The following is a 64004-nucleotide window of genomic DNA, read 5'->3' on the forward strand; positions in this document are numbered from 1 at the left end:
TTTGCGCCAAACATACCTTATGGATTTTCGAACATTGATGAACACAGCCATGTTAGAACTGGAAGAAATGTTCCCACAAAGTTGGGAGATGGAATTCGTCCAAAATGTTGGCTCCTTAGTTCCAGTGAAAGGAATTCTGAAGGATTCAGCATACCAAGAGCTTTTGAACAACTCATTGCTCCCAACGTTGGGGGAACACTTTGGGGACTCACATGACTGTGCACTAATGCACAAAGCACGTTCCATAAAGGCATGGATGAGACTCTTGGCGTGGATAAACTTGGCTGGCCTGCACAGAGTCGTGACCTCAACCTGATAAAACACCTTTTGGATGAATTAGAGCGGAGACTGAGAGCCAGGCCTTCCTGTCCAAAATCATTGTGTGACCTCCCAAATACACTTCTGGAAGAGTGCTCAAAAATTCCCTAAACACACTCCTAAACCTTGTGGAGAGCCTTTTCTGAAGAATTAAAGCTGTCATAGTGGAAAATGGTGGACTGACGTCACATTAAATTCTATTGATTAAGAAGGAGATGCCACTTCAGATCAGAAGGCATAATTTTGCACATACTTCCACTTTGAAAGTAAATGCTCTTTTCGGCTCACAAACATCGATGTCATGGAGCGAATATGTAGCCGACTGGTCGACTTTACTACTCCAGAACCACGCTTGTAGCATGAGGTCGATTAATAGCCAATCACGTTTTGGCAAGAACACGGACGCCTCACTGAAACCAACAACTGGTGGGTTGGCACAGCAAACATGCAGCGGTCCCAATATTTTACTAAAAATGAGACCGGTAGAACGGTCGCTCAACAATTACGCAAGTCTACCCTCAAATATAACAAAAGCAGAAGCACTATGCACGCCCACCTGAAAAGGCACTTTAAAAGTTCCATCTGTTTGCGAGGCCATGAAGCTATCGAATATGATTGGATTGAGCGAGTGTTTGGAGAGCCGTATTGCAAGTTGATGACTGGGGGGAAAAAAAAAAAAAAAAAAAAAGACACAATGATGTCATCGATTAGTCAAAGCTTGTAACATCGGCTACAGAACCTTTTCAGTGGCTCAACTCGTAATAACGAACGGCTAAAACAACACTGTTTTTATCTCTTTTTCATTCAAAACAGACTCGTCTATAAACAGTCTAGTCATGCCTGTCCATGAGGTTGCCTCACAACACAAATTCAATAAAACATGCATTGGTTCATTAGATTGTGCAAGTGTAGCTAATGTTGTGGTAAGTGAGTGTATGCTATGGATGTTCCAGTGAATTATTCAATACAATTGCAACTCCAAAATCAACAGCGTGGGGCCTTTCTGCCTGCTGAGAATCAGAATCAGAATCATCTTTATTTGCCAAGTATGCCCAAAACACACAAGGAATTTGTCTCCGGTCGTTGGAGCCGCTCTAGTACAACAGACAGTCAATTTACAGAACACTTTGGAGACATCAAGACATTGACAAAAAACAATTGTGCAAAAAGATGCAGAGTCCTCTAGCACTTAGAGCAGTTCGAATGACTCATATTGCAATAGTCCGGTGCAATGACCATTGTGCAAAGAGCGCCGAGACTTCAAGGAGTGTATGCGGTTTAAAGTGACGAGTAGTGCGATCATCTGGGACAATGATGGTTGTGCAAATGTTACAGATACTCCTCAATCAGTGTGCAAATGGGGCAGATGCTACTCTGGCATGAGTGGCCAGTATTTGCAAATAGTGCAGCATGGCGAGACAACTACAGTGAGTGCACGAGTAATACATAATTGGCCCCACAGAAATGTGACAACGAACTCAAGTCAAAAAATTGCCATCTTATTGTAATGGGATTATAGGTTAGGTGTTTAAGAAGTTGATCGCAAGAGGGAAGAAGCTGTTGGAATGTCTACTAGTTCTAGTTTGCATTGATCGGTAGCGCCTACCTGAGGGAAGGAGCTGGAAGAGCTGGTGACCGGGGTGCGGAGGGTCCGAGAGGATTTTCACCAGATCGGGAGCGTGCAAGTCCTCAAGGGTCTTGACGGTTGACACAAGGCAGCTGGACAACGTGAGGGGCAGCTGTGGCGAAGGATTCCTCCTGAAGTCCACGATCATCTCTACAGTCTTGAGCGTGTTCAGCTCCAGGTTGTGTCGGCCGCACCACAGCTCCGGCCGCTCCGCTTCCTGTCGATATGCAGACTCGTCGCCGTCCTCGATGAGGCCGATGACAGCGGTGTCATCTGCAAACTTCAGGAGCTTGACAGTCGGGTTCGCTGAGGTGCAGTCGTTCGTGTAGAGAGAGAAGAGCAGCGGAGAGAGGACACAACCTTGGGGCGCGTGTGGATGAGGTGGCCTCCCCCAGCCTGACCTGCTGTGTCCTGCCCGTCAGAAAGCTGTAAATCCACTGGCAGATGGCAAGTGAGACGCTGAGCTGGAGAAGCTTGGTTGAAAGGAGTTCAGGGATGATGGTGTTGAACGCTGAGCTGAAGTCCACGAACAGGATCCTCTCTGCACTGTCGAGGTGTTCTAGGATGAAGTGCAGTCCCATGTTGACTGCATCATCCACAGACCTGTTCGCTTGGTAGGCAAACTGCAGGGGGTCCAGCAGGGGACCTGTGACACCCTTGAGGTGGTCCAGCACGAGACGTTCGAAGGACTTCATGACCGCAGATGTCAAAGCGACAGGCCTGTAGTCATTCAGACCAGAGATTGCAGGTTTCTTGGGGACTGGAATGATGGTGGAGCGTTTGAAACAGGATGGAACTTCGCACATTTCCAAAGATCTGTTGAAGATCTGAGTGAAGACTGGAGCGAGCTGGTCCGCGCAGACTTTGAGGCAGGATGGGGACACATGGTCCGGGCCTGCCGCTTTGTTAATCTTATGTTCTTTGTAGATGCGTCTCACATCCTGTTCATGGATGGTTAACCCAGAAGTCAGAGGAATGCATGCCAGACTGATTTAGAGTCGTTTGGTATGCGTTTTTTACCGTAGTGTAGCAGTGGTCTAAAGTATTATTTTCCCTGGTAGGACAGTCGATGTGCTGCTTGTATTTAGGGAGTTCGTGGTTGAGTTTAGCTTTGTTAAAGTCCCCGAGAATAATGAGGGGTGAGTCCGGGTGTTTTTTTTCAATTTCGTTGACTTGTTCGGCGAGTGTTAGCAATGCGGCGTTCGTGTTAGCTTGAGGCGTAATATAGACTCCAGCCAGTATGAACGATGCAAACTCACGTGGCGAGTAGAATGGTTTACAGTTTAAGAATAGCGACTCCAAATGTGGGCTGCAGTGTGTGCTGAGCACCGTGACGTCCGTACACCATTTTTCGTTGATATGGAGGCATATCCCGCCGCCCTTAGTTTTCCCCGATGATTCCATGTCGCGGTCCGCTCGATGAATGTTGAAGCCGGGAAGCATGACGGCGCCATCGGGTACGGCGTCGCAAAGCCAGGTCTCCGTGAAGCACATGGCCGCGGAACGTCCGAAGTCTTGACTGGTCTTTAACAGAAGATGAAGCTCGTCCGTTTTGTTGGGTAGGGAGCGTACATTCGCGAGGTGGATCGACGGGAACGCCAATCTGTGTCCTCTCTTGCGGAGTTTCACCTGAATGCCGGCTCGTTTACCTCTGTGGCGCCGCTTCCGTCTCCATGCGCCGAAAACCGCGGACGCCACTCCGGTGGGTAAGTCGGGGAAAAAACTGAGCGGATATTCGAAAGTTGGTGACAGAAAGTCCGAAGTAGCCTCCTTGATGGTTAGCAGGTCTCCCCTTGTGTAAGTGAGTCGTGTAAGGTCTCCAAAGACGGACGAAAAACACAAAAACAAAGACAATACTAGAGAGCGCATTACCGAGGCGACCACACTGGTAGGCGCCATCTTGGAAGTGAGGTCATCACGGTTAAGTGGTTTGACCAAAGTGTACCGTAGTTGTTGTTGTTGTTAGTCAAAAGCGGGCCAAGGTTAAACAGAGCTGGAGATAAATTACCGTAATTTCTCGTGTATAATGCGTACCCATGTTTAATGCGCACCCCCAGAGTTGACCTCAAAATTCTGGAAAACCCTTCTACCTATGTATAATGCATTTTTACAATGCATGCTTTTGCTTCTACCCATATGATCAAAACATGAAGTATTATCTGTATTTTGTTTATTTTTTTCCCAAAGAATTATTCTGAAGTTAAGCACTTGGTTTGAACACTTAATCCTTTTTTAAATTTACTTGCTCTTATTGTGAAATTCACAACCCTACTTTTATGTATTAAATTAGAAAACACACAGTTGTGCTCATATGTTTGATTAGCCAGGCAGAATTTGTAAGATGTGTACAATTCTTTAAAGAAAACATGCAGGACCAGGAGAAACACATTTAATTTAATTTTAATAGGATTCAAATTTAACGGTCAACCATTTCAGAAAAGCATTATCATTAAACAAAACATAAACATAAATAAATTATTGACGGTTGTTGTTCAGTCATCAGTCATATTTCAAAAAGCAATATTTCACAAATTCTGCCAGGGTATGTAAACTTATGAGCACAACTGTACATATATGCAGTCATACATACCCCTGTCATATTTCATGGAATGAAAGTATAGGCTACACCTTTTTTATAACCACTCGGTGGTGGTGGCATTTTGGAATGAAAGTGTACAGCTTTTTCATAACCACTAGGTGGAGGCATACATTTATCAAATGTGAACGTTGTTTTTTTCCATTTGCCCCTATACCCATGTATAATGCGCACTATTGACGTATTCCATTTTTTTTGGGGGGGGGGGGGCACATGCGCATTATACACGAGAAATTACGGGTATGTGTGCCCACAACAAAAGTATAAAAAACAGATATGTGTTTTGTTCTCATTTTTGTGTTTAGTTCACATTGGTAAACTTGTTGATGGCTACCAGAGACGCTCCTGATAAGAAGTTTTTCACAGAACCCATTCCCCCCATGATCGGAGTGCTTCTGATTAGGATAGAAATAGACCGCTCCAGAGCGTGGCATTTTTTTCCCCTTATAACACGTTGAAGTTTCCAACAACAAAGGCTTCCTTAGACGTCCTGTACTCTCAAATATCAATCTGGAGCAAAGGGTGTGTTTCAGTCAGTCCTGTTTGCAGAAAGAATTCTGTTTTATGATGGATAAACATGACTGTTGAGGTCTTGTGTGGCAAAAAAAAAAAAAACCCTACTTGAGTTTTTGATGTTTTCAGCACTTCAAAGCTGGGAAAACATGGTGGCTTGGATTTTGTTATTATTGTATGTTATGTGACTCCGGTTGTCATGGTTCTAGTAATAATTCATTGTTATGTGAGAAATTTAAACCCACAGTAGGAAACAGCACAAAAGTTTTAAGTGTGTTAAAAAGTTTTTTGTTTTTTTTCAAAGCAAGTCAGTGAGTCAGTCAAAAGTAATAATGACTCACTGTGGTAAATACGACGCAGAGGCAAACTGCACTCAGCTTGCACTTTGTGCCTCAATCCACTATTGTCCCCACATCTTTAACGCACAATTTCACATAACATATGCAGTGGGGACAGAAAGTATTCCAACCCCCTTACATTTTTCACTCTTTTTTATATTGCAGCCATTTGCTCAAATCATTTAAGTTCATTTTTTACCACATTAATCTACAGACAGCACTCCATATTGACAGAAAAAAAACGGAATTGTTGAAATGTTTGCAGATTTATTAAAAAAGAAAAACTGAAATATCACACAGCCATAAGTATTCAGATCTTTTGCTCAATATTTAGTAGAAGCACCCTTTGGAGCTAATACAGCCATGAGTCCTTTTGGGAATGATGGATTTGGGGATCATCTGCCATTCCTCCTTGCAGATCCTCTCCAGTTCTGTCAGTTTGGATGTTGAACGTTGGTGGGCAGCCATTTTCAGGTCTTTCCAGAGATGCTCGATTTCATCCAGGATATCCCCGTACTCGGCCGCATTCATCTTCCCTTTGATTGCAACCGGTCGTCCTGTCCCTGCAGCCCCTGAAAACCACCCCCACAGCATGATGCTGCCGCCACCATGCTTCAGTGTTGGGACTGTATTGGACAGGTGATGAGCAGTGCCTGGTTTTCTTCTATCTTGGTCTCATCAGACCGGAGCATTTTATTTCTCACCATCTTGGAGTCCTGGGAAATGAGGAAAACCTAATGCTAATAATGCTTTCATTATTCTACTTGAATTGTTTTCGAGACAAAATGCAAAATGTTTCTTGCAAAAGAAATCCTTTTTTTTTTTTTTTTTTTGCAGCGTGTACTTAGCAAGTGTACAGTACTGTACACTGTTTGTGTACAAGTGTGTCACTTCAGTGCAAGGAACTTGAAGGCATTGTTTGGTCCTGTTAGAGCTCCTTTGAGACACTTTTCATACAATTTGATATTTTATAGTCATGTCTCTATTGTTGTACAAACTTGAATGGGCCCCCGAAAATGTTTTATGTCTTCTCTTTATTTCCATTACAGTTAGGGATCGAGGCTCTTTCCGAGGTTTTGTTCACGACAGTGATACTAAAAAAGCAATGGTTCTCCTTTTGATGTTTGAAAATATCAAACACAGACTTCTGCATTATCAAATGGATCCGGTCCAGATCAGTAGTTGGCAATGGAACCTGAGGTGGGAACGCTGCAAACTTGCGCTTCAATCGCTTGCCCTCCTCTTTCTTATCCTGTCGATTTTAAATCCGCAAACACATTGTCAGTGAATGTGTGGCTTTCTAAATTGTCAAGTCATGTGATGTACTTGGACATACTGTAAGGTCACCCAACACTTACGATGCGTACCCTCACCTTTAACAGACTGTTTTCAGCATCCACACTTGAACACTATTTGTTGTGTGTCATTCTGAAAAACTAGTTTTACAGCTCGGGCTACCTAAAGAGAGGCGGAAAACCGAATTCCAACCAGGATGTCAAGCCCCAAAACAGCTGGAAACCTGTCACCTCAAAACAAGTCAACAAATGCTTTTTTTGTTGTTGTTTGACTGGGAGGACATGTGACTATTTTCTTCTTTTTTTTTTGGATGGGGACGGTAAGCCGACCCTGGATGTCTGTCCCGCATCCTGAAAGGAGAAAGAGCGGTTGACCACTTGGCCAAACATGAAAGCGCTCTTGCATGGACACGAGTGGGTTTATTGGTCACAGTGCAAAGCACTCCGTTTGGATATCGTGTGCCAGTGTGTTTCCCTGAGCGAAGCCCGCTTGAGTCATGCCACGACCGGCACGGTTTCGCTCCCAAACAAAGGTTGCGGAAATGAGACATCAGTAAGATCTGAAGTGGAGGAGAGCCACTTCTAGTATTGCAGATAATGTATATGCCTGATATTTCAGCCATTATAAGATATCACGTGTCTCACCGAAGTCAATTATTCTTTCCTAGTTTTACCTTTAGTAGTGAATGTACAATTGAAATGTTCTATAATGTAAAGAAAATGGATGGATGGATGGATGGATGGATGGACTATTGTCAAAGAACACAAACTGTTTTGGTTGAAAGAAAAATATGATTCACAAATGTTAGACGACTGTGCCAACTAAAAATGTCCATCTGGATCCAATCAAAAGGGAGGCAAAGAGACCTGTGTTGCGGTGACTGAACCCGCGTGCACGAAATGATTCATCGTCAGTCGCCAAAGGAAGTGGTAAGAAGCTAACATGTATAACTTTGCTTCAATGTGATTGTTGTATCCAAAAACATGAATTCAACGTAACCACACGTGTGCATTCCTGTGTAAGACGTGGCTGCCATTGAATTCCGGGCTGACAAGTACTACATTCAAATTTAGGTTTTGCCCCCTGCCCCCATCCCCCCCATCCCCGTGCATTTCCTTGGGCCCACTTCACTGGTGAATAAATTGTAAGGACATCAATGGCAGAGACCACGAAGGCAAAAGTGAAGATTTCTTTTGCATAGTCGACCACTTAAGTCTTTTTCAGGTTGCGTTTCAAATGTGTACTTCGCCGGGCATCTATTGTGCTCACAATAAAAGTCTCAGTAAATATTCATTTAAGTAGCTCACGGTATGTGAGGGGGTTAATCGTCGACTTGACTTGCCTCCCATTATAGTCAAACAAAGAAAATATTTAGTCGACAAGCTACCAGGACAGAGTAAAAACAGAAAATAGCATTTAACGATGGCTTGAGCTAATCATCCTTCTTCCCGTGGCGAAAAGATGATGTGCTGCTGACATATCATAATCAAAGATGTCAATCAAAGATGAGTCAGTCTGCGGTTGTGGGCATTCGTACGTTACTTGCAGCGATGCCGTGCAGGGCAAAACCTGAGGTCCGATGGCTTTATCGCGACCGACCGCTACTCGGTTTGTCTGGTTAGCACTTGGGTATGAATTGCTACGTTAGCACCTGGACAAATAAAGCACGGCAAGGGAGAACACTAACTAGAATTCAATGTAAACGGAGCAAAAGGTGTCAGTTGTAAACGTATACCCTGAATCCAATATTGGCCAAGCCTAAACTTGGACACTTTAATCGGTGCCCATCTCCTATTGTGTATAAAATTCCTCATTGAGCATTGTGCGTTATTCCCGGAGAAATGAAGGGAAATGTCAGACAATCTGTCTCTGGCAGTGCTACAAAGTAAAAAGACATTCTGAGTTTTATGGGTTCCTCCTTAATGGAAGGAGTTCTTGTGCAAGCCTGTCATGTCGACTCAGTAATGTGACCCTCGTTTGGGTAGACTGTTTTGAGAAAATCTCAAGCGCATTAGATTGAGCTAAATTCACCTTATTATGTGGCTTTTTAAAAGCACACCATTTCTGCATCCGTGCACAATACATGACGAGTTTGAACGCGAATGCCGACAAGCATGCAATTCAGAAAGCAAATAGAGGCACACCTCCTCGCAGACCGCTTCATGTTGGATTTGTCTGTTTTTGAAGACAACAGTAAATTACTTCAGATGGCATTGAAGGACTTTTTCAATAACATTTTGATAGCTTTAACCTGGAAACCAGAAATAAACTCATTTTACTCCATTCAACAACAGAAAGGGAGATGTCTACTTTTGTGTTGGAACTCTTCACATTTGGACGATTTCAATGTGCAATCTGCCGTGTTGGTTGGTGGACTAATGCACATCGCCTTTCGCGTGACACACAAAAGGTTTGCTCGCAACTCTATCAAGAAGAAATTAAGGAGCGGAAAGATGGCACGTATCGACTTCGTTGTGCACTTGACTTCAAAGAGCCACGCCCCTTGCTCTACTTTTTTATAGAAAGACAAGAGGAGAGTGGAGAAACACTGTACTACATTAACCTGGACAAAAAGCCACATTCATTTTTCTTTATGGCAAAAACAGTGAACTAGATTAGAGCAAGAAGACGAGAGGCGCTGTGCACGCTGCTCCAGTGTTCCCCTGACACAAACATAATTATATAGGCTTAGGGTTCCTTCCCACTCGCTTCCTGCATGCTATAATTAGACGTGTGGTTTTTGGCAGCCTGCACTGACTTAGGGAGCCCTTTCTGTCTCTGCACTGATCCGGGGCCAGATTTAGAACTTCCTCTCCGGAGGACGACGGGGTTCTCGAAGGAGAGAGTTCGATGTGGCGTTTATCTGCTGCGTGGAACCTGCGAGCTGCGAGGGAACCCGGGAGAGTCCGCATCAGCGCTTGGCCCGCCGTCGTTAGGGAAGGTAGAAGAGGAGCGAGAGAGCGAGAGTTGGAAAAACACTGAACAGCCTCGTGGCCTCAGTGACACAGACCTGATCCGGCAGCCCTCTCTGACCCCCGCACCCATAACTCACGCTGCTCCCACACACACGCACAAAGAGGGCACAACCGGCAAGCCATTTGGCCAAATGAGCTGGGGCCGTGCATTCCCGTGTATCTGGCGTGCGTGCGAGAAGGGCGGGGCTGAGGCTTTTTCTTGAGCGCAAAAGCAAACAGCCCATAAAGGGGCCCTGCCACTCTTCCATTTCAATGGAAATGAGGCTGACTCCGGTCGGGGGTTAAAAAACTCTCTCGGGGCCTGGCGACTACCCCCGCTGGGGTCACACGCACGCACACGCATGTGAACCGCAACACACAACTACACGGGCCCACGAACACCCGAAACGAAGGCAAGAGGCCCAGATAAAGAGCTCACAGAGCCTGTCAGAGTGTCAGCTCCCATTAGGCCAAAGGCTGTTGTGTGTATGCGCGCAGGCAGGCGTACCCCCTTTTTGTTGTTGTTGTTGTTGTTGTTTTTTCCTGCATTGCATTCAGCGCACACTCTCTTTTTCTCACACACACTTCCTAGCAGAGCCGCCCTGCCTGGCTGACATGCTGTTTCAGACGAGACACACAAAAGACGAACATCTCCTACATTTCCGACATCACACGCAGCGGTGGCAAAAAAGCCAGGAAACAAAACAAGCTCTAAATGATTCTCGATGGGAAGAGGTTATATTACAACAACAACAAAAAACGCGGTTAACCTCTTCAGCAAACAAGAATGAAAACAGAAGTGATTCATTTGAGGTTGGAAGCGCTCAACATGTAAAGCAGCTCCTTTTTTTGGGGGGTAAACTGCAATGTCACACGTTATTCTGCACTCGGTTCCTTGAGCTACGGAGTTTTTCGAGATACAAGCCGTCGCACTTGACACGCGAGGCAGCGAACTGAATTCAACTTACTTCACAGTACGCGGCAGCTTGGCAAATGGAGGCAATTCGTCAAAAAGCGGTTTCATGCCTCAAACTTGAAGTTCACTGTCAAACTAAACATCAAACAACGAGCATGACAAACGGCGCATTGAAAGCAACCGAATGTTACCCCGGGAACGGCCTCTGCCAGCTTAATGCTGAAGGTTGCCATTGATAGTCTCAATAGTCACTATTCAAAGCAATGGATATTTGAACACAATAGGTGGCGCAACACACGTAGACAGATAATACTACGAAAATTACAATATTGCAGCATGCATCCTACTGAGTCACTTAGAGTCGGAGTAGAAAAAGAAGTGTATTCTTCTTCGTTTGTTTCTGCATTACTATTATACATTACTGTACACGTGAAGCAGCAACACACGGAATTGGATTGCAGCATTACATTACATCACGTTGCACAAACTGTTTAATTCTTTACTTTTTATTGGTTTGATCACTCTAAGCTTTTATAAAGTATACTGTAGAGTGCAAATTTTCCTTTTTAAAAAACAAATATGATTGCGTTTTGGGTTGGAGGCTGGAACAAATTAATGGCATTTCCATTCATTTCAATGGGGAAAGATTATTTGAATCATTAGAGTGGTCAAGCAGCATATAAAAGTCGTATCTTATTGTACCACTGTATTATTTATGATACAGGAACTGTGCCGAAAGATGAGCATAAAACTCGGATGGGGGCACACACAGTCAAGAAAAACCACATAAGGTCATTGACGCACATAAATAGGGTTGCGTTCCCTTGGCCAGCGCGTCGTTTGACGTGCTGTTGGGCCATAAACGGACAACAGAGTCACATTCAATTGCTTTCAATTGCTTGACAACTCAATTGTCCTTGTATCGGCATTACCACATTACGGGCACCCTTTCATTGCTCAGTGACTCTCCTTTGTCCTACGTGCATATATTTTGTCATAGCGGCTCTTTGTCGTCGTACTAGAGTGGCTCCAAGGACCGGAGACGAATTCCTTGTGTGTTTTAAAACACGAGGCCAATAAAGATGATTTTGATTCTGAACACGGGAGGCCTGAGCTCCTCCCTGAGAGCTTTTACAAGAAATGCCGTCCAACCTGAGGAGTGGCACTGACGACTGAGCAAGGGGGGGGGGGGGGGGGGGGGGGGCTACTTAAGAAACACTGAGTAAACAAGGGGGGGGAATAGTTTTGAGTTCAACCCAAACACGTCTCTCTCCGCTTGTGCTCTGACTCAGTTGAGGCAGGTGAGTGTTGCTACCTGAAGGTTTGACATGCTCAGGCAGCAATACCGGCTTTTGTCTTCCTGAGCCAGTTCAGTTCTCCATACGATGCGATTGTTTTCATTGTCAACAGTTGTGAAGGGAACTAAAAATAACCGCTCGTACCAAACCGCTTTTGGTACCTGCGTGGTATGGAAAAGAGAGACTATCCTTGTAACTGTCCCTTGTTTACCATTGAAGATAAACACCTTCAATCCGACGCAATAGCACTCAGTATGAGAGACATGGCCCAGGAATTGATTCAGCATCTCAGGAACGGTGCTCCACAACCATCCCTACCAGAAGGGTGGAGCCCATTTTATATATATATATATAAAGAAGTACCATGGTGCAATGTCACCATTTTCTTTTCTTTTTTAATTCATTGATGGATTACTCTGCGTTATATCACACCGACAGTGTTGCCTGCAGTACATGCAAGGGCAAATTAAGTTCTTTGGGGTCCAAAGCAAATGCATTCATGAGTAGGCTTTACACGATCAGGATTTTTGGGGGTTGAAAAAAAAAAACAATAACCGATCACAAGATGGAGCAATGCGTCTATTGAAATGACCTGTTGAATTCACTGTATATACTTGTATACTTCATTGCTCCCAAAATTATATTTACAATAAATAATGTATCTTTGTTCCTCTATTTATGCCAGTGAGGCACAGTGGCAGATAGAACAAATGATTGGTCTTCCATTAGATGGCAGGAAGTAAATACAGTCATGAATGACTCCGCTTTTTGTGACATTTTTGTTTGTTGGTGTGCCGTGAGATTTTTTTAATTGTAAAATATGTTCCTTGGCTCCATTAAGGTTGGAAATCACTGCTCTCGTCAGATCGAGGATTCGAATCGCTCAGGTCAAAGCAACGTTATAACGTGACACAAATAATGGGGGCTAACTTACTGTAATTCAATTACTTTATTGTAATGAAGTTACTTCACCCACACTGAAACCTTAGAGCGTGATTCGACAGATCAATGACGTCATCGGCGAATTATGACATCAAAGCCGATCAGCATAAAATGCTAATTATCGGCCGATACCGATCAGGCCGATAAAATCTAAATAGACTAGACAGTCATGGGGCCCTCCGCATCCATGGACTGCAAATATTGTCAATATTCATGTTTATCACCAACTACTGTCAAAAGTATGAATTTAAGACATTTCCTGAGCTAGATAATGTCTTTCAAATCTTTCTTATTATTATCCAACAAATGAATGATTCCAAGCCTTGACTCTAATTGATATGAACACGAATCAACATATATCGTAGTTTACCATTTTGACCAACTTTGTGATGAAACGCGGCAGTCGTGTCACTCTCCGCTTCGTCTCGACTGCATCCTCCCCGTCTGACACTGACAGCAGTGCTATTGCAACTGGCAAGCGCTCTCTGGCTCTTGCTGTGGTCGGCGACGCGCATTCCGTGTTTTTGAATGTGTTTTTTCAAGTGTGTGAATTCAGACGAAACCAATAATAGTAGCTTCAAACATGCTGAAAACTTTATGAATTGGTTCCAATGAGACGTTTGGGGCGCCTGGAAATCTCAGGCCCGCGGGACCTGTGTTCGCCCGGTGGTCGGTCCAACTCTGCTTGCAGGTGTAAGACATGCCGCCGAGACACGCCATACGGCAAATCGGGATTCGTGCTGCACCCCAGAAAATACTGAATGCGGAAATTCAAAAACCTCGGGGCGAGGTGTTTGGGCTATCCCAAGATAGACACGGACAACTACAAAGATGCTATCTACTGTATATTTATGTACATATATTGGCTATAGGAAATATTACAATTGAACACAAACTGCTCTCCCAATGAGAAATTGTTATTGTATATTGCATATCTTTAGAATATCTCTGCAGTTGTACTTTTGTATTGGTCTATCCCTGTCCCATACACTTCTGTGGCTGAAGTGATAAAACAATAAAAAAAAAAAAAAATGAAAATCCTCCACCGTATCGCTGTGTCCTACAAATGTACTAAAAGCAAGTCCCTTTTATCCCCACGAGAAGAAAAGGTGAAGAGAAGTCTTGAATGCAGAATGAACCTTCAAAAGCAGAACATGACAAAGCGCACTGCAGACGCTTCTTGTCTAGATGAAGATAATGCCTTGCAAACATCTCTAAACCTTCATGTCCATACTGTAAGCCGACAGGTGTTGCATGAAAAACACAGCACGCGCGTGATCTCGGGGAACTCCGGCCGCCCTGAAGCATTCGTTTTGTCTCGGGCTGTCTGCGACTCCTCACGCTTGTGACAAACGGCGTAGTCGGCCTGGTGTCTCGTCGCTCCTCGTGTTCAAAAGCCTCAAAGCACAGCCCGGAACCCCTCGGGCAAGATTCGTAAGTATACGGTCAGGAGATTTGGCATACACACGCTCGGGGTAGTCATTAGTGTGTTCATTTGTCTCCCACTGTACATGTGTCTTCGTCAGCGGAAGGCTTGGCTGCGCATGTACGCACAGGCTCAGACTGGCAGACGCAAACGCAGGGAAGGAAAAAAAACAAGAGAAAGCGGCAATGATAGATTTGTCCAAGACTTCACGCTCACGTGAGCCAACAGCGCGTATCAGCCCGTGCGATGCGTTCAGTTTTTCAGGGATACGCAGAGACGAGTTGAGGAGCAACGTTCCGTCTTAAGAACAAATTCGCTCTTTCAAAGTATACTGTATTTATTTCTCCCAAAACTTTGACCTCGAGATCGCATATCCTGAAATAACATCGGGCAAGCGTTCACATGAAACAGAGTTCTTCAATTTGAATCGGCGAGAGCGCTGCCAATTTGGATGTGGAAGAGGCCCGGAGCAGAAAAGAAATCGCTGCTGACAATAATCATTTCGTTGTCTTTTCTGTCATGCTGCATCTTATTATTTGGATGCTATTTGAGATTTAAAGCAAGGATAGGAAGAAAGACAAAAACAAGTTCCACTTCAAATACTGCAAGTCTATTATCTGAGGCCCGAGTAGCTTGACGTTTGGGAGAATGCATATCACCTGGAAGCCGTACTTGTCGACGTCGTCCCGTGTCAAGAATGAGCAAATTCTCGAGCTACACGTTGAGACAAATTTGGATGATCGACCCTGCAAACCGCTCCTCGTCTGCCGTCAGTGCCGGGCCTCTCCTTGACCCACGTTCAATTCTCTTGTCACGCAATACCTGTTGCCGCGTCATTGCAAACTCCCGGGCTGGCTTCCGTTCAGTTCTCTCTTTTAACCAGCTCAACGTTGCCGCTCGGACGCGGAATGCCGGCCGCGTATACCTCTTTGCCGATAAATGAGAGAGAATGGTTTTGAGAATCAATGTCCCCCCATTTTCATGCATCCATCGTGTTTGAGATGCTTTGACGCTGTGACAGCAGTGGGCATAATAACGAGGGATGGTGGGCTTCTCACTAAATTATCTTCACCTTGTTTTTGTTGTCATGTTCTTTTTAGGGTGCAGTAGTTACCTAATACGGGTTGTTTGGTTACTATTTTTTTTCTAGATTAAAATACAAAGAAAACCATGTTTTCCCACAAAATCCATATCTTTACTTTAAGATAATCCTTTTGTGTTAACCACAGTTTTTTGAACCCTTAAGCAATAAAAGCCTTGCAACAACCCGGAACGGCAGACGGATGCGCTGGAGGCCCAGCTCAAGCGCTTCACATTAAATGTACACATGCCACATAAAACTAAAAATAGAGGTACAATTTATTTTTATTTTTTTTGCTCCTGTTCAGCTGTTAGGTCAAGCAGAACGGAGGATCTGTTTCCCTTTTATGCCGGAACAGTTTTACCGTGTCACAGTACCGTGTTTTTAAGCTGCCGCTGTGGTTTCTTGGTATTATATTTATTGATATTTATTGAGAATCAGAGTCGATCAGTCGAAAATAACAAAGTTTCGAGAGGGGAGTGACAGACGAAGACCAAAGACAAAGCACTAATTGTAAGCAAATACAGAAAGTTGATCAAGTAGCTGCAGTTTACCGGTTCTTGATGAGAAAGGATTTCCCTCGAAGAAATCATTCTATACATTTGAATGCTCTTCCATACAGGACTTATTGTATATCGAGCCAACACTCACCCGATTTGTGGCAAAAAAAAAGGTAGATAATATGAAGTGTTGTGCAGGAACCATACATTAGGCTCTACATCATTTGATTTCGATCCATTTTCTTTTTTGGGGGGCCAGGCTATGGCAAGGAACCAATTTTGCCGTTCCTCCATTTCAACAAAAATGCATCACATGATCCCGCGGACCAAATGCACAGAGTTCGGTTCAAGTTCAAGACCCTGTATCAGCCGTATGAAAAGATTTGTACTGATGAGGATATGATGACGTGGCGGGGGCGCCTCTCATTCGGGGCTTACGACCCACAGGAGCCTGTGAAGCACGGGATCAAATCATACATTTTGTGGGATTCAAAAACAGGGTACCGCTTCAACGTGCAACCTCATCGTGGCGAATCGTGCACTCTGTCCAATACCGTATTTATGCTCCTCGACCGCCTCGCTGGACTTGGATACACATTATTCACGGACAATTTTTAGAACTCTGTTGACGTGCAAGCGTCTGACTGACGCAAAGACCCACGTTTGCGGGACGCTTCGAAAGAACACGGGGGGGTGGACCTGATCTTATCAAAGAAGCGACAAAGAGTAGCTTGGGGGGCAGAGGGAAAGGTTTCCTGCCTTAATGTGGCCGGACAAGCGGATTGCGAGGATGGTGACAACCTGCCACCGGGATGCGATGAAAGAAGCAGAAGTGTGGAAGAAAGGACACAAAGAAAAGGTGTGTGTGCTCAAACCGGAGTGTGGTGCGGTGTACAATGCTTACAAGAATGGGGTAGATAAACTGGACCGCAACATTGGCTACTAACCCTTCATACGAAGTTCACTCAACTGGTCCGGAAGGTTTGTAGCATAACCTTTTCAAATGTGCACCTTCAACGCCTACGTCCTCTTCAAGGCACACACAAAAAAAACAGTGAAACGTAGCTCTCTCCTGGGTTTGGTGATGACGGCAGCAGACTCATGGACCGCTCGTCGTCAAGGCGGCAGAGGAGGAAGAGTCAGATGCGGAGGGCACTCTGGGTGTGGACAAACGCCCGCGAATTCGGGCAACTTACAAAACTGACCCACCAAGTCGGCTTGACGGGAAACGAAACAAACGCAAACTCAAACGCTTGAAACCCACCAAGAAAAACTCGAGGCCACCGAGAAAATGCCGGGTCTGCCTGCGCCAAGGCAAGCGTAGCGAGACCCCAGTGTGATGTAGCGCATGTTGTGTACCCTTGCGCAAAGGCGCCGCTTTCATTGCATACCACACGGAAAAAAAGGATTCATTGTCGACAAACAGGCACACACTCACACTTCCAATTCATAAAGTTCAGTTCCATAATGGGAAAATTGTAAATCGTTCATGGTGTCGTATTTGGAAATAAATTGTTATTTTGATGTCAAAAACACCCTTTTTTGTGTTGTTTATGTAGTGATATAATTGTTGACACATTCGAGCTGTCACAAAAACAAAAAAATATTCGTGTCAAAGTCAAAGTTATGCTTGAAATGCATCTTTTCACAAAAAGCTCATTTTCTCTCTTTTCTTGTCGCCAGAGAGGAATTTTGGCTTAACTTACCTATGTTCTACCGCTAATTAATAAAGAACGGAAAAAGGTAGTTTTTTGTTTGAAAGGTGGAAGTCGAATCTTTCTTTTGATGGGTGCGTTTTGTTTCTGCTGTGACTGAAATGACGAATGATTCAAAGCTAATCAAATATATACTACTACTACTAAATATAAGCATGTCATCATGAACACATTCTCGAGACAGTCAGTCTAGCAAATCGTAAGCCTAGTAGCATAATTGCCGGTCATTTTTGAAGATCTTCAGAAAACAAGAAAAGATCAAATTCACCAAACTCGAAGAGTTTATATGCTTTGTTTCAACCTTTGCGGATTACAGTCTACACAGATGCAAAGGGGGGAGGGGGGGGAACATAAATTGGTAAATATAGAGAGAATAAGGAGTACAACTAGATACTTTTTTTTTTTTTTTGGATTAATGCAGCAATTCTAAACAACCGCTTACAACAAAACATTCAAACATTCTCCGCAATCATTTAATTTACCGCAATGTTATTGTGCATATCCCTGACAATAAGACTTCGACAGTTCCTCTCTATTTAGACACTATTGACGTATCTAGCAGAATTTCAAATTTCATGAAAGTTAGGAAGAGGACAAAGAGATATTAAAAGAGGAGAAGCGGTGGAGCAAAAAAAAAAAAAAAAGGATAATTTCCAAGGGTAAGCCTCATTGGTGTGACTTATCACCTGCTGGTATCTGAGGCTGCAGCTAAATGACCCTACTTATTCCACGATAGCAGCAGGATGGGGACAGGATTAACAGACACACACTCAAAAGTGTCTCTTCCAGATGCACACACACACACACACACATATATAACGTACTTGATGGCCATAAGTGATTTGTCTCAGTCTGAGACAATTTATCCAATTTTATCACCTTACTAAACAAAGATAAGGGTGAAATGATACGTGAAGAAGTGATGGAGAGTGGGGATGAGGCATAAATGCGAAGTGCAAGGGAAGATTTCATTAATCTTGAGGAATTGGCAGAGAGGAGAGCCTCAGCGGGGGGGAAACTTTATTTAACATGCAAGATAGCGCTTGTCTATAGCCCCCAGGTAGGACGCAGCCATAGAGCCGAACCACTTCAGCAGGGAAACGGTCATCATACACCCTCATACTTTGCTGAAATTGCTCAAATAAAATCCTTTAGAAGGAAATGAGAGAATGTTTCTCTCTTCAGTCTTTTGGGCAAACACCTCGTAGCGTGTATACTGATGCTATCCATGCAGGTCATAGGTCAAGTCCAACTGTGCTGTTTTGACTCTGAAACTCTTTGTGTACACTCTACTTCCTCTCTTCTAATCCCGACCAGCTGTGTGTGTGTGCGCGCGCGTGTGTGCGAGATGCACTAATGAGTGCAGCAGTTGTGCGATGTTGCTCAAACCAGAAGAAAACTATCAACCTGTGGGACACATTGGATGTGAAATCAATTCAATGACAGCTGGAGGACATGCAGTAAATGTGTTGGAATATTCATTTGTCTAACAGCGGGGGGAGGGGGATCGCTCCGATTAAAAACATAGCTCTTAAGAGAGATCCATTAAATCAGCTCTCTCGGCTGAACACAAATGGCCACTTCAAAGCAGAGAGAGCATTGAGAGGCCACACTGTACAATTTCCACCGAATAAAGTCATGCGCCATTATCAGCCAGTCCCGACAACTGTTTTATTTATTTTTTTGAACTATTATTATTTTTAAGATACCTGATACACTCACACAACCGCTTCCTCCATTTACCTGGAGACACACTTGAAGAGCGGCATGCGTGGGAGGGGGCTAGTAAACGGAGGAGTATGTGAGGGGTTAGACACGAGGATCGCACATCTGTCCCGCCACCACACAGCGCTGTCTCCAGTCTGGCGCTGTGGGCGCGTGTGCGCGCGTGTGTATACCAAGTCGTCGATATACTGTATGTCTTATTCAGACCGAAAATCAATATTCCCCATTGAAATGAATTGAAATTCCATGAATCCATTCCAAAAAAAGCACCACCATTTTTGGTTATGTATTTTCGATAAAGAAAAATGGCACTGTTTTGTATAAAAACATAACAGAATAGAATATAAAGAAATCAACTGGTTTTATTTCAGTCTAGTGTCTCTTCTTCACAGGATCTGGTGATTACCACTTGACACAAAAGTCAAAATAGGAGAAAACTTCCATTCCTAAACTGCGCTGCATTGAATCTAATAATCCCATCTGATTCTAATCTTTCCCCTAATTCTCTGAGAAGGTGTGACACCGAAGCGGGAGTATAAGCATGTTCGAGCCGATCAAAACGTTCATCTTCAAGTCTGGAAAGAATTAACCTTGCAACATCTGGCTGCAAAACTAGGTGGGCACTGGGTGGGAGAGAGAGAGTTCCCTGTTGGCGCGCGCTAATTAGGACAGAGCAAGTAGAGCCTGCTAGAGCTTGTCTGACGGCCGACCTGGAGAGACGGGATTATCATCTCCAGCTGCCTCTCCTGATGCAGCCTTATTAACGGACAGGTGGCAATGGGCGAATCTCTCGCTCACTGCTATTGGGACCTGTCATCAGAACTGAACTGAACTGTTGAACTGTTCTACTAGCCGCGTGAGTTTGCATCATTCATTCTCGCCGGTGTCTACATTCCGCCTCAAGCTAACACGAACGCCGCACTGCTAACGCTCGCCGAAAAAGTCAACGAAATTGGAAAAAAACACCCGGACTCACCCCTCATTATTCTCGTGGACTTTAACAAAGCTAAACTCAACCACAAACTCCTTAACTACAAGCAGCACATCGACTGTCCTTCCGGGGAAAAAAACATTTTACACCACTGCTATATTACGCTAAATAACGCATACCGTGCTATACCTCGTGCAGCCCTGGGCTCGTCTGATCACTGCTTAATTCACTTAATACCGACGTACAGGCAAAAACTTAAATGCACCAAGCCTACAGTGAAAACTGTGAAAAAGTGGACCAATGAAGCAAAGATGGAACTTCAAAGCTGTTTAGACTGCACAGACTGGAGTCTTTGAAAATTCAGCCGGCAGCCTGGATGACTATACGGACACGGTAAGATCCTATATCAGTTTCTGTGAAGATGTGTGTGTACCAACAAAGTCATTTCGTACATTCAATAACAACAAGCCGTGGTTCACTGCCAAACCTAAGCAGCTTCGCCAAGCTAAGGTGGACGCATATCAGAGCGGGAACAGGGCCCTGTATAATCGAGCTTGAAACCTGCTGACTAAAGAAATTAACATTGCAAAGAGGAACTATGCAGCAAAGTTGAAAAAACAGTTTAGCGCTAACAACTCTGAATCAGTCTGGCATGCATTCCGATCGCTGACTAATTACAAGCGACGATCCCCCCAAGCTGAGAACAATAGCACACTAGCCGACGACTTGAATACCTTCTACTGCAGATTTGAAAAGACACTTGCTCGGTAGGCAAACCACTGGACCCCCTGCAGTTTGCCTACCGAGCGAACAGGTCTGCAGATGATGCAGTCAACATGGGACTGCACTTCATCCTAGAAAACCTCGACAGTGCACGGACCTACGCGAGGATCCTGTTCGTGGACTTCAGCTCAGCGTTCAACACCATCATCCCTGAACTCCTTTCCTCCAAGCTTCTCCAGCTCAGCGTCTCCCCTGCCATCTGCCAGTGGATGTACAGCTTCCTGACGGGCAGGACACAGCAGGTGAGGCTGGGGGAGACCACCTCATCCACACGCAGCATCAGCAATGGGGCGCCCCGAGGTTGTGTCCTCTCTCCGCTCCTCTTCTCTCTCTAGGGATTGTCGGTACCCCCCTACCCACCCTTGAGGACTTGCACGCTGCCAGAACTAAGACAAGAGCGTGCAAAATCCTCTCGGACCCCCCACATCCCGGTCCCGGGTCTACCGGCTCCTTCCCTCAGGTAGGCGCTCCCGACCAATGCAAACTAGAACTAGCAGACATTCCGACAGCTTCTTCCCTCTTGCAATCAACTTCTTCAACACCTAACCTACAATTCCATTGCAACATGCTGCCATTTCTTTTTGTCTGAGTTTGTTGTCACATTTCTGTCTGGCCAATTCTACATTACTCGTGCACTCACTGTAGTAGTCTCGCCACGCTGCACTATTTGCATATCTGTTGCTGACCAATACTGGCCACTCATGCCAGAGTAGCATCTGCTCCATTTGCACACCGACTGAGGAGTATCTGCAACATTTGCACAATCAACATTGTCCCAGATTATCGTACTGCCCGCTTGAAGTCTCAGCGCCCTTTGCACAATGGTCATTGCACCGGACTATTACAATATTAGTCATTCGAACTGCTCTAAGTGCTAGAGGAGTCTGCATCTTTTTGCACAATTCTCAAAAAAAAAAAAATATTAATATGTACTGGCATTATCAGGTAACTAGCAACCCTTTATTGCTCAGTGACTGTTTTTTGTCAATGTCTTTCTGTCTCCAAAGTGTTCTCTGTCAATTGACTGTCTGTTGTCGTACTAGAGCGGCTCCGACTACCGGAGACAAATTCCTCGTGTGTTTTTTCGACATACTTGGCAAATAAAGAGGATTCTGATTCTGATCATAACCGTGTTTCACAACCAGCTGGACAAAGAACAAAAGTCACAAAAATCCAGCACTGGAAGGCAAACTGAACATATTACATTCCGGTATGCTGTCTCCAGCCACAACATTACATTCACAGGCACTCGCCAATGAGATCCAAGAGAAGAGCTGTATCAGGTAAAGGGTAAAGCGTTCCAGTAACGCAAGCAAGTTCATTATAGTAGTTTTTTTTTGGGGGGGGGGGGGGGGGTGACTATATTTAAGTGCAGTTCTAAAAAGTTTTAAAAGTTGCAATGTTGCATAATGTGACAGTGGCTTACAGTAATATTAAATATACATTTTAGGAATAAAACCTTTGCCGCATTTTTGAGACAGAGTATTTTTATATGTGGTATTCCTGCAAAACGTTTGAGAAACAATCCATTAAAGAATTAATAATGCCTTTGCATACATCCACACACGTAGAACCCTTCAACATAAAAATGTAGGCAAAAATCAGCGATGGCATAAAATTCACTAACAGAAACAAAAAAGAAACGGGTGTTCACACATTTGTGGCCTTTGTTCCGCAAATGTTTGTTGGCCACCCATCTGGAGCAGAAAAGATGCCATTTGTAGCATTGAATGTGTTTTGCTGACATGAGACATTTGCTGGCCCCGGCTTGTTCAGGAGTCTCTGGATAAAGGGCTTTTCCCTTAAATCCCAGATTGCCTAACTCCAAGGAAGAATTAACTGGCGACTGGCAGCCTGCATGGGAGGTGGGATTTTTTTTTTTTTTTTTTTTTTTTTAATGCTTGAGCTTTTGGACTGGAGCTTGGGGTTGGCGAAAGGGGTAGGTAAATATTTGGGTCAGCATTTGAGGTAAGTGCGCTCCCCTTGGCAGGCTACGAGCCCATTTGGAGTCAGCACGAGGGCCGAGCAGTAACAAATTCCCTCGGATTTGGAATGAGCTGCGCTGGCCGGGCTTGCTGTAAAGATTAAATATCATGTAGGAGACGGTACATTTTCAGCACGTGTGTGCAGTTGCCCGTTGAGGAGGGTTTTGGGGAGGGGGCTAAAATGGCACCGCGCAGCTGCCCTCAGACATTTGGATTTGTGTGTGCGTCAAATTCTGCGTGCATCCGTTGGTAAGGTCAGGGAATGCAAGAGCCGCCACCCTGTGCAACAAGCTCCTACCCGCACAGCTGCTCACCATACTGTCACCAGCACACACCGCACCTGTTCGCATGTGTTTTTGTGTCTACGCATGCCATGTGTGTGCCAGCGCCCGCCATACACCGGAATAGACCAAACGTGAGAGCGTGTGAACCCGGCAACCTTTGTGCCGCTTCCTTTCCTGCTAACACTTTAACCCCCAGCATATCCTTCTCCACCCTCCACCCAGTCATATCCTTCCTTCCTGAAAATGTCGACTAGTCTGTCAGTTCATTAGCTTCATCTCTGGCAGTGTGACGTGTATAATCTGCTCCAGTCTTAAGCGCTCATTAATGGAGCTACACTGATGGCTTAAGCAGATGTATTATGGGATTGATGCTTTAAGGAAAGGCACAGTAAACGGGGGAAAATATTTAATATCATTAGAAGGCATGTGGAGAACAAGCCCACGCAAAGTGAGTTCAGGGATTTGTTTCTAAATAGATTATACATGTTTAAGGATAATTGCTTACAACATGCAAAGACTGTGAACTATGTCCTCCTAAATTGTGGCGTCGAGTTATTTATCGCCATTTCATCTTTTCTGATTCATGGTGCGTGGCCCTCCCCCACTATTCAGAACTTGAGCACATTTGTTCGTAGCGGTTTTTAATCCGGCGCAATTGAAAAGGGCAGTGAGCGAGCTAACTCTGTCCAGCCCCCGAAAACACAGCTTTCCTTCGGTTAGTTTGCCGGCGTCCGTGGCCGCTTTAGAGCACCTCATCGGCAGCCGTGAGTGCATGCGCGTCACGGACAGAAAGGTGGAAGAGCGAGGAGGCGAGGAAAAAAAAAAAAAAAAAAAAAAGTCTGAAGTGGACCGGACTTTCCCGCTGGTGTGTATGGTTTAGAGCGCCTCCTTGTCACGCCACGAAAAAGCACCGCGATTACCCAGTGGGATATATTCCAGCCACAGCAGGCTTGAAGCAGATATATTTTCACAACTCAAACATACAGGGATGAGTAGGCATAAGAAACATGTTAGACAAGGGAGCGTCACATTTTCAGGAGATTTTGGTTTTACCAGAGTCATTTTATATACTTTTAATATATATATATATATATATATATATATATGTTTTATATCATTCCAATTTGGCAGCGTTGTTAACAACACTACTCTATGGTGTGTCAAGTTCAGGTGAAATATTTATTTTCACTTTGCAGCGACTTTAGGTGAATATCAGTTTTCAACCAAGGCCAGGAGTGGTGTTCTTAATTGGTGGAAATATTGGTATAACGGGGTCAAGATGGCACTGCATTACGAGCACATCGTTAGCCGTTTCATAAGAGCAAGGGCAACTGTATCGCATGCGTGAGCATTTCTCTTGCTTTCTTCCATGTGCATACGCCGATGGCCAGGCAGATTAAAACATTTAGACGGGAGACGAAATGGGATCAATAAATAATGAGTTGCAAATGTCACGTGTGTCACTCAATCATCAGCGGTTCATGTTGATGTGGTCGCTTATCGCAGGCCGCAAATTACTCACAGCACTCGCTATGAATAAGATTAGCTTTCTCATTTTCCCTGCGAAAACCCCAAGAAATAAAATTACATTTCAGCACAATTTATTTCGTCCATTTTCATGCGTTGCCTTGAGTAAATGTGACAGTCAGCAGGATTGCATCAAAGTAATGTAGATTTTGTCATGTCCTTAAATTCAAAGCAGAAAACATGTTATGACTGAGTAGATTGTGCTCTCCTCTCCCCTTATCAGCAAAATGCTCTCATAAGAAAAAGGAGGCGGGAACAGCCACGTGAGTAGGCAGAGCGCAGGTCATATCACCACTAAATATGGTTCTTTTTCAGCACTAGGACCTGTGTGTTTATTACGTTGTTGGTTATGAAACGTGTCACCTACCTATGACCCCTGCTGATGAATATATTTTCATAAATTAGATACACAGTCAAGTGTACAAATGTTACTGTGACAACACGACAATTCTTCTAGACGGTTGTTGCACTTTTACAATAAGATTACGAACTGTTTACAATGCGTTTTTTACTGCGACGCTCACAAGAAGTAAGTCAAGTAGAAACTCGCCATTGCTCCATTTGACGTGACTACAAGCTCCGCTCTGCCATGTCTCGGCCAGGCAATGCAAAGTGGTCCAGCGCTGGGGAAAAAGAAAAAGAAAAAGTCATTCATTTTCAGTTGCATCAACGTGCATAAAATGCGGTAACTGACGTAAACATCCCCTCTTTCCCTTTAAAACTAGCAAATAATAATTGGCAGTTTAACACGTTTTATGAGCAACTGATGTACATGTTCAAATTAAGTCAATTCAAAGGACTTTTTTCCCAGTGATCTTTTATTTCCCCATTAATTATCATCATCATCACAGCTCAGCCTTATTAGCCTGTACTGCCTATTGTTATTATTCAAACATTATATTTCATTACAATTGTGCTTGAGCAACATTATCTTTATTCATTGATTGACTTGAAGTAATCAAAGTTGAGAAAGCGTCTGATGATGTGGGATTAAATGTTGTTTCAACATAGTGTTTGGGGCTTACAATAATCCAGAAGGCTGAGTTCTAGAGTGAGCGACCAGATTTTTGACATGGGTGGCCCCTGCAGATCTGACAGAGTTGGGGGATTTAGAGGAAAGGTCTGCATGTAGACTACAAGACGAGGAGCCTCTCAACAGGACAGCGCAGTCAGGTGACAAATGGGGCCTGAGGCCAGCCAAGTGCCAGAAATGGCCTCTTAATCAATCAGAGGTCACTCCGGAGGCTCGGTCCAGACTGCTCCCACCCAGGGGGTCAGCCATCTGATGGAACACTCAATGCCAAAGCACGGTGCACAATCTTCTCTTCTCGTTGGCGCACCAGTGCTCCTGCAACTGTCATGATCCACAATTCCACAGATCGAACTGCATGGTGGAAACATGGTTGCTTGAGCAAAATTGGCCAGTTGCACAACACTTTCAAAATGATTGTCATTTCAATGGGGAATACTCCCAAAGCAGTTAATTAAAATTGAGAGTAACCCTAACCTGCCATGCCCTCTGATGATCTGTTGGGAAACATTTGCAATAAAACATCTCCCCCTGAGGTGCGCTGGCCTCAAGATTGTAACCCCCATCCTTGACACATGGCCATCTGCACCGGCATTTCAGCCAGTAAATAAGGGAGTGTTCCACAGGGCAGCCCAACCTAAGGCCAAGCCCTTCGCATTCTCCTCTACAGCCAGAGGCCCACCCGTGTTCGCCCCCCGGGGTTCACAGAGACCCACTGCGGGGTCCCGGGGGAAACACGAGGCTGGGGCGCGAGCAATGCCCTTCTGTTCTTTATCTCCGGCCCCCTCACTTCCCCACGCACATCACTTTATTCTCCCACCGCCACCTAGCCATCAAACTTCCCACCACGTCTAACATGAATAAATTCATCTGTCCAACCCAACCGGTGTCAAACACTTCCACCTATCTGCTTTATATGAACTGCTACGATTTAATCAAAACATGACTTCGTATTTAACAAGAAAAGATGATGGAAAAAGCACCGCCATGACACATTAAAATCCACTGACGTCGTGTCACGTTGCCAAATCACTGGAAAAAGGGCCAATCAATACAGCCATCCATCACCGGACACCCATCAATCCGTACATCTATTCCCCCATCCTGACTCTCAGGACCTGTGTCCGAGCAAACACTGGACACGTTGATTGATCAACCGCCACCGTCCTATCCCACTCATGTAACATTCGTGCTGATGCAGTAGTCGACAAGGGGAGCGGGACAGCACAGAAATAACCCAGGACTGAGAGGCAAACAAGGGATTAAAAGTCACAGAAATGCAACACACGGCTACAATAGTCGACATGATTCAGGAAAAGTGGGAGAAAGAATTGAGAATTCTACACTCTTATTAAAAAAAAAAAAAAAAAAAAAAAAAAAAGAGGGCGCAGTGGGGGACAAACACATGCAAGAAGTGTTGAACAAGGATCGAGGGGGATCAGCAGTGCAAACGAGTGTTTCCTCTGCAAGCATTCAGATGCAGATGCAACTTTGGAGGCTGCACGGCGTGTGGGAGTGGCTGAGGATGGCCGCGTCCGCAGAAGCCATTCTCACACATCTGCTAACCTGCATCTGGGACGGGGTGCAAATGGGTCTCCATTGTGCCGCCGCGCGGGGCTGGCTGGAAAGACCCGACACCTCCAATGAGAACCCCACGCACACAGGAGCCCCCTCCTCTCTGTTGTTTACATGCGCGATGCTAGACGACTATGTAAATGTGGCAAATGAGAATATTCAGCATTGCGATGCGCACAGTATAACAATGTGCTTATTTTCATGCTCTGCGGTGCTGTTGATGGGGTTCATGTACCTTCACCAAGGACAAAGTCAAACACTTTCAACGTCAATGTTCTAGTGTTTACTGTGCACGTGGTAAAATTCCTTTTTTACATGATTGTACACAGGTTGGCTATTGAATGGCCGAAGCTTTTGACCCGTACTATACATACCCAGCAAATAGCTTTACTTTTTACTTTGAAAACTCATTCAAATTATGCTCAAGAAATTAGAAAACACATTCTACGTGTGTTCCTAGAAGGAGAAGGAGTTACCATGTCAAGCACTTTTGGAACCTTCCAAAATGTTGACCGAGTTCAATTTTGAACAATTGTAAAGTGTAGCACTGTCTGGAATTTCCGGGGAGGAATGAAAGGGCTTAAAACGTTCGAAACACCGCAAACTGATGCGTTGATACAACCACAATTGTGAACAAAAGTGTTCAACTAACAGCTCTCTGACAATTGGAAATGATCAGTATTGAGGTAAGTAAATTAGTTGGTAGCTGGCTAGATAAGTAGCTAGCTTGCGTGATACAGTAGCTAGCTATATAGCGCACGTGTGCAACTCATCAAAGTAGGCGTTGGTTAAAAAGGGGTTGGCTACTGATTCAACTCCGGGATTGAAGTCAATTTCAAAGAATGCAGACTATGAAATGTAATTTAGTGCAAAAGTAAAAGGGAATGTTTACTATCATTTATAAACAACAGCCTACCTGTTTTGACAACTTAGCACAATAAAAAAAAAAACTTCTCTGCGCACAACATAGTTTCCCTTCTTTGACTTGTACTTTTGCTTGTACTGACAAGAAAAACCAACGTTGCAGTACGTCTCAAGTCTTTTGTTGTTGTTGGCTTGTTTTTTATGCAATTCGAAACAAAGCGTTCGCAATAGCTTTGCTAACGTGAATTGACTCACAAAAAAGACAAAAAAACGTTAACTTAGCTCATGATAACAACTGAAAAAATACACATTACCTGTATGTGTTTTTTTTTTTTCAGATTAGATGAAGAATGGATCTTATAAGGTCACGGACGGGGAATATCTTGTTTCTACGAGCTTCCTTCTGTTGCTGTCGCTAATACTCGTCGGTTTGCTGCTGTCCCTGTTTTTTTGTTTATTATTATTATTATTTTTGTGGCACACATTATAAGAAGCCAAGGTCTCGATCAAGCAAAAGCTTGACTGGAGGCTTTTTACATTGCGTCACCGCAAGCGGCGGTTAAAACACAGGAAAGTTAGCGTGACAAAATTGGGCGTCGAAAGTGCAGATATGTCTTCAAAGTAAAAAGCGTGTGAGAAAAATCTATTTGAGAAAAGTCAAGTATTTGTACTGAGCACTGGATCGCTAGTAAACTTGATTGTAACGGCTGTCAAAGGTTTCAAAATACACTTAGGGCCACTTTCGGGGCGCTCCACTAAATACACTAAGAGCTTACTCCTCTCTCTCCAAATCCAAACATTGCGAGAAGATGTTTTAAGTAAGCAGCAGCAGCAGCAGCTCGCTTGAGCCTCAAATAGGCTGCAATGAGTTTTAACTTGGAGCAGTTGCTGACTTGAAGTTTGGGTGGGGGGGGCTTTTACACAGTGGGGTGCAATATGGGGTCACGCGAGAGGGAGGAGGGGTGTTGTTGTTTTTTCCTCTCTGCCTCTGTGGCTCTTGGAAAAAGAGGAAGGACGCCAGGCGCGAGAGCTGGCTGCGATGCAAGGGGGAGGGACCGAAGCAGGAGCAGGAGCAGGAGCGCCCCTTATTGGACCCCCCCTCCCTCGGCTCCAATGACACCATTTGCCGTGTCTCCTTCTTAGTTTGCTTTTCCTCTCAGCCGGGAGAAGTTGGAGCGACGCGCGATGATATATTCGCCTCGTTTATTCGGGGAGGAGGATTAGCGCAAATGGATGCACAATCGTAAGGCGTTCAGATGAGGTGAGCTCTTTTCGGCGTTGCTGCACAAACGCATGCGCGTATTTGGCCACTTTATGGCTGAGTGAAAGTGGAATTCGTGGAAGTGGGCAAACTGGCGAGCAGGAGCAATAGCTCTCGATTTGACTGTGCAGGAGAAACATTGCGCTGCGTTGTTGTTGTTGTTGTTGTTGTTTTTGAACGGCAGGCTTCGTACTGTAAGCGCTCGGTTCCGTTTTGGCCGCGCTTCCTTCGTGACGAATACGAACTTATTTGACTCTTTGTTCTTTTTATACGTCACTGATTTCGTCTTTTATGTTGGAAGGCCTGAGGCAATTGCGAGCGTTTATGAGACTAAATCCCTCCCGAGTTGTGAAGTGGCTCGTCGCTTTTTTTTTTTTTTTTTTGTTGCTCTTATGACTTATTATGACTTTTGCTCGGATGTTATGATCGTGTTGTGAGCAAAGTTAGCGGGGGGCGGGTCCGGTTTGTGGCACACAAGCGTGCGGTGGTCGCGGATCCGTTCTGAGCATCGGTCGTCACCACCCAACCGAGACCAAAAAGAGTCGAAATCAAGGTTTAGATGACGCGAACGCAGCCGGGAAACTGGATTTAACGCGAGAAAGCGTGTCACAGTGGATGTTAAGATGAGAGGAGTCAAACACGCTGGCTCTTTCTTCTTCTTCTTCTTCTTCTTCTTCTTCTTTTCATAAATGGATTACCAGAGGAATATTCGGACATTTGGGCGGATTGCTCCGTTCATGAGCTCAAGGTAGGTTACACTGCGATTTAAAAATCAATCAATCAAATAACTTCAATGAAATCTGTTCTACTCCGTTTTAGTTTGTCCTTGTGATTGCAATTTTTATCGTTGAAGATCAATCTCGCAATGGGCTTCTTCCTTCCTTTGAAGCAAAGCCGTACGCATACGTCATCATGTCGTTTGGTCCTAAATGTCACAGTGTCTTATTCACTCGTTTGTCCTCGTTTATCACTTGAATATGAAATAATGGCGGTAACCCCATTGAACCCTCATTGCACCCTCTCACTTTTGCTCATTGCTTTCGCTTTATGGTGCATTGAACGTTATTTCATTGAACGTTATTGCACTTCTCTCTCGCTGCCACATCATAGAAAAGCTCCATGGCTGTTGTCTTCTCCTCTTTGTTGTCTTTTGTGCTGGTGCCTCACGTGGACACTAAAGGCCCGTGAAAAGATTTACCACGGATGGAACTTTGAATGCCTTGACACCCCAGTTCGGACAACGCAAGCGCTTGCGGCCGCGCCGATGCATGGATCGTGCGCGTCAAACTAGTACGAAAAAGAATCCCTCCCCCAAGCTAGGACTATTACCACGCAGTGCATAAAATGAAATCATGTAGAGAATAAATACATACAGTAGTTTTGGTCATAGTTGGTGAAGAGGCATCTGGAGCGGATTAAGGGATTGGTGTAGAGTGCGAAAATCTGCCATTTGAAGGAATTAAGGCAAGGATGTGAGCCAAAGGAGTGATCAAACCGCTCGTTCTAAATTGATGTAAGCACCCAAAATGTTGAAAATAGCAACGATTAGAAGTCGTCATTTTCGTCCCTCTATAGTTTGGACAAGTACGAACTTGATGTTGGTTGAACATCCAAAGCAGCCGCGCTGACAGCTCAGCTTGTTGCCGTGCCTCGCCTCACCTCGCCGGCCGCCGGGTCAGAATTCAGCGACCAGAACGACCGCAGTTAACCTCTACTACAGTCAGCTGGAACCTGCGACAGCCACCGTTAAACCCCAAGGTTCCGCGTTAACAACCTCATAGACGCTCCCAACTGCTGCCTGAAATCACAATCGGTCTTCACGGGGACCGACTGATAAAAGTTCTACCAATCGACATGTTTCTATGGTTTGCGCTGTTCCTTCAACCCCCACCCCCCCCCCCCCAAATGTGCTCTCTCCTGCGCATAGATAAGGCCAGTGACCGGGGGTGGGGCGCCATTGTGTTGTGTGGCCAAAGCCCCCCTTTGTTTCCTGCTCACACCTGCAGCCTGGCCTCTTTGTGCACAACCACTGCTGTGTGCAACCTTCCTGCCAAGGTACACAAGAAAGGGGGGGTTAGCGCCAGTTAGTGGGGGCACAGGCCATTCGAACCTATCAAAAGTGATTCCAGGTTATTATGTTAACTGGAGTGAAAATAGATAGATGACAATTCTCGCATGAGGCTGCACCCCCCAAATAAATCCAACTAGGTGCACTCTCTCAGCCAAAGATGTTTCCCTCCGTCAGTTGTTGATGTGTGAAGTAGACAATAAACCTCAGCAAAATGATGCATTCTTTCGCAGCCGCAAGTAAACACTGTTTGGGATTTAACTGCTTGTGGCAAAGCACTCGGCCAGTGGGAAACCACCTTCGGACGCAGCTGCAGATGTGCAGCGCTACATGCAATTGACTGATTTATATTTCCGTTGCGAGCTTGAACACGGCCACTGCGTCACGTGGGGAACTGCGATTTATTGTGCAACGTTTGGGAAATGGTTTTGGAAGTACAGGGTGAGTTTGTTGCAAAGCTTGGCATAGCTCATCCAGAACCCAGGCGTGGCCTGTTTGTACTTGTTTTTTGCATCGCTGTCTGTATTTTGAAGACCTGAGAAGAGGTTGATTTTTTTGCCTTTCTAGCGCGAGGGTGTAAATGGCTCAAATTGGACCCGTAAGCGTAATATTACCCAGCGGTGGCCGATGTCTTTTACACCCACCCATCACATTCAGATTTGAGGCACGAAACGTCACACGCCGCTGATGTTTGCCATCTTTTTTTATGAGCAGCAAATCAGACTCCCCTGCAGTACGGTATCCAACTGCGCGGTCGGGGAGAGGTGGCGGCTGACATATGCCGGCGAAAGTGCCGCTCGTGGAGAGAATGTGTGTTAATCTGTCATTTTAGGATCGTAAATCATCTAAATCCTCAGCTTTTAACTACCAGAATTGGGCCGGAGACCCCTATGCCAAATCCACCAGACCCCCCCCCCCCACACACACACACACACACTCCCCTTCTCTCCCATCCCCGATTTTAAACGCCACGAGTTTGAGCCAACAATATCAGCGGGGAAGTGCGTGGTTGTGGGACATTTGAAAAGCCTGTAATAACAGAGGTAGAGCGAGGCAAGGCTGAATGGCAATGAGTCGCGTGACAAGCCCAGCGTCTCTGGGCTTGTTTGAGGCCTATATGTGCAGCCCTTGCACACACCACACACATGCTAACTAGAGGGCAGGAACCAGAGAGCGCAAAGGAATAGTCAATAGAAAACGTTCTGGGCTCGCTGGAGAGTAAGAAGTAATTTTAGATCGCTGACCTCTGGGTGTCTTGTGTTTCTGCTTTACATTAAGGGAAAGTGTTTGCCTCCGCAGTATGGCTGTAACGGTCTGGAGCTAGAGTTATTTTCCGACTGAATTGTATTTTGAGTTTTCCGTGTTATTTAGAGAAGGGATCTGAATTCTGTTACCCGTGAGCACGCCCGAGCTCGGCTCCGGTGCAAAGCCCGCAGCCTGTGTAATCGCACCGTAGAATTGACAGAATTCCGTACCCTATCTCGTACAGTAGCTCCACTTCCTCCTGTTGTTGGGCATTTGGTCTTGGATTTTAGCGTGAGCGCATTTGTTGATGAGCACATCTGCGTGGTAGTCAAAGTACGCTGGATGCTTTTAAGGAACACAAATGGCTCTCGTTCAACATCATCCCATCTCATTTAGATTAAGTTGCTTCGTCTCTATAAATCTGGCAGCCAGCGTGCTTGGAGGCTTGATGGTGTCCACGGTTCAAGGAAATGCCCCAGCATCATGTGTTAGTTTTACATACGTTGGCTTATTAGAGCCGAGACAATCTCAAGTTGGTCAAAAACATCAAACTCCCCATTCGACTGTTAAGTGGGCTAATGGAGATGAGGCGCAGGCAGCCATTTTCAGGTCTAGCATTACTCATAATGACACTGCTGTTTGGAAGGCCACAGCGTCCCACTGAGCACTGAATTGCCACCATTACGCACCGTGAATGACTGTAACACACTTTTAGAGCGGTCGATTGCAGCCTCACTTCAATCTCTCGCAGGTGACACGCAATAAGTTACCAAACTGAAATTGGATTATCAGTGCTTGGAAAAATGCGGTGGCTTATATTTACACGGAGTATTCGAGGCAGTTGGGTGCGTTGAGATGACTCAAACACTTGGGCGTACAAAGGAAAAAAAGATGGCATGCAGATGTTTTGTTGGACTTGGTCTACTTTTGCAGTAATTTGCTACTTGGGCACTGAATGGAAGTAAGTATAAATAAAGCGAGCGGATTTCGAGCGGTTTCCACATGACTGTTGTGAAAGGGTGATATGGTCTGCCCTGCTTCCTGTGTGGATCAATCAAGGCACTAATGGCCTGGCTCTGACACACTGGAGCAGGTGTGCTTTGGGGCTAATTGAAAAATGAATCATTACTGTTTGTGTGTGCGCACATGTGTCGGCCTTTGAGATACATTATGTGAAAACATGACGACGTATGTGCTCCCAATGTGCGGATCCCGGCGTGCTCCCAGCTAATCCGTGCCTTAGCCTGTGTGACGTCTCGCAGTAAATTGTTTATATCCGTTCAGGCCTTGCCCACATGAATAATTTGTTTGCCTTATGAATATTTGAAATGTACACCAATCATTTAGAGGCACAGCCTGCCTCTAAAGCCCTCCTCCAAACATTTCGTGCACATGCATATTACCTACAATACATTATAGGCCTATCCTGGTGTATTATATCTATATTATGATGAAGTATAAAAAAAAAAAAGGGGGGGGGGGGGGTTCACTCATCGCAATTACTCCCAATGTCAAAACAACTGAGAGTGGATTTGTCCTCATAACACAAAGATAGAGTGAATCACTGCAGTGCAATAAAGCGCTTTGGCCCCAAGGAAAGACTGAGCTAACAGAGCGCTAATAGAAGTCAGCTAAGGTCGCATGAGATGGCACACCGGCGATGGTGATGAAATTGCAATGAGCTGATCAGCGTTGAGCTTGGCCCCGCGCAAGCCAATCAAGAGCACAGATGCACGGCGGCAGCAGGGCCCGCCGTGCTCCTGACGGAGTGGACTTCCGTTTCACCGAACACCCGCTGAGACACCACGTCGGACTTTTGGCTGACCTTCTGTTAGCTAGCAGATGCGGGGGGGAGGTAGAAGGGACGTTTCCTGCTCTGCCAGCCACCACTGCTTTGCACAGGGCCGTGTGTGTGTATTGTGCTTGTACACCCACTGGCCATAACATCCACAACATACAAGTGCCTTATCAAATATAATCAATCCGCTTTATACACAGGCCCGAGCTCCAGGGACAGACAAACGAGGAAATAAAGTAACACAATAATAATACGGAGCGTTAGGGACTGGGCCCTGCCGTGAATACCGAAAATCTGCAAGTAATTGCCCACTCGAAAAGGTTAATTTCCCAAAGATGCCACAAGATGGCGACAATGCAGGTTTTTATGTTGGACTAAAACTAAAGAAGTAAAAACTAAAAGAAGCTGATCCCCTTACTTCGATATCATTTCTTGGATTGAGGTGCCAAAGCGATGTTTTTATGTTAGACATGGCTGTGGCCTGATACCACAAGATAGTGAATAGGTGTGTTTTGCAGATCAAAATGTTTGTCTGGAGTGAGCTGCACTGCATCAGACTGTTTCTAATATTTTGGTTAGAGTGAAGCGTATTCTACCAAAAGATCCAGGCGTTCTGTATTTGTATTTATTTTACCAATGGTAGATGGTGGTGTACATGCTGTACGTCTCCAACTTTGAGTAAGAGAGGAATGTTTTTTTTTTGTACCCGTCTCCAGGTAACATCTCCACTAGTGTGCAACAGGAAGTGTATGTGAGCAGCGATGGGCCACAGAGCCGCACTTCTGCTCAGTGAGCTGCTGCTGCTGCTAACAGCCTCACGCACTCTCCTCGCAGTCAGCTTCCCCGAGGACATTACACCCCTGGATGTCGTCGACGCCCACTGTGAGTTCACACGCGCACACGCAGCGGAGATGGGTCGCCGTTTCATGGCTGCGGTGTCACTAATAACGCCAACGGCTGATATAGCACCCCTCATTGTTGTACCTGCAAATGCTGCATGGTGTTTGTTTTTATTCATGAACCAATATACATTGCACAGAGCTGTAGCATTAAGTCTTTTCGTTTTCATCCAACAAGAAAAATTAAGAGATTTCTGCCGTAATATCGAGCGGCATACTGCTCAAACACGACTAATGACTAAACATTCTAGCTCTCTGAGTAATAACCTTCGTCAAATTGAATTTAATTCACACTAAATGCAATGTTTAAGTAGAGTGGCACTCAATGGAGTGCGTGGCTCCATCACGGTTGAGAAATCCAATTGTTATTAAGGTTCATGCATTCAAGCACTTCGAAATTAGGAAAAAAAAAAAAAAGAGATCCAAAATCGATCTCCGTTTAACAAAAAAAAAAAAAACTGCATGTGTACCTTTATCCAGTTAAAAACACTTTGAAGAATTTACAAATTCAGTGTTTTTCCTTGGCCTATAATGACCCACCGTGCCACACATCTTTAAGGAAATCAGTGATATTTCTTTGTCACTTTATAGTATAATACATTCCTTTTTCCACACCGGCTTTGCAGTGAATTTGGTCTCCACTGAGACACGTAACTGGTAAAAATATAGTATCAGTGTACGCCAGCACATCCTCCAAATCAATGAGTCAAATTGGATTAGATTTGTGCACGCACAACGTATTCATGCCAAATCAGCAGTCGCCTTTAATATAACAAGAAAACGTGTGCATCTGCAGTTTCACGGAGGTATCCCGTGTTCAGAGGCAGGCCCTCTGGTAACGAGTCGCAGCATCGCCTCGACTTTCAGCTGATGACCAAGATACAAGACACGCTCTTCATCGCTGGCAGGTATACTGAATATGCACAGATTCTCCTTCTCACACACACACACACACACACACTAACACAGAAATTCACTAACTCGCATCTTGGCAGGTAAACAGTGGTACTAGGGGGATTGGCGGGGGGAAAGCTCTTAGTGTTATTGGATCCGTGGCTTCTAGGCCGCCATCTGATGTATATGGTCGATATTGATCCAGCAAAACCGTCTTATCGCCCGAGCCTGATGCCCTGTCAGAGATTTCTTGGCATCTCTACGTCGATTTTGTATTTATGAGCATTGGGTTCATCTTAACTACCGGCCACTAGTATTGTAACAAGAAATCACCTTGACATCTACAGTACAACTGCCTCCCCCCCCCCCAACTAGTGTAATCACAACCATATGCATTGCTGGTGTCAGGTAAATCACACTGCCAGTTTTGGGTGTTCACATTATGTTGCCTGAAAGTAAAAGCAATTCATTCTTCCCAGTTGGGTGTTCTGCATTTGTCATAACTGGCACATCATCAAACCAAGAAGTGATGTCATGCAAAGTACAGACAAAATTCCGGTTTTAAAGCCAGTTGAACAAAAAAAAAAAAAAAAAAAAAAACAGGATTCAATGAGGATGAATTCTTAGTTGAAGTTTTGTTGTTTACATGAAAGACAAGCCGCTACATTATTTTGCTCATGATTGCCAACCGAGAAACTGAAGATCTCATGTTACCGCAAAACCAAAAGTTGTTTTTTGGGAGGAGAGTGATATCCGAATCAACAACAGATGTGAGGATGAGCTCAGCTGTAAACAAAAAGCAATCAGGAAAACGATGCAGATGAACTGGTTTACGATGCAACTGTAAAACAAGGTTAAATTGTGGCCCTGCTAATATTCAAATTTTATTTGAGTCTTTAATATGCACACTGGTTAACTAATCTTCTAAATATATCCTTTGTTCTGTTGCATCACTGAGATTGTGTGTGTTATGTTGCTGTCAACAGAGATCAGGTGTACCTTGTAAGTTTGAGAGAATCCTACAGGAATGAGATCATCCCTTACCGGGTAAGATTCTTGCCACAAGCTACTCTTTTGAGCCACAAATAAACACACACATAGCCATTCATCACAAACTAGGCTGGTTGTAAAATGAGAGCGTTGAAAGGAGAGACGTGTGTGTGTGTGTGTGTGTGTGTGTGTCTGCATTCCTGTTAGTGCACATGCATTTAGCATGCAGGGTTATGTGTGTTAATGCTTCACAATTTGGTTCCATAGAAGCTGACATGGCGATCAGGCCAGGCTGACAGAGAGATGTGTGCTGTCAAGGGAAAACACAGAGTAAGTATAACTACAATTCAAATGGCAACTGTTCCTTTAGTGCTACTTAATGACTCCTGCTAAAAAAAAATACAAAAATACCTCAACACACTCATTGTCTGTTTCTAGGATGAGTGCCATAACTTCATCAAAGTGCTGGTTCCCAGAAATGACGACCTGGTCTTCATCTGTGGCACCAATGGCTTTAACCCCATGTGCAGATACTACAGGGTCAGTATGCATGTTAATAGATACAGCGGTGCCTTGAGGTACAAGCGACTCGACCTACTAGTTTTTCGAGATATGAGCAGAGATATGGCAGTGAACTCGCGTCACTTCACATCAAGCAGCAGCTTGGTAGATTTTGCAGATTTAGCGCCACGCTCAGCTGAAGGTTACTGTCAAACTAAGCATAAAACCAAGAGAATTACTCATTGTGTATTGAAATTAAGCACAGAACTGAGCCTTTAAGTACACTATCTTAATGCTGATGCTAACACACGGGAACTATGGGGCAGTGTTGTAACCCTTTAAGGAACAGATATTTGAACACAAACAGTGAGGCAACACATTTAGACAGACATGTTACAATACTGACAGGCATATATCCTTAATCCTCAGCGAAGAACGACTAATAGTACTGCTGAGGAGTTGTGACGTCTCCTATGTATACATTGTGTATTATGCTGCTTCAAGCTCGCCAAGGCACACACCAGGAGAAGCATAATGTTCATTGAATTGAAGCAAAAAGTGTGACAAAAAGTTGAATTCTTTACATTCTATATAATTATGTCATTACTGTGTGTTTTTATGAAGTACAATAATATACAGTGGAATTGTTTCCCCATTAAAATACACATTACAAAAAAGATTTTTTTTGGGAGGGGGTAGAATGGATCAATGGGATTTCCATCCAAAAGACGCCCCGTGCCTCAGAAACGTTAAAAGTTGAGGCGCTAGTAAATCACGGTACCATTTCAACATGGGTTATTACAGCACATTTGACTGCACCGTTTGGATACATTCTTGTACATATTTGCTCTGCCCGTCTTTGTTAAATGTGTGCGCTTGTTCCTTCTTTCAGCTGGATAACCTCGAGTTGGATGGTGAGGAGATCAATGGGCTGGCACGGTGCCCATTTGACTCCAAGCAAACCAACGTTGCCCTTTTTGCAGGTGAGGGTCAAACGCAGCCGCCTACACACAGAAAAACGAGTCTTTCTGCAAAAGAACTAAGATGTTCCTACTTATGCTCTCATTATCACCTCCGTGTTTTTGCTGCAGTACAAATGTGCCTGCAGCTAAAGCAAGTCAGGCCAATTAAAGCTTGCAAATGAGGGGGAGGGGGGGGATTAACAAAAGAAGAGCGTCGTAGTCCAGCTTTTGTTGACTGTGTTTCGTTTGTTTTGTAGAGGGGAAACTGTATTCCGCCACAGTGGCCGACTTTCAGGCCAGCGATTCTGTCATTTATCGCAGTATGGGTGACGGTTCCGCCTTGAGGACCATCAAATACGACTCCAAGTGGCTTAAAGGTAAGCGAGTGCCCCCTCACTACATCTTTCGTTGCGTCCATTTTGCCGATACTACGGCACGGCATGTTGTGTGACGGAGCCGTTAAGAGTTTGTGATAGAGAGCTCTCCTTGTCTTGCCAAACTCCTCGGGGGATATGGCCTGCTCCCGCTCAGGCAATCTAGGTCGCTCCCAGTCATATACAGCCTTGTACAAATCCCTGAAATATTCAACATGCGCACTGGTGGTGACGATGCAAAAATACTCTCAACTCTCTGCCTGTTTCTCCCTCAGAACCTCATTTCCTGCACGCAGCCGAGTATGGGAATTACGTGTACTTTTTCTACCGAGAGATTGCAGTGGAGCACAGCAATCTGGGAAAGGTAAAAATAGTCCAAAGGTGCCGATTTAATGCACTACATTTTCTGAACAGATGCTGCATCCAAAAAAGATTGAAAGTTCCTCAATTGCATTCATTTCTGACACAAGTGGCCCAAGTGGCAGTGCCCATTCATGCGATTACGGTACACCGCGTTAGAATACAGCTGAAGTTTCAACAGTCTGGGTTTTCTGGGAATATTTGCCTGACGTAAAAGCATTACACAGTGAGGGGATTTGTCTCCCAGAGATTCCGCAGTCCGTATCTGCCTCCAAGCTAATGCCAGGGCATTACAATGTTCTGTGTTCGATGCCAGCGTCAGATTTGACCAAGGCCCACCCTGAGCTGGTCTGAGGCCACCATCCTCCATCAGTCTCCACTTGATGAAAAAATGTCAGTCCTATTCGTAAACGGGTGACACTTGAACTTCGATGGGGGTTATCTAATCAGCAATCCCCAGATAATTTGCTAATATGGTGTCACTCCCCTTTGTATGAAAGTTGGCGAGGAGGTGAGAGGGAAGGAGCTATTTTTGGGCTTACAAGATCTTGAATTCTATCATGTTTCTCACCTTCTTTATCACTTGGCTGGCACTCGTATTGTGAAAAAAGGGTTTAACAGACGGCGAGGCATACAGTACGCCACGGTGCAAGCTTTTATTAACTCAAGGCAATAACAACACTCCCGGTCTGCTTGGCAACACTCAGGTAAGTTAGGGCAACATTGGCGTGTCACATCCTGTAAAAAACGTCAGGCCTTTAAAATAAAAGCACATCAGTATAATACGTTTCAGCACGCTTTCTTTGGCCCTGTGGTGCTTTATTTAGCAGTCACACTCTTTGTGCTTGTGTGTTGAGTGGTTTGAGTTGAGTTGTTTATAATGTGCCCAAAGAAAGTGTGGTGAAACTGTTACTATACTGCGCGCTTTTATTTTGAAGGTCTGACTTTTGACAGGATGTGTTACGACACCAACGCTGCCAGAGTATTACGAGCAGTTAATAAAAGCTTGCATTTTGGAATTCGCCTCGCCGACTACCTTTTACACAACTTAGGAAATGCTGGCTGAGTCACAGGTTTTTCGTTGGGACAACATTTAGATGAAAAAATTCTTTGAAAACATAATCGTACTAAAAGTAGGGCACATGCAAACCAAGGTTCCGCTGTACAGGGGACGAGATCAATGCAACATGTGCTTTGAGGTGGCGATTGACATAGTTGCTTCCATTTGTTTTTTCATGAGCTCAATTGTGTTTAGTATTAAAAACTTATGTGTCAAACAAAATTGGCACAGCAATTTAGCCTGACGGAAACTTTTGACACACATTATCTTTCCGCAGTTGCACAATCGAACACACGTCGCTTGGTTCCATTAGGCCAGCCAGCCATTTGATGTGCTTTTTAATGCGTGGCCTCGATCAGGGTGGGCAGTTTCCGCACAAAAAGTCATGAGGCCTAAATAAAAGTGTCTTTTCTCGCTGTCCGCGTTGAGCTGCAACAGAATGGAGAGATGCATTATTTAGTGCACTGAAAGTGTTTTTAGCGACATTCACTCAGCTTACTTCCACTTCCTCCCGGCTCTACCCTCGCTTAAACACTCGCTCCTTTTAGGTGGTCTACTCTCGCGTCGCCCGGATCTGCAAAAACGACATTGGCGGGTCGCAGCGTGTTCTAGAGAAACATTGGACATCTTTTGTGAAGGCGAGGCTCAACTGCTCTGTGCCGGGGGACTCCTTTTTCTACTTTGACGTGCTCCAGTCCATCACTGACATCATCAACATCAACGGGGTCCCGTCCGTCGTGGGTGTGTTCACCACTCAGATGAACAGGTGGGCTGTGGCTGTTCATGGCTGATGGATGTTACTAATTTCAAACATGGCAGAAGGCTGTACAGTGTTGAAGTATGGCCATTTAATCACTGTGCTTCTCCGCAGTATTCCAGGGTCAGCAGTGTGCGCCTTTTCCATGGCCGACATCGAGAAAGTCTTCCGTGGTCGATTTAAAGAGCAGAAGACTGCTGACTCCATATGGACGCCATTTTCAGAGGAGAAGCTACCCAAACCTCGGTAAGGATCTTTCAAAACCTCTGAAAGGACCAAATCAACATTCAAAATGAAATACAAGAAACACATAAATATATTAAACATGACCATTCTGTGGCACTTGACTCAGCAGCTGCTAACCAGTTGTTCTTTTTCTGAACCTTTTTCTTCTGTTGGGCCAGTGAAATCAAATATGTTACCAGGTTATTAGCTGTGACCCAGCACACGCATTCACCATCTGCTGACGATTAAATAATTAATTTGGCATAATTATACGATGATGCATTTTGAACCTGTTAAGCACACGTACAGTATTTCCAGGCATACCCTGTGTCTAAGACAAACATAAATAAATAAATAAATCTACAAAGCACCTCATTTCCCTGGTGAATCATTGATGGAGGATAACCATGCATATTATGCATATCTAATGTTTCCGGCTGAGGCCTTTTTTTGTGATCTAATAAGCACCTGCTCCCCAACCCTTTCATTTCACTTTCCATCCACTTCACTGCACATGATGATCATCCCCCCTGCTGTGCGATGATCTCATGAGCTGCTTTTTGACCTTTTGCCCTCTGTGCATGCGAACTCTCCATTTTAGACCCGGGTGCTGTGCAGGTTACGGTCCAGCTGCATCCTTTAAGAGTTCCATCGAGTTCCCGGATGAAACCCTGCAGTTCATCAAGTCCCACCCTCTCATGGACACAGCTGTGCCTTCCACTGGGGATGAGCCCTGGTACACAAAGACACGTGTCAGGTAAATATCCCAAATATCATAATTAAATACATTGGTCTTATTAGGGTCTTGTTTGTAACAGTAACTAAGAACTCCACACGGGCCAAGTACGGTATGTTTTAATTCTACTTTTTAAAAAAAAATTTTTAAAAAAATAGATTTATTATCACCATATTAGTTTCCAAACATGTTTTTTTTCGGTTAACCAAATGACAATCAGAATCAGAATCATCTTTATGTCCAAAAAAGACACAAGGAATTTGTCTCCGGCAGTTGGAGCCGCTCCAGTATGACAACAGTCAGTCAATTGACAGAGAACACTTTGAGACACAAAGACATTGACAAAAAAAAAAAATGCATCCAATCATAAAGGAAATATATGTTAAAAACTACAGTACTGCAGTGCCTGCAGGTCAGTACTGAAAAAGTACTGAACGCAGCCACTACATGAAGCAGAGTAAATACATTAGGGATGCTCCCATAGCACATTTTTCAGAAACTCAAATTTTTCTTAAATACTTAAGTACTCACTAATACAGTGTCCAGATACTTGATAATGGCATTTCTGGAACACGCCGTGTTTAACTCAAATAAAAGACGTTTTACTTGTCATTACAACATGACAACATTAATACAATAAATCTCATATGATAAAATAAAATGAATCGTTACAACTCTGATCATACATCATGTTAACAAATGTTAATTTGGTCAGTAATCCATTTTGAAATACCATAATGTATTTAAAGAAACAAGACAAAAACACACTTTCATGTACAAAGTGTACTTGAATGCATTTCACGCAGCCAGCCTTCCCGCCTGCATTAATTACATCACAAACGGCGAAAAATAACGTAGACACAAAACAAAATACAACGAAACTGACAGAGGTGCAAGGAGTTACGTACAACACATGAACAACTACAAATTAGTCTACGGCGTAAAAAGTGGTATCGGTGCGTACAGTGTTTTTTACGAGTACCGATAGCGATATTGGTACTTATCTGTGCATCACTAAACCACATGGGCGCATGTGGTCTTCTAGGTACAGACTGACTGGGCTGGCTGTGGACAATGAAGCAGGCCCGCACAAGAACTACACTGTGGTTTTCATTGGTTCTGAGTCAGGGGTTGTCCTCAAAGTTTTGGCAAAGACCTCGTCCATGTCCCTGAATGACAGTCTGCTTCTGGAGGAGATAGATGTCTTCAACAAGGCCAAGTAAGGAATCATGCACTTTTCACCCCCTCTGTCTGCTTTTGTTTTGTTCTCTTTTTCTCTACTCCGTCCGCCTCATGGCTGAAGAGTCGGCAACTATTAACTGGAGCTTCCTCGTGTCTGTCAGATTTGTGCGCATTCAATGTTTGTTTGTTATAAATCGTTTATTTTTAGATCTATGCATCATTTGCAAATGCCAAGTGTTAAAGCCCTGTTGATGATGTGAGAGAAAGCTTATCCACCTAGCTGGTGATTAAATCCTTATTGAAAGAGTAGACGCTAATCTGATGCACCTTTGATTTCCCTTTCCCTTTCCCAGGTGCTTGTCTAACCACGACGACGATAAGCGTGTCCTGTCGCTGCACGTGGATAAAGACGCACATAGCCTGTACGTTGCCTTTTCAAGCTGCGTCATTCGAATTCCCCTGAGTCGCTGTGAAAGGCATTCTTCTTGCCACAAGTAAGTGACGCTCTGATACGCACTTAAATTTGCTTTTTGCAGCTATGCAGTCTACAGGTTTGTGCCTTTACTGTTTTGTTTTGTCCGGTTAATGTTATAAATGGAGGAAGGATCAAAACTTTGCCCTCTATACGGGGGTTAATGTTCAGCAACTAACTCACAAATGATTTGATTACGGCGCTCTTCCCGGAATGATTAAATGGTCAGGTGATTTGTGCGCGTGTGTTTTTCTACCAGGTCCTGCATCGCATTACGTGATCCCTATTGTGGATGGAGGCCTCAAGGAGCCTGCGAGAGGATACAGCCTGGTCTTTTGTGAGTTCAAGCTCCAGATTTAACATAAGGTATCTTATTAAAAATCGAGATGATAAAAAAACTTCACATTTGTCTCGTTTTCAGGACGGGCTATGAGCAGGATATTGAATTAGGGAACACTGGCCATTTGGGAGAGTGTCAGGGTAAGACTCATCTTCATACCACTTCATCTATCCTCTGACACATATCTACAATGACAGACACACACACAATACAGACTCACACAAGTATTCACGCCAGTAACTTGCCCCTACATACTTGTAAGTCTATGTTGGGTACTAACATCTACATACAGCGAGTACATGGCCACTTGTAAACTAATGCCGCAAACATGGACATGTACCTTCAAGGCTCATGCTCAGCTGGTGCAAATGGTAGAGGTCTTAATTATAACAATAATAAGTGATGGCCAAAAATGTAACCATTACTGATTTTATGTTGAAATACCTACCTTGTCAATTGTACCAACTGACCATGACCCAAGCTGAACCTCAGTATTGATCAGAACCAGAGGACATTCTTTAGTGAAACACTGTTAGTGAGTGCTTCATATCTTTTATTCAATAGCACTCGTAAGTTTTTTATTAAAGGGACTTTTTATTATTTTTTTTTTTTTTACTTCTGAATTCCCTAATAATGTATTGTGCTTTTTAATTCTTTTAGCATTTTTGGGTACTACATCAGCGCCAGATTACAAATCATTTGGCGACCCTACCTCTGGTTAGTTTGATCTTTTACTCAAATGGTTTATTTTCCCTTGAGTTCAGCATCTCTAGCCCTGTCTCTCCACCACTCATTCATTGTCATGTTTTTTTTTACCAACAACAAAACCCCCGTGAATGCAAGTCATCTGCTTCATTTTAACCGTCACAAACAAAACCCATTTGCCAGGTCACATGACTGCCTGACTTTTCACTCATCACTTCCTGTTCTGATCACTTCTCCTGGCATGCTCACCCACCGAAACATCTACAGTGTTGTGTAGCAACTCCTCTTTGAGACTCTGTATCCTCTCCTTTGTCCTTACTAAATTTTTGGAACAAAAATGTCAAAGGTTTAACCATGATTTATTCAAACACTAACTTTTCTAATTCACATTGCCCATGCCTACTAACTGGGATGATGACAGTGTGCTTTATCAAAGTCTTCACCATTTGTTAACAATTTGTTTGTCACCACAGACATGGAGTTTTCATCAGCACCAGTCACTGTCCTGCCCAGTGGGCCCATACCTCCCCCAGTACTCATTCCCACTCAGAGCCCCAGCTCTGGGCCCGGTCCAGAGCTCTACGGCTCAGGCTTTGTGCTGCAGGATGACCCGGCCACCTCTCATTCTTTAGACTCTCTCCCAGGGGGGCAAGAGGGTAAGGCCCGCAGGGAGCCAGCCAGCATGCTGCATTGATCTGATAGCTGCCGACCACTGACGATGCACGCTGATGCTCGGAAATATGCAAATACACACATCCACACTATGGCAGCTATCTAGAATAGATTAAAAGTACCACATTTATGTTTCATTGTCTTTTACTCTATATTTACACTATTTTCCAAGCTTTTCTTCCTCTTTTAAAGACTTTTTCAATCGTTCATTGATTTTATCTGCAGAATAGACTCTAGCTAACACTAGCTCTAGTAATAGTTTACCCTGGCTGGTATATCATTGGCTGGCCCTGCACTGCCCAAGCCAATGGTGGACACACAGTGGATGAACTAACTCTTTCAATGTCTGTGGTTACTAACAAACTTCCCGTACAGCATCGACAACTTCAGCCTGTGGAATACAAACATGACTCCGATTGCTCCGCTGACAAACTTCCTGCTGGTTGATTTCTTGGTTGGAAAGATTGATTCAGCTTTCTGATGATAGAAACCTTTGTTGCGCATGGATCAAGGAAACCAATTCTCCTTTCCTGAATTAACAAATCTCCAATGCAATCTCCAATATAGATGGTTGCATGTGTATGGAAGCCTAAATACCTCTACCAATAACCACATCTTCCTCATCTGATCTATTTGCAAACGACTGGGTACATTGTTTAAGAGGAGATCCAAGAGATGAAACTCATGCACAGTTGTGTTCAAGCACAAACATTCACATTTCTGCTGGTTAAACGTTGGGAGGGCAAAACAAAAAAACAACGCTTCACTGACCACTTGACTTATCTCAGCATGAGGTTAACCCTCCCTTATTGTTTGTCTGTAGGTGTGTGGGATATCCAAGCAAGTGAAACCAGCCAGATGGTCCACATGAACATCCTGATCACCTGCGTGTTTGGTGCTTTCCTCATGGGTGCCCTGCTAGCTGGTCTGATTGTCTTCTGCAATCGGGAATCATTCATGCGAAAGCAACGGCGTGTCCACAAGGATGCAGAATCCGCTCCATCCTGCTCGGACTCTGCTGGAAGCTTCGTCAAGCTCAACGGCCTCTTCGACAGCCCTGTAAAGGTACAACCCTTTAGCTGCAACTGTGACTGGAGATGACGAGTGACTCGACTTACGTTTTTCAGGATACAAGCGGTCGCTGCGACAATTTTTGGCTTTGACTTGTAAGCGCGGACTTGAGATAGGAACGCTGTATGATAGCAGTGAACTCAACTAACTTCACTATATGCACCACTTTGACAAAGAGTCAGCAGTTCTTTTAAAAAACGAGGCTTCAAGTTGTTTATTGCCACTCTGTTGGGTTACTGTCAAACTAAACACAAACAAAGAGAATTACACCTTTTGTATTTAAAATCACCACATAGCTTAGCTTTTCAGTCCGCTAGGTTAATGCCAACACTAAATATCGCATCTTTGTTGCAGTACTACAACCCTTTAAGCAATGGATTGAACACAGACGGTGTCGCAACACATGTAGATAGACAATATAACAATCATCCTTCACGAAGAACAACTAATATGAGTAGACTTTACACCGATTTTATCGGCCTGATCGGTATCGGCCGATAATTAGCATTTTTTGATGATCGGCTTTAATGTCATAATTCGCCGGGCTCCGCAAACGACATTTACTCCGCGTCGCCATCGTGCACAGTATATATGAATCCAAAAGCTATAGTCTATTTTTAGCCTTATCGCGTGTCTTTTGACGTATGTCTTGTAAATATCTGACGGCCAATAAAGTTACTAAAAAAAAAAATGTCGAAGGTGTGGAACAGACAACATGTCTGAGACAGACAACATGTAATGTCCTGATCAGACTACAAGACACATTTGCTCTTTCATAATTGCACTATGCCAGACTGCTACGATAAAATCTCGTATTCTGATACCACCGCATCCCGTCTTTTACGATCAGTGGACTTTATCTTGTCAACTCAAATGCGACCGGATACACTTGTTACCATGGCGACGACAACAAGAGTGGATCGCGCCGACTGTATTATAAGGACAAAAAGGGGAAAACGTGTATTGGTTGTGTTGGTGCTCAGGAGAGGAGAGGACGTTCATGTAGGACTTGCTTCGAGGTATGTTCACGTACTTTGAATACGATACGGCTCGCAAGCAGGCAACAAAACGTTATGTAGCCTAGCTAGTGGTAGCACGAACGGTTGTACGTAAACGTGTCGCCGTTCTGTCGAATAATGCTCTAAAGTTTCGGTGTGGGTGAAGTAATTTAAAGTAATTTCATTACAGTAAGTAAGCACCCATTATTTCTGTCATGCTGTAATGTTGGTTTGACCTGACTGATTAGAATACACGATCTGACTAGAGCAATGATTTCCAACCTTTATGGATCCAAGGAACATATTTTAACAATTGAAAAATCTCACGGCACATCAACAAATGAAAACAGTACAAAACGTGGAGACATTAATTACTGTATTTACGTCCTGCCATCTAACAGAAGACCATTCATTTGTTCTGTCTGTCACTATGCCTCACTGGGATAAATAGAGGAACAAATATACATTATTTATTGTAAATATAATTTTTGGAGCAATTAAGTATATACAGTAAATAAACAGGTCATTTAAATAGACACATTCCTCCATCTTGTGATCGGATCGGTGATCGGCTTTTTAAACTCGCTTATGGGCGATCGGCCCAAAAAAATCATGATCGTGTAAAGCCTAAATATTAGTGCCGTACTGATGAGCTGAGACGAGATTTCTCAATGAATAGTATATCCGTTTGTCTTAGACTGCCCCAGGTGGCCAAAGCTGGCACACCAGAAAGAGCAGCACAATTGCATTCAATTGATGCAGTGTCACAAAAACTGTATAACTATTCTTTTTAATTCTGTCATTACTGTGTTTTTATGAAGTACAATATTATAGAGCGCTATTTTGTCTCATAAAAATAGACCTTAGCAATTTGTGTTGCTTTTTGGGGGAATGCTGGAACAGATTAACGGCATTTTCAGTCCTTTCAATGGGAAAAGATGATTTAAATGTTACGTTTTGAGTTATGAATGTGGTCATGGAGCGAATTAAACTTGTATCTCATGGCACTACTTTGTAAAAGGATTTAAAACACTTCAAAGTCTTAGTAAATCATCCTTCCTGTTTTTTCATGTTCATGTACACAGGAATACCAGACCAGTGTTGATTCTCCTAAGCTGTACACCAACCTGCTGAGTAAAGACCTTAAAACGCCCAATGGTGACACCAAGACCATGATCCTACGGGATGGCTGTGCGCCCCCTGAGTTGGCCGCTTTGCCAACACCCGAGTCCACTCCTGTTCTTCAGCAGAAAGGCTTGCAGCCCATCAAAAACCAGTGGGAGAGGGACCACAGGAAGGTCAGCGGTCCCCGCAAAGAATCCAACTCGACAGCCAAGAGTTCTCAGCTTCTTCTGTCTTCACCCGGTCCACCCAAATCCAACTCCAACCAGCCTCACCTGGCCCTGGGACATTCTCACATTCCCAGTGCTGTTGTCCTGCCCAATGCCACACATGACCACCCATATTTTGACAGTGGAGATGATACTTTACCACATCCTTCTGAGAAGAAGCTCAAGAACCCAGACACGAAAGGAAGTAGGAAAGACCAGAAGCGGTCGGTGGATGCGAGGAATGCACTAAATGACCTTTTAAAACATCTCAATGACTCTGTGGCCAACCCTAAGGCCATTCTTCACGAGGGATCGGGGCCTCGCCCTCGACACCTCATGCTGGAGCCCATGGAGGAACTGACAGAACTACCTCCCAGGGTGCCAAGCCGCGAGGCCTCCTTGTACTCTCCTTCCTCCTCCCTGCCGAGGCACAGTCCCACCAAGAGGGTGGATGTCCCTTTGCCCACCACTCCCACCACGCCAACGGGCAGCCTAAGCATGGGGGGAACCTTGGAGAGGCCGAGAGGGGGCTATCAGCTCCAACGGAGTGCCTCTCACAGGCACTCCTTGTCCACCTCAACAAATGGGGTGACTATGGGGGTATCTGTGTCTCGCCAGCACAGTATGAACAGAGGGGGTTACATGCTCCCAACACCCCCCTCCAGACTTGATTCCCATGTCGGAATGATGGGTGCAGGAATGCACTCGCCCAACCCTCCCTCTTTATCGCGACAAAGCAGCTACAGTGGGCACGGCTCGCTCCCTCGCACAGGACTTAAAAGGACCCCATCGCTAAAGCCAGATGTGCCCCCTAAACCTAATGGCTTTTCACCACAGACTCCACAGATGCGAGTGGTCAATAAGTACAGCTATTAAAAGAGCACCAACACTTTGGCGTGAGCTCTTTGCCTTGACAATATAGCTTTGAGCCTGGATGGCTTGGCTATGGATTGGGTTGACCCCAGTGTGTGTGTGTGTGTGTGTGTGTGTACCAACCTGAGGTCTGTTCCCCTTTAAGAGATATGCACGCTGACTCACACTTCAGTTAAAAGGGAGAAGAAGGAGGAGGAAAGAAAAGAAAAAAAAACGTGTGGCCAAAGAAACTCCTCTGATGTTTTTCATTCTCTTGATTTCCATCCTGCTCGTCATGTTGGACATTTGGGCTTTGGTGTCACCCGTTTTCACATTGATGTACACGGATTAGGACACCACAGCAGCAGCCGCCACAGAGTCCGTCTGTGTGTGAGGTACCAGGTTGGAAACAGTGGAATACTTGAAGAATGGGTCTCATTTTTCACTGCCTTTGAGCACTGTTTTCCCATTAATGTGAACTGAACAGAGAGGTAGGCCATGCTTTTGTTAGAGAGCTGGTGCAGGGCAACGGAGAGTAAACCTAATGCTGTAATTATTAGGTTCAAATAGAACAAAGACAAATGCAGCAAGCATACAGAAGAGTAAATGACGACGTGTCTTGTCATTGAGCGTGTTTGAATCTGTGTAGGCTGATGTGAAAGAAGGAGCGTGTACTGGCAGAACACAGTTAACCCTTGGCACTTCAAGAGCGGTGCCATGCAGACGATGCACCTTAAAATCCATACAAGACCTAAGTCACTGTCTTGCTGAAAAGTGTATGGGCTGGTTTTAAACTGAGGTGAAACCGTTTTTGTGTCATTTTTAAAGTATTTAAAGGTGATTAGGTTGGGCTACTTTTAAGATGGTCACATTGGGTTATATATTGGTACAGGGACACTTAACTCACTGGGATATCCTCAATACATTTTGCTGCTATTGGTTTGAGACATAGCTGTTTGGGTTTGCTGCATTTAGTAGTGTACCAGATTGGGATGACCCTAATATGGGTATGCACATTTTATTTAAATTTTTGTTTTGAAATACAAAGAGTAGCCCTTAGGTACCATTTCAACAACAACCAAACACACTGATGAATTACCTGATCTAACAGCTACTATTCTTGTTCGGAATCCTACTGCAGAGACGTTTTCTTGTCATGTAGCAGGAATGCATTTCTCTCATTCAATGAAATTAACACCAATGAGCCCTGTGTATGCATTTGGCAATTTCTCCAATACTAAAACTAAACATGTCTTCCTCCCACAACCATTATATTGGTTACATTACTAGACAGACATTGGAATAATATGACTTTTAAGAGCTCATTCTACTTTCTGTGTTGGTTCCATTAGCCCGCGTTATCATTCCAGCTTCCCTGTGAGTGGCCACTGTACAATCAACACAACATTTACCAATGTGTCCGGATAAGTCATGCTGGGAATGACAAGTTTGTGTATATACTTAAATACTATAAATGAGGAGTAAGCATATTTTTAGGCAAGTGAACATAAACCTGTGCATTGTGTGCCTTATTCTCAAAATTACCTACCACATACAGTATAATATGGGCAATGTCAACAGTTCTCAGTTTGTTATTGCCATTTATGATATAAATCATTTCATTGGCCAAAAGTGTTGAAAATTAACTACCTAATTGTAATGGAAGTGATGTGGAAAACGGCTTGACCCACATTCCACTTTTTTTTTAGGTTTTAAAAGAATGGGCATTGCTGGTGTTGACTATGTATTAATCCGCCACATTGAGGTGCCATGCAGCGAATGTATTTTCTGACAGCGGGACGTAGGTTGTTTAGACCTTGCACTGTGGTCCAGTCAGCTCAATTCAGCACATCCTGCCTGCAGCCACCGCATTAACACGGTGTCCACGCGAGAGCTGTTACCGTTGCAATTGGTTGAGGTTACGCAGAATCTCAAATTCAATTTAGTTTTTATTGGCCAGTTGGGATGAGTTACGGAACGATTTAACTGCATACTCCATATGGGTGATATCTATCCGAGTGTCAGCCGCCTGTTTAGCCCAAAGCCACATTTTGTTTTCAAGTAATGATTGTATGTAAAGACTTCCTTCCAGCCAGTATTGGGGCTCTTTTTTTGTGTGCGACACCTGCAAACTGACACACACGAACATCCTTACAACATACACTGCTTAACTGCCTTGTACATTGCAATATGAACTCTTTTTTTTCAGTTGCAATCTAAATTGAAGCCTTTAAAATTCAGTCGAAGCTCTACATGTGCAGAAAAAATACATGTTTTGGTCATGTCATTTAGATTTAAATGCTGTGCAAGATGGCGATACAAGGCCAGGTGTATATATAGGATCGCCAGTATATTTGAGCGTGTAGATAATGTTTTAAAGATGTACTGTGAAAGTGTAAATAGTAATGGTCTTTGTTTCATATTTTTTGTTGATTTTTTTTGACACGGCATGTATAGTTGAAATAAATCATTACTGCACCGAAATAACATGTAAGGAGTGGTTTGTTACTTTTTGATTTGATTGGATGAGCTGTGTCGCCATGGTGACCTAAATATATTTGCTTAAATACTCCAGCGGCTGGAATATATCCCACTGGTAGGATGGATGGAAGAATGGTTGGTTGACTGATATGGTTTTATCATGTGATTCTGGTTCAACAGTATGCAAAATCTTGCTTGAATGCACATTGCCCCATCCGAGCCATCAAGTGTCCTTTGAAGGATTACGAACTTCAGACTATATTTCTAGAGCAGGGTTGTTTTGAAGTTTGGGACAAGCACCGGCTCAACCACACCAGAAAGCGTGTGGGAAAGTTTCCAAAATAGAATGTTCGTACAGACACTAAACATCTGGACTAACTACTGCTCAGAGCAAAATATCTAAGACACTAATGAACTGTGGAGGAATGGATACACACCAGCACATGCATACATTTAAATGTGTGCAGCATAAACATCAAGAAAACGATATGACGTGAAAGTGCAGCTGTGGACAGATAAGATTTCAACAACAAAGGAGAAAAGGGAGATAATGGAATGATAATCTCAAGTGTTTCAGTGTGGGAAAATTAGGTTGTGATAACCATCACATGCCCTGATGAGTTCGTCCATGTACAGAACTCAACCTTATTTATAGAGCACTTTAAAAATGCTTTAACAGTGCTGTACATAATAAATAGCAAACACAAAACAAGGACACACCAAATAAATACAATATTATTGTCAAATTTAAATATACTTCTTTAAAAAGAAACTCCTGCAGTGTCTCTGCTGTGTCTTAGACCAAACTGTACTGTAAAAACCAACAGTGAATCCTATATATTTGAAGTAAATACTGGCTATGCTACACAAAAGTCTGCTGGTGGACAAGTGTGAAATGTTTTTTCACACTTTTCATAACAAGGAAATAATTATGGAAATGTATACAGTACTTGTGATAGAACAGTCACAGAGAAAGCTGTCCAGCTTCAACAAAATAGCAGCGCTAGCAAAACTAGGCTAGCATTAGGACTGTAAACAAGCCTGCATTAGCCACAGCTAATACTTTGGTAGCATGACTTTCTGAATGGGGTTTTACTATAGCACAATTTATCAATTGAAAGTTTTATTTTGGGGAATGTAAAATCAATTAAGAATTAAAAAGAGGTGATACACATGCCTGCTGCACAGATATATTGCTAATTTCGCGTCGTTTCTGATGGCTAGTCTTACGCCCAGCAAAACTTCCATTTTCCAGAGGTAAATATTCCAAAATAGTTACAGTAAAGCTCCTGAACCCCAAGCTAACAGGTCAGCGTGAGGCTGTGCGAGCAAATGATTGACACCTCATCAGTCACGCAGTCAGTCTCTGATAAGTTGTTTTTCCTGACACAGTGGTTTCTTTAAAATTCAAAGCAAATAATATTTTTTTTTAAATAAAAATATTTCATTGTAACCCCTGACAAAAAAAAAATAATTAAAATGAAACTTGGTTTTGAAACATTTTTGAAACATCGAAACTTGGGGGGTGGAACACAGACCAAGCAAAAACCCACTACATTTTGGTGCAGATCCATGTATGTGTGTGTATGTATATATATATATATATATATATATATACACTCACACACACACACACACTCCCACACACACATACTGCAGATGTAAAAAGGTTCAAGATAATTACCATATGCAGAAAAAAAAGTTTGTGCGAAGGGGAAGTGGTCAAGTCTTTTAACGCATCTCTGTAATCATCACCCAAAATTGTACAAGGCAAGTTTGCTCTTAGTTATATACATTATATGTTTGAAGATAACTGCTGAAAACATGCACAGAGACCAATATTCTGCCGAACTGTGGAGATATAGCATTAAACTGTTTCACACCATTTCAGTTTTCCTGATTTTTTGGAGTGTGGCAAAAATGATGCCTACTAACTGGCATGAGTCCCACCCTCCCCCATTGTGGAAGCACTTGAGCGTCATTGTTGGGATCGGCGGTTATCTGCCCCAATAGCTAGACAATCCCTGATACACCAAAAATGGATCTTCCTTTGGGATAGCCAGCTGGTGTGGCTGTTTTAGAGTGCCTCGTTATCGGCCGCAGAGAGAAAGTGTAGGAGTAAGGGGAGGCGGTAGTCCAACGTGACAGCGGCTATGTGCTGGCGTGGCCATTTTAGAGTGTCTTGTTGTCACGGCGTGAAATGCCCCAGAACGATCCAGAGGGATACATTCCAGCCACCGGAGGCTTTAAACAGGTATATTGTCTTGGCTCAAACATTAGGGATGTTTACACATGATAAAGCTGCTAGACTTAATAGCATACATTTTCCCAAGTCACAGTAGTTGTGTTTTATTGACAGTTGCACTGCTAATCAAAGTTTAAATTGTTCTTCGTTCTGCATTCCACCTTTTCTATCGTATCACGTCCACTATCGCAGGAGCTGGGAAAAGAAAGGGGTGTGCTCTCACTAATCTACACAGAAAGAAAAGGGTGGCGTTGTAGCTTTTGGCTCATCGCTCCCGGTAGAATGCTGACACAAGTGCTTCTTCATTTGCTTTCAGCGGGGCCGCTTGCACACACATCCTAGCAACCCAGCTCTAGCTCGCTCTCTCTCGTTGATACACACACACACACAAACACACAGAGGAAACACGCTCCCCTCTGGGTGTTCCATCACAGACTGGGGTGTGATTTGCTTGGCAATGGGGCACAACAAAGAAGTGCCTCTTGCTATTCTGATGTACATCCCATCCTCTCAATTTATCAGATGGTCTCTTTCAATTAGTGAAGGCGAATCAAGCACAGCCCACGATTCTGTAGCCGTTTCATTCATTTGTCCAGCCGCTTGGCTACACTTGGTCTCATTAACAGCACAGACTGTTCCTGCCCATAAAAAGGCATACGTTTGTTGTTATTCGGACATGGATGTGGACTGTGGGGTCTGTGTGCATATGTGTGTTTCTTCCAAATCTCAAGGGATAACTGAAGTGGATGTTGTCAAGGGAAACATGTCAACCCCTTAGCAGACTAGAGACAATACAAGCACTTTGACAATAATGAGATAAAATGTAACAAACACTTGCATAGAAACAGACTGCACTTATATAGCGCTTTATCTACACCATCACAGTGCCCGGAGCGCTTTACAAAGCCTCACATTCACACACACATTCATACACCAATGGGCGGCTGCTGCCATGCAAGGCGCTGCCAGGCCACTCCAACACGTGAACAGTCATAGCCAGGATTTGAACCAGCTATATATATATATATATATATATATATATATATATATATATATGTGCACATAAACAAGCAGTGCAGTTACAGGCAACTATCATTTGCCTCATGCAACTGGTGCTCCTCAATCACAGACATCTGGCTTTGTTTCACAGCATAGTGACAATGCAACAGAGAGAGAGAGAGAGAGAGAGAGAGTTCTCAGGGCATTGAATCAATCACAACTGCACTGTACTGGTTGTCTTAGAAAATGCTTTGCTTCTGATGCGAGCAGGTTTCATCAGTTAATGTAGCAGACATATGGACTTGACAGAAATACAAACGGATGAAAGTGTGACAGGGAACGTCCGAGTGGTACAGTGGCCGGAAAATGTTCGATACGTCCACTTCCCAATGAGGCATGACAAAAACACCCCCCGCCCAAAAAAATGAAAACACTATATAAAGTGGCGCATGCACGTGGAATGCTGTGTGTGGCCACTTTATTCCAGGAAATGAGCGAACGGGTCCGGGCAGGCGGAGGAGTTTGGTACGTACCATTTTCAAACCAACGAAAAACCTGCTGAAAAATTCATCTTACGAAAGCTGTCAAGTCATAATGTCTTTTCAAACAAATATGACAAATTTTGATGATTTCTTTTTTTTTTTTCAAATTGCAAACTTCCCTTTAAATATCAATTTCATTCATCTGGGTACTGAAGATGGCAAAGTAAATTGCTGATGTTGAGAGTACAGATGAAAATTTGGCATGGAATTTTTGCAAGAAGTAAATCTACAAGCACACAATCCTATCCATCCATCCATTTTCTACACCACTTGTCCTCATTAAGTTCAAGGGTGAGCTGGAGCCTATCCCAGCTGACAGAGCGAGAGGCGGGGTACACCCTGAACTGGTTGCTAGCCAATGGCAGCTCTCCCATACACACTAAACTCATTACATGCTAACACACTTGAGAGTGAGCTGGTCCATCTCTGTTTCGGCACCATCCCTCTTTGCAAATGCAAGAATCGTTATTAGACTAATAGCCGTATATCAGTACTTCTTCCTGTCCTCTTTTCTTAAACAAAAACCAGCAATTACACAAACTCACTCATGAAGAGGTGCTTAGGGAGCAAATACATGTGCTCGCGCTGATGCATTGAAGCCTGACAGTGTCCAGACGATGATTCATTTCAAGGGATAATCAAATGACAGGGAGCAGCAAGCCGAATTTTTGCTATGAAAAGAAAAAGTTCATAAGAGTGCCTCCACGTGCCAGCCAAACTCGTGTTGACAGCTGGAAAATGGAAGACAGTTTTGAAAAGAGACTTGGCAAAAGACAATTTGTTTCTATTCAAGGGAATGAAGGTACAGACGTGGCTTCGTGAGCAGGTGCAAACCTTAGCAATGTGGATAAGCTATAAGCAAAAGAGCTTAATGGAGCAAAGCAACGCCGCACATCCAGAGACTTTTTCCAATTCGTTCAATTCACTGAAGCTCAGCCAGACTCTGCAATCAGCCGCATTGTTGGAAAAAAGCAACACAGTGGAGGAACACAACAGGGCTATTTGAATTCATTGCTTTATTATATAACGTAATGTTTATGACTCCCCCAACAGTGAACGTTCTCAGATAACCTGTAGAAAATAACATGACCGCTGCATTTATGCCTTCGCCTGCACCTGCATTTTATCAGGACATTAATATTGAGGTGGAGTATAGAAAATGATATAATGCATTATATTGTACATTGAGGTCCAGAGATTAATGTTAAATGTAGGATTCATGGCCAATTGCAAAGCAAAGCAAATTTATTTATATAGCGCATTTCATACACAAGGTAACTCAATGTGCTTTACACGATTAAAAGCATTTAAAAACAAAGGAAAAAAACAGCTTATAAACATTTCAAACAAAGAGAATAAAAATAAAATAAAAATACAATTAAAACAGCGTACAGTGCAAGAAATATCTTTTAAAAGTGAAAATGTTCTAGAAAGCATAGGAAAAAATAAGTTTTTAACAGGGACTTAAAAACATGCACGCTTGGGGCTGACGTCACTTCTGTTGGCAACTTAGTCCATTTGTGTGCAGCATAATAGCTAAATACCGCGGCACCATGTTTGCTTTGGACTCTGTGCTCCACTATTTGACCCGAGTCTGTCGATCTCAGAGCCCTACTGGGTCTATATTCCATTAGCATTTCATTCATGTATTCAGGAACTAAACCGTTTAGTGATTTATAGACCAGTAGCAGAACTTTAAAATCTATTCGAAAGCTGACTGGAAGCCAATGTAAGACTTTAGAATTGGAGTAATATGCTCTGACCTCTTTGTTCTGGTCAGAACCCGAGCTGCAACATTCTGAATGAGGTACAGCTCTTTAATGCTCTTTTTAGGAAGACCATTACAATAGTCAAGTCTACTTGAGATAAAAGCATGGGTGAGCTTCTCCTGGTCTGCTTGACACATGCAAGCATTCACTCTGTATATGTTCTAGTTGGTAGAAGGCAGTTTTAGTCATTGATTTGATATGACTGTTGAAAGTCAGGTCGGAATCTTTCAGAACACCAGGGTTTCGGACTTGGTCTTTCGTTTTTAAAGAGAGTGACTCCAGGTATTTACTAACAGCAATCCTTTTTTCGGTGGCACGGTGGAAGACTGGTTGGAGCGTCTGCCTCACAGTTCTGAGGACCAGGGTTCAATCCCCGGCCCCGCCTGTGTGGAGTATGCATGTTCTCCCCGTGCCTGCGTGGGTTTTCTCCGGGCAGTCCGGTTTCCTCCCACATCCCAAGAACATGCATGCTACGTTAATTGACGACTCTAAATTGCCCGTAGGTGTGAATGTGAGTGTGCATGGTTGTTTGTTTGTATGTGCCCTGCGATTGGCTGGCAACCAGTTCAGGGTGTACCCCGCCTCCTGCCCGATGTGAGCTGGAATAGGTTCCAGCACGCCCGCGACCCTAGTGAGGAGAAGCGGCTCTGAAAATGGATGGATGGAATGCTCTTTTCTTTATTCCCAAAAACAATATCAGTTTTGTTGTGGCTTAATTGCAGAACATTTTGGCTCATCCAGATATTTATCTGTTTTAGACAGTGACACAACACCTCAATTGAACTGTAGTCATCTGGAGACACTGCTAGATATAACTGTGTGTCATTTGCATAGCTATGATAGTCAAAATGAAAGTTCTGAAGAATTTTACCCAAGGATAGCATATACAGGTTGAACAGGAGGGGTCCAAGAACTGACCCTTGAGGGACCCCATAGGTCATTGCCATTCAATGAGATTGAACACTTCCAATGGTTACAAAATGACTCCTTTCCTCCAGGTAGGACCTGAATCATTTAAGGACTGTTCAATTTAGTCCTACCCACGTTTCCAACCTGTTCAGCAGTATATTATGATCTACCGTATCAAAAGCCGAACTGAGGTCCAACAAGACCAGAATTTACACCTTTCCCAAGTCAGTATTCAACGTTATATCATTTAGCACTTTGATAAGAGCAGATTCTGTACTGTGATGAGTTCGAAACCCTGATTGAAATTTGTCAAAAAGTCAATTTAAGTTCAAGAAATTGCTGAGTTGGTTAAAAATAACTTTCTCAACAATCTTGGCTATGAAAGGGAGATTTGAGATGGGTCTATAGCTTGCTAACATGGAAACGTCCAGCATTCTATTTTCTAGCAGAAGCTTAATGGTAGCTACTTTAAGAGCTTTAGGAAACTCGCCTGACTGAAGGGAGCAATTGATTATTTGCTGCAAATCAGCTAGCACAGACTTTGTAATATCTTTGAAAAAGTCAGACGGTATTGAGTCAAGACAGCTCGTTCATGGTTTCAGCTGCTCAACCGTTTTCTCTACAGTTTTTTGGTCAACTGTATCAAATTCTGACATGGTCATCGAGTTTTTCCTGGGTGTCTTCAGATGTAGTATAATTTAACATTTTGCTGATTTGTGCTAATATTTAACCTGATTGATTGTATTTTTTTACTAAAATACCAAGCAAATTCATTGCATTTATCTGCTGTTAGGAGTTCTGGAGCTATCTGATTCGGGGGTTTGTGAGCTTGTCAACCACAGCACACAGAGTATTGTTGAAGTTCTCACTGATGATTACAGAAAAGTGTTGCTGTCTCGCCCTGACTAACTCTCAGTTAAAATTACAAATACTTTGTCTGTAGAGGTCATAGTCAATTTGGAGTTTAGTTTTTCTCCACTTCCAGGGACGCACATTGCACACACTCTCCCGGGCTGCAGAGAGGCAGCCTCTGAGCCCTGGCGTAATGACGTGCCGCCGGGTCAATTTCCCCTCCTTTGCCTCCGTTGAAATTCAGCGCGCCGTTGCTCACGCTGCTGTGCTGTGCTATGTGCCAGAAACTGTGTGGCTGACGACCCTAACACAGTTGCGCCACCCCTCCAGAGGCTACTCTAACTGCTGTCGGGCTGACAAGGGGCCACGGCACGGCAAAGGCCGTCCGGTTCACTTCTGCCTCGCTAGACAATGCACGTGGGGCCAGATAGCCGAGACACTGTCGTCTGGTGTCTGTAGCCTGGTGCTTGGTGCTGAAGTAATGGGGCAGGGGCTACTCATGCTCTGCCCTGCTTGCGTCAGCGCGGCCACGTTTTAGCCCTGCCCAAAAAAAAATCTGCCCAAAAACAACTGATATTGTGAAAAAGAGTTTTAAACTATATCTCAACATTCAGTACTGTACTTTCCACGTTTTCAACACTTAATTTTAATTTAATTTTAAGTTTGTAAAAAGGCTAGTTCAGATCACAAAAGTGACACTGCATGCTTGTAAAGAATGGTGACCTGTATGATTCTGTATGCATGGATGCTGCCATAACAACATTTTTATCAGAACCGGACAATGTTTCTTCACTAAAATACAACAAAGCATCAAGAAGGCTGTAGGTCTTCCTGGATGAAAAGAATATTTTCACTCTTATCCTGACTGCTTCAGAAAGAACCACTGCTGCTTGTCAGGTACTGTGTATTTAACTCTGCTTGTTAATCTGATTCATTCAAAGAAATTCTCTAGAGAGGGGGCGGGGGTGTCACCTTTGTGAATTTAAAACTTCATCCCAAAGAAAAACAACAGTCAGCGTAGGTCAGTGAACATTTCTTTGAACTTTGGTGTGAGTGTTCAGCTGTTACAGTAATTATATTCTCTCTGTTAGACTCTGAGCACCAAGTCAGTGACATACTTCCAATGTCACCAGTGATCAGAAAATTAGTTTTCAGTTAACTTCCTGCTCCATTCAGCCGGAAAATGAATGGCAAGAAAGACTTGAGTGCTTTAACTGCCAGAAAAAAATGAATAAATACTGAAATGTGAGGGATATAAATACTATAATGTGAAGGACACTTTCAAAATCCATTAAAAAAAAAAAGTGGGTGGCTCAATTGAGCATTACTGTGTGCCACTTTGCACCAGATTGATTCGCTATAATCACAAAATTAGCTTCCATCTTTTTCGTAAAAATGTCACCATGGCGAACGTTTGAGATTTCAAACGAAGAACAATGTTTACGTCAACAACGTAAACTAGATTTCCATATCATACTTTTTGACCACTGTATTCCGAGCTCTGGGGGATCCCATTTGAGAGTATATGTATCCAGATGAAGTTGAGGGGGTGTCAGAAGGACAAGAACTCACATTCCATTCAAACAATGAGGGTTGAAGCGCTCGGGTTTTTCTGTCTGTTCATTTTCCTGCTGCGATGAAAGGAGCAGGAAGCTACCCAGAAACTAATTTGCAGATCACTGGCAAGATCGGAAGTACGTCACGGAAGTACAGTCACAGTTGCATAGGTGTACCCTGCTCAGGGAAATCAAACCTTCGGTCTGAGTCTGTATTTTTAACTACTAAATTCAGATTTTGTTGCCAACCTGAGGCAAAAACGTTGCCTGTTGACACCTCCTATCACTTGGACCAAATCGTACATTAACATGCAGAGAGATGGGTCAATACATTTTGAAATGTACCGAGTGTCATCCAACATTACAATGCACGGCATCAACCCTGGCAAAGACGGACCAGTGTGAGCGATCCAGATAAAGCATCGGCAGGAGAAGTAAGATGACTATCTGTCCAAGCTGGTTCTTTAAGATGCAGAGACACGGCTCCAGCACCAGCAAGAAAAGGCGTTTATCACCAAGATTTCATTTGCTGGGAAGGGAGCATTTTTGGGTGGAAAGGCATGAAAGTCGAAACAAGAAGAAACAAGCTTAGAAGACACCCTATGAATTAGAGGGACATTCTTACTCAAAGAGTATCACGAGATAAAGTGAAGTATTATGAGCAATATTAATCTGAAAGATAGATTGCCCTCCAATTACAGTCTGAAAAAAAAGTATTCTCTTCAAGTCTGTTTTTATTCCTTGCACTCTCACCCACTGCAAAGCCTTTAGAACCTTTCGAGTGTGGGTGTTCTCTGAGCTTTGTTGGTTAACCGATGGATTATCCCAAGTCCTTCATGGCTAAAGCCTAGCCTACTATTACAGTGCTTTGTCATTGTGAAATCACATCTTCCCAGACACACACGCCTGGCCACACCCTCACACATACACGCGATCCCTAAGGGATAAAGGGAATATGCACATTTCAGTAAATGGGTCTTCATTTCCTGCAGGGCCCGGAGCCTAGGAGATCCCCTTCACTGTGAAACACATACAAACACACATTTGTCTGCCTAAGGGCAAATAGTGCGTCAGGATGATTAGGACTCTGTAATAATGATAAAAAGATTTCATCACTAGGAGCAATGCCCTTCAGAAACCTTGTTAATTATAGTTCAGGGTGAATTCTAAAATGCACTGGAACTGCAAAATAGGCCACATGGTTAACAAAAAAATACCAAATACCACCTGGCCCAAAAACTGAAACTATGTACCGATTGGATAATTCCTGCAGAGATTAATTCATTCACTGCAGTGGTCATTTATATTTGTCAACTCGAATCCAACCCTTTACTGCCACAGAGGTTTATATTTGTCAAGTATGTTTTTCAACGGGTATGCATGGAAAAGTGTCTGGCCCAGCTTTTCTGTGAAATTCAGGCTTTTAAACCACTGTAACGGCAAACAGATCCCTGGAGATAGCGGTTTTTTATTGCTTCGTCACAGAACTGCACAAGTACAGTCAAAGAATGGAACAGCCTATGAAATATCCACAAATATCTCCTTTTGTTTCTTCAGAATCAGAATCATCTTTATTTGACAAGTATGTCCAAAAAACAAACAAGGAATTTGTCTCCGGTCGTTGGAGCCGCTCGAGTACGACAACAGACAGTCAATTGACAGAGAACACTTTGGAGACATAAAGACATTAAGAAAAACAGTCACTGAGCTATAAAGGGTTGCTAGTTATCTGGTAATGCCGGTATAATTGTTTTTTTTTTTTTTTGACAATTGTGCAACAAGATGCAGAGTCCTCTAGCACTTAGAGCAGTTTTAATATAGCACTAATATAGCAATAGTCCGGTGCAATGACCATTGTGCAAAGGGCGCCGAGACTTCCAGGAGTCTATGCAGTTTAAAGTGACTGAGAGACTGTAATTCCCAGGAACTTGAAGGTCTCGATGGTTGACACAAGGCAGCTGGATAGTGTGAGGGGCAGCTGTGGCGAAGGATGCCTCCTGAAGTCCATGATCATCTCTACAGTCTTGAGCGTGTTCAGCTCCAGGTTGTGTCGGCCGCACCGCAGCTCCAGCCGCTATACTTCCTGTCAATATGCAGACTCATCACAGTCTTTGATGAGGCCGATGACAGTGGTGTCATCTGCAAACTTCAGGAGTTTGACAGCCGGGTGCGTTGAGGTGCAGTCATTCGTGTAGAGAGAGAAGAGCAGCAGAGAGAGGACACAACCTTGGGGCGCCCCAGTGCTGATGCTGCGTATGGATGCTGTGTCCTGCCTGTCAGAAAGCTGTAAATCCACTGGCAGATGGCAGGCGAGACGCTGAGCTGGAGAAGCTTGGAGGAAAGGAGTTCAGGGATGATGGTGTTGAACGCCGATCTGAAGTCCACGAACAGGATCCTCGTGTAGGTCTCTGTACTGTCAAGGTGTTCCAGGATGAAGTGCAGTCCCATGTTGACTGCATCATCCGCAGACCTGTTCGCTGGGTAGCAAACTGCAGGGGGTCCAGCAGGGGACCTGTGACGGTCTTGAGGTGGTCCAGCACTTGAGGTTCAAAGGAGTTCATGACCACAGATACCAAGGCAACAGGCCTGCAGTCATTTAGACCCGAGATTGTAGGTTTCTTGGGGACTGGAATGAGGGTGGAGTGTTTAAAACAGGATGTTACTTCGCACAGTT

General features: G+C 43.9%; 1 protein-coding gene across 5 annotated transcripts; it reads left to right on the forward strand.

The window, feature by feature from the left end:
- The first annotated feature begins 29364 nt into the window (after window positions 1-29364).
- On the forward strand, window positions 29365-52466 carry sema6dl (sema domain, transmembrane domain (TM), and cytoplasmic domain, (semaphorin) 6D, like). 5 transcript variants are annotated; one of them, XM_061670866.1, is made up of 21 exons: window positions 29365-29485; window positions 30187-30233; window positions 35313-35478; window positions 36292-36403; window positions 37376-37436; window positions 37647-37709; window positions 37818-37919; window positions 38773-38863; window positions 39100-39219; window positions 39492-39580; window positions 41185-41402; window positions 41508-41639; window positions 42220-42375; window positions 43400-43573; window positions 43890-44030; window positions 44268-44345; window positions 44430-44488; window positions 45009-45065; window positions 45527-45709; window positions 46549-46790; window positions 48880-52466. In XM_061670866.1, exons 3-21 carry the CDS (start codon window positions 35358-35360, stop codon window positions 49999-50001), a joined length of 3321 nt encoding a protein of 1106 aa, XP_061526850.1. In that variant the 5' UTR covers window positions 29365-29485; window positions 30187-30233; window positions 35313-35357; the 3' UTR covers window positions 50002-52466. The 5 variants fall into 5 exon arrangements, with proteins under 5 accessions (XP_061526850.1, XP_061526849.1, XP_061526853.1 ...); XM_061670865.1 differs by lacking the exon at window positions 30187-30233; XM_061670869.1 differs by lacking the exons at window positions 30187-30233; window positions 45527-45709.
- Window positions 52467-64004: the final 11538 nt, after the last annotated feature.

The sequence above is a fragment of the Phycodurus eques genome, chromosome 2, assembly GCF_024500275.1.
Source record: "Phycodurus eques isolate BA_2022a chromosome 2, UOR_Pequ_1.1, whole genome shotgun sequence".
NCBI classification, from domain to species: Eukaryota; Metazoa; Chordata; class Actinopteri; order Syngnathiformes; family Syngnathidae; genus Phycodurus; species Phycodurus eques.

What these genes read in the sequence shown, in the direction of transcription:
- sema6dl (XM_061670866.1), top strand. Translation starts at nt 35,358, where the DNA reads ATGGGCCACAGAGCCGCACTTCTGCTCAGTGAGCTGCTGCTGCTGCTA. An exon ending in ATGAGATCATCCCTTACCGG is followed by an intron (nt 37,437 to 37,646) that starts GTAAGATTCTTG and finishes TTGGTTCCATAG; the next exon opens with AAGCTGACATGGCGATCAGG. An exon ending in ATTTGGCGACCCTACCTCTG is followed by an intron (nt 45,066 to 45,526) that starts GTTAGTTTGATC and finishes TTGTCACCACAG; the next exon opens with ACATGGAGTTTTCATCAGCA.